General features: G+C 42.6%; 5 protein-coding genes across 11 annotated transcripts; 2 read left to right on the top strand and 3 right to left on the bottom strand.

The window, feature by feature from the left end:
- The first annotated feature begins 2,028 nt into the window (after positions 1-2,028).
- LOC115798469 (transcription factor MafF) lies at positions 2,029-7,611 on the top strand. Its single transcript, XM_075074451.1, is given in 4 exon segments — positions 2,029-2,201; positions 4,706-4,746; positions 4,749-4,798; positions 4,946-7,611. Coding segments are annotated over 4 exon segments (624 nt in total). The 5' UTR covers positions 2,029-2,112; the 3' UTR covers positions 5,390-7,611.
- A 5,724-nt stretch (positions 7,612-13,335) lies between these two features.
- Positions 13,336-23,031, bottom strand: tmem184ba (transmembrane protein 184ba). Of its 3 annotated transcripts, XM_030754860.1 has the most exons (10): positions 22,672-23,031; positions 22,533-22,588; positions 20,617-20,850; positions 19,015-19,180; positions 16,204-16,294; positions 15,364-15,531; positions 14,862-15,031; positions 14,579-14,773; positions 14,264-14,290; positions 13,336-13,621 (listed from the first exon to the last, which is right to left on the bottom strand). In XM_030754860.1, the coding sequence occupies exons 3-10, from the start codon at positions 20,848-20,850 to the stop codon at positions 13,392-13,394; spliced, it is 1,281 nt and encodes a 426-aa protein (XP_030610720.1). In that variant the 5' UTR covers positions 22,533-22,588; positions 22,672-23,031; the 3' UTR covers positions 13,336-13,391. The 3 variants fall into 3 exon arrangements, with proteins under 3 accessions (XP_030610720.1, XP_030610721.1, XP_030610719.1); XM_030754861.1 differs by lacking the exon at positions 14,264-14,290; XM_030754859.1 differs by lacking the exons at positions 22,533-22,588; positions 22,672-23,031 and having other exon boundaries at positions 20,617-20,880.
- A 4,616-nt stretch (positions 23,032-27,647) lies between these two features.
- On the bottom strand, positions 27,648-34,447 carry csnk1e (casein kinase 1, epsilon). Of its 3 annotated transcripts, none has more exons than XM_030755253.1 (10): positions 32,828-32,903; positions 32,603-32,713; positions 31,927-32,075; positions 30,659-30,887; positions 30,273-30,443; positions 30,010-30,158; positions 29,733-29,931; positions 29,496-29,641; positions 28,609-28,674; positions 27,648-28,083 (listed from the first exon to the last, which is right to left on the bottom strand). In XM_030755253.1, the coding sequence occupies exons 1-9, from the start codon at positions 32,901-32,903 to the stop codon at positions 28,642-28,644; spliced, it is 1,263 nt and encodes a 420-aa protein (XP_030611113.1). In that variant the 3' UTR covers positions 27,648-28,083; positions 28,609-28,641. The 3 variants fall into 3 exon arrangements, with proteins under 3 accessions (XP_030611113.1, XP_030611114.1, XP_030611112.1); XM_030755254.1 differs by having other exon boundaries at positions 27,648-28,080; XM_030755252.1 differs by lacking the exon at positions 27,648-28,083 and adding an exon at positions 34,192-34,447 and having other exon boundaries at positions 28,642-28,674; positions 32,828-32,925.
- Positions 34,448-36,330: 1,883 nt separating this feature from the next.
- On the bottom strand, positions 36,331-59,740 carry tnrc6ba (trinucleotide repeat containing adaptor 6Ba). 3 transcript variants are annotated; one of them, XM_030754523.1, is made up of 22 exons: positions 59,324-59,740; positions 57,572-57,661; positions 54,999-55,020; positions 54,183-54,620; positions 50,717-53,587; positions 48,207-48,371; positions 47,802-47,998; positions 47,332-47,406; positions 46,980-47,198; positions 46,661-46,780; positions 46,322-46,447; positions 44,433-44,603; positions 43,857-43,973; positions 43,561-43,759; positions 43,221-43,388; positions 42,941-43,087; positions 41,991-42,134; positions 41,332-41,424; positions 40,842-41,045; positions 40,518-40,585; positions 39,364-39,503; positions 36,331-38,802 (listed from the first exon to the last, which is right to left on the bottom strand). In XM_030754523.1, exons 2-22 carry the CDS (start codon positions 57,626-57,628, stop codon positions 38,229-38,231), a joined length of 6,315 nt encoding a protein of 2,104 aa, XP_030610383.1. In that variant the 5' UTR covers positions 57,629-57,661; positions 59,324-59,740; the 3' UTR covers positions 36,331-38,228. The 3 variants fall into 3 exon arrangements, with proteins under 3 accessions (XP_030610383.1, XP_030610384.1, XP_030610385.1); XM_030754524.1 differs by having other exon boundaries at positions 46,998-47,198; XM_030754525.1 differs by lacking the exon at positions 46,661-46,780 and having other exon boundaries at positions 46,998-47,198.
- Positions 59,178-63,382, top strand: LOC115797939 (probable endonuclease 4). Its single transcript, XM_030754526.1, has 8 exons — positions 59,178-59,455; positions 59,785-59,933; positions 60,013-60,222; positions 60,361-60,543; positions 62,222-62,353; positions 62,500-62,604; positions 62,689-62,818; positions 62,972-63,382. Exons 2-8 carry the CDS (start codon positions 59,786-59,788, stop codon positions 63,030-63,032), a joined length of 969 nt encoding a protein of 322 aa, XP_030610386.1. The 5' UTR covers positions 59,178-59,455; position 59,785; the 3' UTR covers positions 63,033-63,382.
- The last annotated feature ends 6,277 nt before the right edge of the window (positions 63,383-69,659 follow it).

Here is a 69,659-nt window from a genome sequence, read left to right as displayed (position 1 = left end):
AAAGAGGGCAATTTGCTGGAAAAAACTAAAGCAGACTGTTCCCTTAGGAATCTGCTATGATGTATTTATTATTTCTTTAAACTGACATCAGATGCATTTTGACATTATTTCATATTAGATATTAAAGTTAAATGTCACAGCTGGCTAAAATGGTGGAGGAGTGGGGGTTCATTGTATTTGTGTCTGAAGAGGAAAACAGGAGACTGGGAATATTTTGCATATTAATTTCATTAAGAAAAATGCATTACATTATTCTTGTAAATTCTGTGGTTGTATTTCAGGATAAAGTCTGTAAATGTTACAGTGACAGCGGTAATAAATACACTAACAGACCTGAATTAATTTAGTCACATGTTTTTAAAATAAAGTATTTTGTTATTTAATAATTAAATGTGCAATAAAATATATAGTACAATAATTTACATATGACTTTCAATTCCTTCTATTTATTGAAATAATAAAGTAATTAATTATTTAATGGACAATTAAAAGATGAATTATAAACACTTCTAACACATTAATAAATAAATGGAGAGGTGATTTACAGAAACAAAAATTAAACTCAATAAAAACCTCATTTTAAAAAATAGATTTCAGAGGTTTTTCAAAATATTTTTAAAAATTCAAAAGGAAGAAAAAGTAAAATAAAAGTAAATATTTCAAAAATCAAATTTGGAAGGATTTTTTTTTTTTTGACATTTAAAATGGGAATTCCATTCTTTTCAATTCCATTTCCTCTCTGCACTTCCCATGCCTGTTAGCTATATTTATAATTCCTCTTTTTGTATATAACATTATGACCACTGACTGGTGAAGTGGTGAACACTGATTGTCTCTTCATCATGGCACCTGTTATTGGGTGGTATATATTAGGGAGCAACTGAACATTTTTGTCCTGAAAGTTGATGTTAGAAGCAGGAAAAATGGGCAGTTGTGAGGATTTGAGCGAATTTGACAAGGATCAAATTGTGTTGGCCAGATGACTGGATAAAACTGCAGCTCTTATGAGGGGTTCCCAGCCTGCAGAAGTCAGAATCTATCAAAAGTAGTCCAAGGAAGGATCAGTGGTGAACCAGCGACAGGGTCATGGACACACGTGTTGTGGCCTATAAACTTGTGAAGTTTCTCTTGCTCTCTACCTGATAATTGAAGAGAAGGTTAAAAACTGCACAAGATTAAATTCAGATGCAAAAAGTAAGGCAAAGCAATGTCATGCAATTAGATGCAGTGTTATTTATGTTGAAAATTTACTTTTATTGATTAAGCAATATTACTAGATGTTTATATCTTTTATCGTGAATCAGTACATAATCTCTATAACCATGTGAGCAGTTATACATCTGATCTCAAATAGTGCTGCATCATCATACTACTGCACAGGCAAAGTCTTGTCCTGTGGGATTCGTGGTAAAAGAAATTAGGAAAACTGGTATGGACACTGATGCTTGATGCTTTTATTGTAATCTGTGAGACAAAAATTCACACACAGAAGGGCCATAAAATAGGAGCACACATTTTATCCTTTTCTCCTCTGACAGTTGCTCTGCTTATTGCTACAAGTAAAATACACAACAAAGCAATTTGAAACTACTTTTTATGTTCACGTTTTTACTGCTTTTATGCCTCTCCACTTGTTGTCCATTAGGTGGCGGTGATGTCCCTACAAACGGAGTCACCAGTAGTCTTTAAATTAGAACCAGAAGAAGACGTATCCGCTGTTTTTGTTATTTTTAAAGACGGCAAAGCGGGCGGAAATTAAGCGAAAGGATGCTCCTGGAAAATTATCCGAATCGAAAGTTATGTGCCGGGTGAGCACTCCAGGTTTTAGCTGAAGTAGTTTGCTTTTATTGTTTAATTCTACTCGATTTTTCAGCTTCAGCATCATCGGGCTGAACTACGACCCCCCTCCACTCCCACTCAAAAAAAAAAAAAAAAAAAAAAAAAAAAGTGTTTGTCTTTCCAGAGTGGCTTGAGGCGGGTGGGGGGGTCATGGAAAAGTTCTGGGATTCAGGGATTCCTTGTTTACATCCTCCCGGAGTACGTCTCGGGGGCGGGCCTGGCTCCGCCCTCATTCTTTAGGCCTGACGTCATTGTCGCTGGTGTTTTTTATGAATGAAAGAATCCAACCTCAGAGAGCGGCGGAGTAATTCCGGGAAAAGGCGGACTGACATTTTGTCGCTAGAGTCGCGTCGATCCATCAGGTAAACAATTATTTTTGACTAAAATATTAAACATTAAAGAGTGCGACCGGTATTCGGGGGTAACAGCTGCGCATTAGGGGAATGGTATCTGCCGGGGGCCGTGCCAACCAGAGCCCCGGAACGGTAACCAACCAAGGGCAAGTGAGCAGTCAGCAGTTGGCTCTAATCTCCTTTAGCCTGTCAGAAACCGTTGATGCTAGTTGCTAGCATGTTTAAGATGATACGAATAATTTGGCCCCGCGCTGCATATTTGTCTGTATAATTGGGTCGTCTGACACCCAGAAGGGGTTATCACTTCCTTATTTCACCAATGTGCTTAAATACAGCTTAAATGGGCTAAAGCTTCGATGTCTGGGGGGTGGGAGGCTTTAGTGGTAGCTGTTTACTATAGCGCATATTTGCCCTAAGGTGGCCAGCTCCGCACCTTAAGGGTAAACCCTATCTGTAGCTAGATAAAGAAACATGGTTTGTCTTAGCCAGTCGTTATTTAGTCGTTTTATATTAAATTCAGTGGACAGACAGAGCCGAATGTCTAAAAATCGTGCTGTAGCTTAGGTTTAGCAGCGTTGCGTTCACTTGTTGCTTTTTACTTAGCGTTACTTTAAAACTACTATGCCCCCCAACTGGGTATTTATAGTTTAGTACAAACGTGGATATCCTGTGTTGTTTGGACTGACGGAGAACGACGTGGTCAGCTAGCTTTCCTATATTTGTACAGACCGGCAGTCTTGGTGGAGCTGAGCAAGGGCTTTATTGCTGAATCACCCTGACTTTACGAAACGGCGGTCTCATCGGTTTACAGCCGGAGTCCGACGGCTGGTTGGACAACCACTGTTGCTGCAACCTCTACTTCCTACGCATTTCGGGAAATGCAGTTTATTCTCAGGCCTTACCAACCCCATTTATTTACCTTATGTAGTTTAACATCCGCCGTGGCTGAGTTGGAGGCCAGTGTAGCCTAAATTATTGTTTTTTGGTTTTTGTTGTTGTTGTTGTTTTTATTATGACGGCGCAGTTTTAGTAAATGGGATTCCCCTCCACAAAATGAAACGGATCAGACGTGACATGTTAACTCAGATGACCCCTTTTTGCTTATGGCTTTGCTTGTGGTTCACTTAAAAAAAAAATTTTTTTTTTTTTACAGCCACTGGTCAGTTGGGCATTAGGTCTTTATACCTTTCAGATTTCACAGAAAGAAAGATATTACACTGGAAAGTCACAATATAACTGGGGTTCTGTCCTGCTTTTGGTGTTAAAGGTGTTACAATTAAAAAAAAAGGGGGGGGGGGGGGGGTTAAAGCAGTTAGGGATCATAAACATATTCTGGAAACAAGTAAGGACAGTAATAAAGAGGCGGTGACACTCAGGAGCAGTGTGACTGCATCAGTCTGTGTCTGTGACTGCAGTTATGAGTTAGCTCTTTAGAGAAGCTGCCTAAAGGTCAACAACAACCTTAAAGTAACTGGAAGCTCTCTGTCATGACACACAGCTTTCTTTGTTTACTTTTTTCATGTTTTTGTCTACCCTTCTGGACTATAGACTGGCATAGTGAAAGATCATTCACCCTAAGGAGAAAATCCAGTGTTGCTGTAAATATGAAAGTTAACAGTGATTTTTTTTTTTTTTTTTTTTTTTTTTTTGTAAAAGTAAGATGGGAAAATCCCTGTGGTTTGCATGATGTCAGGGTAAAATTTGGTGGTCTTAATTAAACATTATTCTAAGAGGTTTCGGCTGTATCGCTGGCCCCGAGTACCTTCACATCAACAGGCCACGTGGCCATGTGTAGCTCTTCATTTCACATCAGGATGTAGGTGAAGGAAGTGCAACAACAAAAAGAAAAACCTCAAGCTGAAGTGAGTGATAAATTTTTCTTTTACAAGCAACCAAGATGTGACTAAGGTGGGGGGAAGAAGTTGAAGTTGGCCCACTTAGGTTAGACTTTAATCCCACACAGAGCCATTTGAGAGGGTGTAGGCAGTCGCGATAAGAGTCTGTGTGAACCCGGTGCTTTTCAGTTAATACATGCAGCCTGTTAAGTGTTAAAGTTTATTGTAATTTTCCAAGGATAACTGATTGAAAACTTTTCCTCAAAAACCGGTTACATTTTTTTTTTTTTCTTCTTTTCAAAACTGAAAGTCTTGAACCGTTGGTGTTGTGTTGACAAGAGGAAGTGCTTAGGGAATTGGTTAGGACACCTGCTTTGAGCAACCAAAGGGCAGCCACATGATAACTTCCTCCTGATAATTCCAGCTAACAGAGAAAGGCATGCTACTTTCAAAACCTCCCCTTTCTTTCACATGAAACCACAAATTTTAATGAGAGAGAGCGTGCTTTGGAGAAGCACAAAAGATCTGCAGGTTCTCCTTTTTCTTTAATAGTGCATGACTGCATGTCTTGTGAGCGGGTGGTAAATGTCAAGCAAAGTATGAACCAAAAATGCAGTGTCCCAAGTTTCTTTTTTTTGTTTAGTTTTTTAAAAATGTTTCGCGTCCGTGTTCTTTCAGATTGTGTATATCTGGTTTCACTGGTGCTTGTGGGGGGAAAAAACAGAAGACAACCGGATCATGACGACGGAAAGAAACAGCAAAGCTCTGAAGGTAAAACACAAAGCTGTGTTTATATCCCTTTTTTTAACAAGAGAGAAAAGCTGTAATTTTGAAGAAAGTTTCAGCATTCATCTCAGTTATTCTTCACAATATTTATCATTCTTCACGTTCTTCCTCTTTCCTCCTATTCTACTTCAGGTGAAGCAGGAATGTGGCGAGAACGTGCCCTTCCTGTCAGACAACGAGCTAATGTCCCTCTCTGTGCGGGAGCTGAATCTCCACCTGCGCGGACTCTCCCGCGAGGAGATCCAGAAGCTGAAGCAGCGGCGGCGCACCTTAAAGAACCGGGGATATGCCGCCAGCTGTCGGGTCAAACGGGTGTCTCAGCGAGAGGCCCTGGAGCAGCAGAAGATGGAGCTTCAAAGGGAGGTGGAGAGGCTCGGGGCTGAGAACGCCGGCATGAGGAAAGAGCTGGAGGGGCTCAGCGCACGCCTGGCTGCACTTCAGAGATTCGCCAGGGGTCTTGAAGCCGGAGGCGGCAGCCTGCTGGCTACGGCCCCTCGCCTCAACACCGCCTCGGTCATCACCATCGTGAAGAGTCCACAACAGTCTCAGCCACAGAGGGAACAGGACCCATCCTAGAAGGAGATGCTGGAACCAGACTGGGGTTTTGGGGGTGGGGAGGGTGGGGCAGCCTGCAATGCAAACACACGCACACATCTGCAGGCCTACATACTCATACACAGGCATGAGAACAGGATGACTTAAATTCATAGGAAAATACTAAGCGCCTTGTTCACATTAAAATTTGTAGAAGTGTAATGAACTTACAAGACAACAGCTATGATCAGCTTTCTAATAAAAGGAGCGAGAAACGGGTTAAATACCACGGTTTTAGTAGAGGTGTCCTCTGGTTAATCATGTTTCATGGAACAGCAGCCTGGTCATGTAAATTCAGTTTCATACGAACAAGGCGTCATCACACACATTTATGCACAAAACCCTCACAATCTTTCCCTTGATCTACACAGGGACTCCGACTGAAGCCTAACCAAGCCAAACAGGGTTACTGAACACCATTACTCCTCAGCAAACCCCGCAGTGAGGCTGGTGTAGCCTGAATATGCTACCTAAAGGCTGGGGCCTCTTTCTGCTTCCGTTTATGGCACCTGACCAACAGCAAAATGCCAGGGTGGAGCTTCCTTTGTCTCCGTAATGTCTGAATTTTTGCTGCAGTTCTAGTCTGAAATTACTGACTTGGGCACGTGTTTTGTTTTTTTTTTTCCCCTGTCAATGCAGTTTCTCGCCCTTGGTGTTACTTCATGTGCTGGTGGGATAATGGGGCCTTTGAAATGGATCATTTCCATCTGATCTGTTTTAGCCTCCTTCCTTTTGCTATACTTGGATACATGTGATGGCTCTCTAGCTGCTTTAGTCATGAGACTTTTTGGGAGCAGAAATGGTCAGAGAAAGGCTGGGAAAAGCTGCCTAAGTGCATTGTGAATTTCTGTAAGTTGCTGATTCACTAAAGTTTTCCAGTTTGGGGTCTCGCCAGTCCAACAAAAACAACTCTGTACTATGTGTACTCATTTTTCACATTAATGCAGTGCCTTCAGTGTTTGAAGGAGAAAACTTAAGCGTAAGGTGAACAACTGACTAGTCCTTCTGAGTGTCCGAAACGACACATTTCTTTTATTGTGGTTTCCATGGATGTCAATAGTTTCTTAGCTGTAAATCCAAATTTCTCATTTCATTAAACCTCCTGTGCAGTAATTTGGCTAAATCTACAGTGGCTTCCCTCCTCCTTTCATGTCCGGTAGGCTCCCGAAAACAGATGTTGGTCATTTTGCTAAAATAAATGTGTCAAGCTAGAGTCACATCTGGTAGGAATTATGCTCAAGTTGATGCAAAGTCCTCTGCAAACATTCCTGTTGTTGTGTTGTTTGTAATGTCTGAGAGACGCAAATGTTGAGTGACATTTATCAGAGATATATATTCTAAATTTTATTTGTATTTAAAAGTAGATATTATGAAAAGACAAGCTAACGAGTGCTGTGACGTTCTGTATGTTTTCAAAAGTACTTATGACGAGTCTGAGGATATTCTCACGTCTAATTATTGTGCTGCGTGGCGACGATGATTACTTTACGAAATGTTTAATTATTAGCTGTGTAGAAATATGCTCAAAGCCAATGGTCATATTGATGTATGATTTGTGTGTGTTTATGTATTTTTGCAATGTTTGTACTAGCTTGTCCTAGTGGATATCTTAGAGGGACATTATTTTTCTAAGATGATTTGTATGTTGTTTATGTGGTTAAAAAAAAAAATTACGGTCATTTCTGAATAGGTGGGGCAGGAAGATACACAGGAGGTTAAATAGAAAGAAAAGTGATCGAGATGAGGATGGGGGAAGAGGGCTGAGAAGTTGCCGGATGATGGAGAAAGCAAGTAGGCGAGGCAGATTGGAAAAGAAGGTGCTGCGATGTGGTGTTTGGTTCATTTGAAAGCCTCCATCAGATGTAGGCCTGTTTCACTTAACAGGCTTAAATTTCATGGAGTTTAGGCCACTGAATAGCGCTAGCAATATAATATATTTAGGCATTGTAACACATGAAACTGTGTTGACAGATAACTCCTAAAGATATGAGGCATATATTTAGCTATATATGAGTATTAGTGTGGCAAAACATTTATTCTCTAGAATTTATTGTCTCACATCTGTCAAACCCTGCTGGATGTTTTATAATACCTGCAAAACAGAAATGGTCTTTGTATTTATTACTTGTATTTTTTCTATTGTGAAAATTTAAGTACATTGTCTATTTTATATATTAATTATAATAAATGTTGTACATATTGTACATAAGATGGTGGTTTTGGCTGGTTTGGAACGTGTGGTCCAAGAAAGGAAGTGGATTTACAGGATGTGTTGCACAAGTTACTGGTCTGGATGCATAGATAAAGTCGAGCCAAATGTGTGAATGGTGAGAAGGACCATGGGAAAATGATGTAACGCTGCAGTTCTTTATAGCAGTTTACACTTGATTTGGTACACTACTAATTTGGAACCCCTTTTCCCTTCAAAACTGCTTTAATTCTTCATGGCGTACACTATATTGTCAAAAGTGTTTACTCACCCATCCAAATCATTGAATTCAGGTGTTCCCATCACTTCCACAGGTGTATAAACCCAGCACCTAGGCATGCAGACTGCTTCTACAAACATTAGTGAAAGAATGGGTTGCTCTCAGCTCAGTGAATTCCAGTGTGGTACTGTGATAGGATGCCACCTGTGCAACAAGTCCAGTTGTGAAATTTCCTCACTGCTAAATATTCCACAGTCAACTGTTAGTGGGATTATAAGAAAGTGGAAGTGATCGGGAATGACAGTAACTCAGCCATGAAGTGGTAGGCCATGTAACATCACAGAGCAGGGTCAGTGGATGCTGAGGGTCATAGTGCACAGAGGTCACCAACTTTCTGCAGTCAATCACTACAGACCTCCAAACTTCATGCGACCTCCAGATCAGCTCAAGAACAGTGTGTAGAGAGCTTCATGGAATGGTTTTCCATGGCCGAGCAGCTGCATCCAAGCCTTACATCACTAAGTGTAAAGCACGCTGCCACTGGACTGTAGAGCAGTAGAAACGTGTTCTCTGGAGTGACAAATCACGCTTCTCTGGGAATCTGATGGATGAGTCTGGGTTTGGTGGTTTCCACCAAACCCAGACTCATTGTGCCAAGACTGCATTGTGCCAAGTGATAGGTTTGGTGGACGGGGGATTATGGTGTGCGGGTGTTTTCAGAGGTTGGGCTCGGCCCCTTAGTTCCAGTGAAAGGAACTTTTTTTTTTTTTTTGTATTAAATGTATTTTTTTGGCCTTTCACAGCTTTATTTGATAGAGACAGTGGAGAGAGAGACAGGAAATTGGGAGGAGAGATACAGGGGGAGACATGCAGGAGATGGCAACAGGCTGGGATTCGAACCTGTGCCACCCACACTACCATGCAGTATATGTATATGGTCGCCTGCTTAACTTCTGAGCCACCCTGGCACCCCGAAAGGAACTCTTAATGCTTCAGCATACCAAGACATTTTGGACAATTTGCTCCCAACTTTGTGGGAAAAGTCTGGGGATGGCCCCTTCCTGTTCCAACATGACTGCACCCCAGTGCAAAAGGCAAGGACCATAAAGACAAGGATGAGCAAGTTTGGCGTGGAAGAACTTGACTGGCCTGCACAGAGTCCTGACATCAAGTTATAGCTATAACTTGATGCAAAGAGTGGGCTGGCATCATATTAAAACCTATGGATTAAGAATGGGATGTTGCTCAAGTTCATATGTGTGTTAAAGCCACGATCCATGATGTGAATCTTCTGTTCCACCACATCCCAAAGGTGTTCTGTTGGATTGAGATCTGGTGACTGTGGAGGCCTTTTGAGTACAATTAACTCACTGTCATGTGCAAGAAACCAGTTTGAGATGATTTGAGCTTTGTGACATGGTGAGTTATCCTGCTGGAAGCAGCCATGAGAAGGTGGGTACACTGTGGTCATAAAGGGATGGACATGGTCAGCAACAGTACTCAGGCTGTGGTGTCTGAGTGATGATCAGTTGTAATGAGTGGTTATTTGAGTTACTGTTGGCTTTCTAGCAGCTCAAATCAGTCTGGCCATTCTCCTCTGACCTCTGTCATCAACACGGCATTTTCCAGAGAACCGCAGCTCACTGGGTATTTTCTCTTTTTTTGGACCCTTCTCTGTAAACCCTAGAGATGGTTGTGTGGGAAAATCCCAGCAGATCAGCAGTTTCTGAAATACTCAGACCAGCCCATCTGGCACCAACAACCATGCCATGTTCAAAGTCATGCAAATCACCTTTCTTCCTCATTCAGTTTGAACTTCAGCAGGTCCTACTGATCACGTCTACATGCCTAAAAGCACTGAGTTGCTACCATATGACTGTCTCATTGGGTATTTGCTCTAATAGGCTGTTGGACAGGTGTACCTAATGAAGTGGCTGGTGAGTGTATATTCTGAGTCAGTGTTTTGATACACCTTTAATGTACAGTCTCTGGTGGGAAACAAAGTGCTCGTTACTTTAGCTCTTCTGCTGGTGGCAGGAGGCTGTTTTACAACATAAATCACATCTAGTACTCCATACTAGATCTTTGCTCTCAGACTGCAGGCTTACTTGTGGTTCCTAGAGTCTCTAAAAATAGAATGGGAGGCTGAGCCTCCAGGCTCCTCTCCATGTGGAAACATCAGTTTGGGTTAAGAATCATCTAACCGTCTCTACTTCTGAGATTAGGTTGAAAAGTTTTCTTTATGAAAATGCTGATAGGACTGGATCATGTGACTCAGTATCATTAGTTGCGCTGCTACAAGCACAGACGAAGCTTATCCTCTGCAATTATGTCACTCTCAATATGCTACTGCTACATAACATCAATTTTTGTATGCCACCTCCCTTTCCCCCTAGCCAGTCTCTTCCTTTTACAGGAGAGTTTTTCCTCCCTACTGTCACCAAGTGCTTGCTCACTGGAGACCATCAGATAGTTGAGGCGCTCTGTAACTGGAAGTATGTGTTTTGAGATGACTCCTACTGGAAGTGCAAAGCGAACTGAAGACGGAGGACTTGCATGTATAATGTATGTTTAGTGCCAAGCAACATTTACTTTGTCTCCTAGCTCATCTAGAGACAGTAATTTAATACCACTGGGCTAGTAGCCTACTTCTTGGCAGATGATGTTTCTCTGGTGCACACACTCCCAGCAAATAACTTTAGCTGTTTAGCATTACTCTGTTATCCCAGGAAACAAGAGGCCCTCATTCTCTAAATTTAGAACCATATAAGCACCTTTAAGAATTAATTTAATGTTGAAATACAAGCAGGAAAAGAGGTTCATTCTACATAATACTGAGTAGTGTATACATAAAAATAGACAACTTGGGATCATTTATTTTGTAATGTCAGTGGCTTTAAGGGATTAAAACTTTAAATTAGGATACTTTCCAAATGATGGGGGACTTGCACCATTAATAAAATAATGGTTTTAGAAGCTGCGGTATCTTAACTAGTAGTTTTTAGCTGTGAGTTAAGCTCAAAAAACACCATTTCCCAAAATGTAACTCATTACATTTTCATTATCCCTTCCTTGGCCACATATTTGAAACGCACACATTTCTTTAATTCACATTATACTAAACATGTATAGTTGTATTTTAAATTTATTCAGTTCTCTTAATGTGCTTGAATGTGAATTAGACATGAACAAAGTTGTTAACTGACATACAGACTAAATATCTTTAATTATTTCTTTATGATTTTTTCCATTTGTGACATAAAACAGAAACATTGTGAGCAGCTTTATAATATACAAAGAACTAGAAACCAAAAAAAAAAAAAAAAAAAAAAAAAAGCTACTGAAATAAAAAACAAAACTGAGCCTTTGTTTCTCCTCTGCTCAATCTTTACAGCATATTTCAACATACATTTCTCCTGTGGATAGCACTTAAAATCTTATGTACAACATTAGTCTACAACAAACACTTTTTCCACATAAAAACAACTCACACTCCAGCAAACAACATTGCTGTAGACAAAGATGAGGAGTACATGGGTGAATTATGGCATTGAAAGTGCAAACTGGCATACTGTCTGCTCTGCTTTTAAATTGTAAGTTAATTTAATGCCACGTAAGCAACCTGCCAGTAGGAGCTGCAGTGCAACCTCAGTTTCATCATCACTAAAAATAATCGTGTCTAAAAATAAGAGGCTGCTCCTGCACACACAAACGTGGCTTCTCTCCTATTTAAAACTAATATTGTGTTAAGCAGAAGCACACACACACACACACACAAAAAAAACATTGTCTGAAGCTGGGACATGCTTCTATTTTCCAGTGAAAATAGAAGATAGTGTTAAGACGACATAAAAAAGTGACAGTCTGAAAATAAGCATTTTCTTGGTGCATTAAAATATGCAACAAGCTCTCACTGAGTGTTTATAACCTAGAAATGTCTCCAAGTGCTCTTCCTGTGGCCCCCTAGTGTTGATATAGTGCTATAGCAAAGCAGTGAAAGTAGAAGCAAATGTGCTGGTAGGATCTCCTGTGACTCATTTAGATGACTCAAGAAATCCAGTTAGGAGTAAATGACTGGGGGGGGGGGGGGGGGGGGGGGGGAGTCAAAGAGCATCCAACTCAAAGAAACGCAGCAATGTCAGCAACGTTTATGCACCACATGTAGTCAAGCTGGAGACAGAAAAACTAATCACAATACTGAATTGTGAAGAGTTTAGTCATACGGTGGGTCTGTCAGGGAGGAAGCAAACAGCACACAACTGCAGGCATGATTTTCATTAAGGTTGTGACAGCACTCAAAGTGATGTACTGTCATTTAACTGGTCCAACATCCGTGTAGGCACACACTAAAATGTTTTATGAAATCCCTGCAATAGCAACACCCTCACGGGCAGTTAACCACACACTCCTTGCTTTTGCTGCCATACTCAAACAGGCCAAAATCTCTTATTTTGTCAAATTAAATATATGCTCTGAATGTGAACTACAGTACATCCAGCTTTGACGCAGCTCCATTACTGAGAAAAGGCATCTAAAGTTAGCTTTAACCTATATTCCTCTTCTGTTTTTCCCTCAATCCATTTAACCTACATTGTGGCCTGGAGAGGCCTACGCTCCAAGTGAAGCACAAGCTTTAATCCCGGCCATTCAAATAACGCCCCAATTACACCAGCGTAATCCCGACCAGCTCTGCCGCTGCTGCAGCCGCCCTTCACTCTTTTGCCTATTAGAGCTGATGCACTCTGTAATCTATAAGCTGCTCTGCCTCCCCCTCATCTGCACTGTCAAGATCAATAACAACACTGATCCACGTGTCGTCATTAACTCCTGTTTTTGACTCGGTTTCCCTTTAAATGCGTCACCACACTGCTGTACGGGGTCTCTCTCAAAATGCTATAATAAACCAGGGGAGGACCCCCCCCCCACACACACACACACACACTAGGACCTCCCACAACACTGAAAACAGCTTTAAAGCACTTTAATGTACCGACAGACCAACTCGTGAATTTGTTGACTAAATATTCTTTTTTTATAAAATTATGCCCAAACTTCACCCACCATGGCTGAAGAAACCTTGACAGACTCCAGCCAAAGACCATCTGAAAACAACCGTGCTTCAAAATATGAATCAAAACAAATAATAACACACCTATGAAGATTACACTTCCAGTGGTAAACACAAGGGATGGAACAAACAGGACTGTGCTAAAGTCAAATCAAATTAAGCTTTTTAATCCAAGCCTGAGTTCCAACATTACAAGTTTTTGTTCCAAAGGTATGAGTCATTATCTAAACATGTGACTCACAGATCAACTGTGTTCCTACTGAATACAACGCTTGGGAAATGTGGACGCACAACTTTTTTTTTTTTTTGCAGGCGGGCCTCTGCGTTCACGATCAGTCCCAAAACCAAGAAAAACAGACAAAGCAGCAATGATTCACAGATTGAGGAGGACCAGCTGCACAGAACAGAGCACCATCAGGCCTTAAAACATCCGTCTGATACGTTTCAACTGTTGTTGAAGTTTTGCCCGCTTTTGACTTTTCCTGCTCTAGAATTCATCATCTGAGCTGAGCAGGAGGGTTTTCTCTGTGTCACCGCGGGCGCTGACAGCACTGTGGGCACGGGAGACGGGCGGAGGCGCCCCCTGCTCCAGCGTGGACTGCTGAGTGTACTGTTGGTAGGCCGGGGAGAAGTTGTGGATGGCGTCCTGGACCATGTCGCCCGGGTTCATCGTCTCCTTCAGGCTGCTGGAGATGCTCTTCATGGGGGCACAGCGGCCTGCAGGAAAGGCAAAACAATGGAGAGTTAGAGGGCAAACGCTGAGGTGAAAAACAGAGAAAGTGAATGCAGGTGAAAAAAGAAAGGAAGGACGGTGTAAACAGAAAATTTAAGGGGGCAAACATTAAGAGAGGGTGGATTTATAATGTTTTAAGCACATACAGATGGAAGGGAAAGGATTGGAGATGAAAGTCAAAAGCAAGTGGAAGGAGGAGTGATTTAAGGTGAGGAGAAAAGGCTGGGAAGAGGAAAAATGTGTTTAAAAAAAAGGAAAAGGGCATCAGTGATTTAGAGGATGTAAATAGAATGAATGAGTGGGGGGGGGGGGGGGGGACCAATTGTACCCGAGCAGTGATGTGATTTAGAGAGGAGACGAGAAAAAGGGGTTCACAGTGATTTAAAGGGAAGTAAGACTGCAGAAAAGGAGAAAGTGAAGGTGGGGGAGGGGGAGGGGGAGGGCTGATTTAGGAAATGTCTGCAAAAGAACTAAAAACTGAATTGAAAGATGAAAAAAAAAAAAAAAAAAAAAAAAGAGTGAGAGAACAAAAACTACTGGCTTAATGCTTCTCATCAAAATCAAAATAGCAACAGTGTGAGAATGCACAAGGGGGGGGGGGGACTGAACATCAGTGTTCAACCTACCAAACTGTCCATATGTAGGAACAGGTCCTTTAGGGTGCAGCAGAGAAGAAAATATTTTTTTGTTTTTTTGTTTTTAAATCAAGAAACAGACAAGTAGAAAATGACACATGGGGAGCATCAAGAGGTGAAAAATAATGGAAAAGACAAAAAAAAAATAGATGAAGTAGCAAAAAAGATGAGAAATACAGGAGCAAATATGCACTGAAACAGAGGAAACCTGAGGTGACAGACCCTTTTAGAATTCTTTTGTAAGACCACAAATGTTGTGCGACACACGCAGTAAACCCGGGTATTTCCTTCTTCCTTCGTTCTCACCTCTTAAATCGAGACTTTTGTCCTTGTAGACTCTGTATGTGAAAGCGTGCCGCAGGGCCAGCGCGGCGAAAAACATCTCGATGCAGATGATGAAGTTCTGGTAACCGGCGGCGACCGTGCCCTCGCCGACGGACACTTCCTCCGAGTTAATCTGAGGGATGGCCCCGCACTTCTCCAGGATGGCCAGCAGCATGCCTGAACAGAAATAATTAGCACAGGATGCTTTCAGTGCACCTGTATTAATAACAAAAATATAATGTGTCTTGTGTAGTGGCCCGCCTACCCTGCCAGAAGGAGAGGAAGATGACTGACTTGACCATAAAAAACTTGAGCATAGGGCTGTAAGGGCTTAGCAGCTCCCTGGTGGCGAAGTAGAAGAGGAAGAGGGCGTACAGCGACAAGCTGACTGAGATGTTGTAGATGATGGTTATATACAGGTAACCGCTGGCAACACTGCAGAGTGGGAAATCAGAAAGAGCAGCATTAATGGTGCTGGTTTTTATTTGTAGGCCATTTTTTGTGGGGTGTGTCCTGATTATCATCTGTTGTTATTGGTGAAAGCTACAATTCCCATTAGAGATTAAAGTTTCAAACTGAACCGATTGAGGGAACAGGTAATGATCAGTCTGGAGCGTTCAATTAATCTAAAAATTAAAGATGTAATCCTCACGTTATGAAAGCTGTGAAACACCTGAAAACACCTACGTTCTCACAAAGAAAACATATAAATCCACCCAAGAGCTAATAGACTTTTAGCCGAACTCCCTCCCATCTGCAGCGCTTACTTAAAGTCTCCGTCCTTGTATTTGCCGTAGGCCTGCAGGATGACGGTGATGACAGCCATGAGCGGTTTGACCACACAGAATTGTAAAGTGGCCTGCTTGCAAAACCGCAGGAAGCCAATGGAGTAGGCCTTTCCTCTCAGACAGCAGGTACCGTACATACAGCTGGACCTGATGGAGCCAAACGCCAGAAATTAACCGCTGATGCAGCAAAAACACAGAGGATACATCAGGGGAAAGGAAAACAAGCAGAGGGATAGCTTAGATTAAAAAAAAAGGCCATGCCAAGTTGAAAACAAACATTGTCAAAAGTGGACCTATTATGGCAGCACCATGGGTGGCTCAGTGGTTAGCACTGTTGCCTCACAGGATGAAGGTCTTTCTGTGTGCAGTCTGCATGTTCAAGAGTTTCACTTCCTGGTTTAATTAAGGTTAATCCATTTGAGAACACAAAAAACAACAACTATTTTTCGACTACATAGTCTCATTCATGGACTTGACTAGAGCAGCTTTGCATCATTCACAGTTCAAAATAATGCATATTTATCTTATACCAGGCCTCGGTGCGGCCACTGTGACTGAAAGAAGCCGTTTCAGGACGACTTTCTTCTGACTGGTTGCTCCTCATAAACAGCAGGAAAAAAAAAAAAAACAAAACATCTGAAATAAAGTATTGACAGTCTGAAGCTTGAGCTTTTAGGGACTTACAGGGATTATCTGTACACACAGACCTGATCAGTTTAAGTTCCTACCACGATAACAGGATATAGAACAGAAAATAAGGAAATGATAATAGACACAGTTTAAAGGTCTTTTAGGAGTTGAACCTTAAGCTGAACTTACTCTATGGGTTTCCCTCTGATCTCGGCCATGATGGCGCTCTCTCCTCCCAAGTATTCATAACACAGACTCAGGAAGTTGTAAATAACAAATGCTGGAGAGACAGAGTGGAAAAAGAGAGTTGATTTGATTGCGACCTCTACATGTGTGATAATTTTTGGTTTGTTATTTCATTGTTACTTGTAGTTGTGTTTCTGGAAAAGCCCTTATCAGGCTTTGGATGGCCACTGCAGGAAACTGATGTTTAAAAAAAAAAACAAAAAAACAAATTCTGGCTTCACTGACACATTCAAGTCTCCACAGCACAAGCCATGATAGTGTGACAGTGAGCAAACACGCACAATACCAGGACACTGAAGGACAGCAGCTAGATGGAAATGAGCCATCATTCAATTGATTTTCTAATTGATTTTTCCTGCCATAACATGTCAAAATGTTGTCCTCTGCGAATAAAGCCTGTTCACTAAAACTGTTAATGTTTTTACGCATATTTGACAATAGATTTAGCTGCATTTGTTGTATATATATATATATATATATATATATATATATATATATATATATACTAACTCAACATTTCACGGCAGCGAGTTCAAACTGTGAGAAAATGGCCTATAATTTTGCAGCAGACTGAAAAAAAAATACAGCAGTAAATCACTCAGTTACTCAGAGACCTCCCAGCAGTCACACAACAACAAACATCACTTCTTGTCACATTTGTTTTAACATGTGAAAGGAAATATAACACACAATCACACTGCGGTCCACTTCAAAAACAACAGCTGACCACACTTGATGCAATCATATGAAGCTATTTTTTATACTTTCAGAGGGTCAATTAGGGATAATAACCCTTAAATAACCCTTAAACATAGCCTTTAGTTCCTTCTTTGGATATGTAATCTTTAATTTTTATTTCTTTCCCTAGCTAACTGAAGTTCACCAGCTGATTCTCTCTCTCCTCTGTGCTGCTTCAGTGAGGTGGTGTTCCATATCAGGAGGCTCATAAAAAAACACAACCGGGCTAATCCTGTTTACCCCCGAGGACCTTCCCGTCCTGTGTGCATACACACACTCTTGCAGGGCCGTGCTTGTGTGCATGCAAAGTAGAACCACTTTCAGATAACTTTTGTAAACTAAATACACAAGACGAAATGGAATTAAACTGAACCAAAACAAAGATGAGGGCAGAGACTGTGCCTGAGTTCACTGTGAAAGTATGAAAATGTGACGTATCCTGGGTGTGCATTGTGCATGTGCAATTGCTGTATCACAACACTGAGGTCTGTGCTGCTGACAGTGATTACAGTACCCCAACTCTCTGCAGTATTGCTGTTACTTCACATTTTCTCACTCTGTTCTGAACTCCACCCAAACTCTCCCACTGCTTTCTGTGCCTGACGTCAGATCAGGTAATAAGATGCCATACGTGCCAAGCACAAAAGCTAGTCCACGGCGCTGAGTGATGAGAACTGGCTGATCTGCTTCCAGCAGCTCTCCTTGTGTCTTCTGTTTACCATTATGTTCTTTCACTTCTCCCCCAAGGACTCCCGCCTGCAGCGCTAGTTGCCACGGTGATACAGTAGGCCTACATACAACGAAAATGGCAGCAGCAAGTTTGCAGCAAATTTGGTTGAGAGAAACTCATTATCTGATGCGGCCAATCTGCTTGATGAGGAAGATTTGTGAGTGAGGTTGCCACGCAACAAGTCGGTCATCCTCGCCGAGGAAAAGATCTGGGCGGGGCTCAGCGGCATTGTAGGAAGGCGAGGGCAGATGCGAAGAGGAGGAGAGATCGGAAAGGCAGTGAATAAGATTTGGACAAGCGTGCGGAGACGGAGGAGGTGAGCAATATGCATGACGACGCAATGTGACGACCATAATGCTTCCTGCCAAAAGCAGAGCCATACATAGAGTTTTCCTTCAGTTCACATTCAAAAGCATGTGACATCATCGGTTCGCCGACACAGGACGTGATGTGCGAGCGAAGTGTCGCAGTGAGCAGATCGTTTCCATCTTTACTGTGACACCTAAACCCAGAGACTGAGGAGGGGTGAACTTCCTTTCACCGTTTCTCACCAATTAATGGCTTTAATAGTCAGGGATCCAAGATGTCGAGCGGGATGCGTTTTGTTTGCGTCACCGTCGACAGAGAAGCCACCAACTCATCATCTTGAACCAAAAAGATTTGTTCCTAAGTCCATTTTTAGTGATCATTAAACTCATCCTGTCTCTACTGTGTTTGGAATCACGTTCCCTCTGGGAGCCAGCTGTCCAAATCCAACCAGGAAATTATGGCAAAAATCAAACAGCTGATATCCCTCTACATGACAATGTATAATTACAGAAAACAGCTGAAATAAACTTAAACAGTTTATTAAAGAAAATAAGTTACTGACAAGATAAGTGTTTATATAACTTATATAACAACTTATCTACCGTTCTTTTATTCAGTGTCTTAAGAAAAAGTTTCTTATCTGCTATTAAACTAAATATACTGCACAGAAAAGGCAGGAATCTAATAAGGGTGAGAGGGTACTTTGCAAAATAAACACTGACTTGTATTGGTGGATAATCTGTTGAGGATGGCAGGGCAGACTATTCATTTCCAGTCTAATCTGACCACAATGTGTTTCAACAACTCAACTGGAAAAGCTGCCTACAAAGATGTGAAAAGGATTTCAATCGGTATGTTCTATTAATGGGACACAAACGGCCCAGTGTGTCATGAGAGCTCAGAGTTTTAGCTTAGATGGATTCTAGGTGGGAATAAAGCTTCTGAGCATGGCACTGAAGTCAGAAACATGTCCTTACCTTCATAGCAGTCTCTGACTGTGTCAAAGTAGACGTAGTACTGGTCATTGGTGAAGAACAGAAGGCTGAGCCAGGAATCAAAGGCATAGATGGGAACGATGAAGAGGATTCGCACAATATGGCGCTGCTCCCTGGGTGAGCTGTAGAAACGCAGGTGCATGTAGATCTGGGGACAGACGGAAGAGACTTTTTAAATACTGACAGATTAAATATGAAAAAATTAGACTTCCTGAAGAAGATCATTCATAGATCACTTCTAGCCTGAAATGTAAGATTCAAAATCAGCATAATAGATTATGTTACATATTCTGTCATCCTCCTTTTTACTGCAATAACTCACAAGCCTTTTTTAATGGGCACAGATTCTTGAGTAGGAATATGAGTGAGCAGAGAGTCTTTACAAGTCAGGCTGGAACAGTTTTTATGAGCATCATAAGAAATAACTGCCGTTACGTGGATGTAGATTCTTCATTTATTGTGAGTCGTCTATCTCGTCTTGTCTGGCAACATCACTGACCTCACGATTAAACACTTCCCCCAAGTTCGACTCACAGGAACGTGTAAGAGAAAAAAAAAAAAACTTTTTTTCTGCCTGATTTTATTCAAGCATTTCATCCAGCACAAGGTTTCACCTTTGTGTATATCCGTGTGTGTCTGTGTGTATTCATGCTCTGTGTCACAAACACCTGCCGCGGGATGTTGCCCAGCAACCCCTGCCTGCCTTTCTCTGGGTCTGAGCATTATCGTGATCACACAACCTGTGCATTAAACAAACACACCTGTCTGTCTTCTTTATGAGCACATACATCAGAAAAGCCAGTCTGCTCCGTCAAACGTCAACACGTGGAATTTCAGCCAAGCAGAAACAATATTAAAAGCAGAACTGAAGACCTGAGGATTTATACTCCTCTCTCTCCTGATGCTAACGGGAAGCAACCAGCAGCCCCTGGGGGTAAGAATTAAGTCAATGTGCAAGTGCCAAAAACTGCAGCTCCCCTGATGCTGTAAAGTGGGACACCTGCTTACAAGCCTAGTATAAAAAATATTTTCTTCTCTATAGTAAATTACCCTTCTTATGAGAACCACTGAGGTGATTTTTTTTTTTTTTTAAACTCACCAATTTAAACTTTAACGAGGCTTCAATTGGTGTGGTCAGTTTGATTGACAGGTGGATGCTAATACAGGCAGCTGTGGTTAGAAACCGTCTTCTAGGTTTGCTAGCTCTCTGCAGCTTGAACCTCTTAATTGTTTTTGCGTAAATAATATACCTGATCCTACCAACATCCATCCAATAAGTCTTTATTCCTGTTTTAGTGAGTGAAATTTTAATATTATTAGTTTGTTACTTAGCGCTAATTAACAGGTAGGTGAGTCTGCACAAAGCCCGTTTACAGTGTCTGGGTGCAGCTTGCTAAACAAGCTTGCTAGCATAGCTGATAATTAAGCACTCCACCCGCTCAACAAAATATGGTCCCTTAAGGCTCCAAAAAAACAAACATGGCAGCAGCTAAAATGTTAAAAATGAGGCTTCACAAGGGAATGGGGAAGGCCACAGTAGCTACATCCATCTTTCACATACAGTCTATGATGGGAAGCAGTTACCTGGTGACAGGTGAGGATCAGCGCAGTCCAGACGAAGAAGCCGGACACAGCCTGCGCTGCTGGAGTCATCAGAAAGATAGGTGAGTCCGAGCTGAGTAGCGGCGCCTCAGGAAGCCATGAAATATTGGGGCCCACTGGGGCTGCTGTGGGTGGGGGGCCAGGTGCGGCAACGAGAGGAGAATCCTCCCCCAGCCTCTCTGAGAGCGGCACATCTCGCCTCCACAGTTTTAACATCTGGAAGTGACACGGATGCTGGTCAGACATTCACATTTCTACATCACACGCTGGACAGAACAAAAGGCATATCAGAGTCACCGAAACTGCACTGTGATGTAATCCATGAAGTATGAAGAGTCAGTTCCACCAGCAATCATCAACCTGGAATATAGATTTCACACTCTGCTATCACGTGTAATGTGTAATCTGTGATAAGAGGCCAATTCAGGATCAACGCAGACAAACTCTAGGTGAAAATGTGTCTTCACTTTGAGCAAAGAATGTGGACTGTTTGTTCACGTACATCCACATTCAACTCTATGGAAAGTAAAGTGAATACCATTTAACTACTGCCAGAAAACAAGCCCAAACATCAGCTATTTAACTCTCTTTTTTTTTTTAAGTTGATAGAAAGTAGCCTGTCAGCTATTATGCATCTGACCTTTTAGGGCTCACTGATCCCTCTTTATATGATAGCTAAATACTGGAGATAAATTCTGAAATGTGTAGGAAAATGCTATTTAAACAGAAAAATTAACAACAAAATGTGACATTCAAAGAGAAATGTTCTCAATTTCTACATTTCTCTGCAACTCAACCACATACTGAAAATAATCCTGATGATATGACTGTGATTTGATTATCCCTGGAGACAATAACAACACAGAACGCGCCTGAAATAGTTTGTTAGAGTATCAAATGCTGTGTGTTGGGGTGCATTTTCTCCATATCTGATCAGTGAGCCAAACAAGAACAGCTTTCAGCCTGAGGAAATACAGGTTGACACGAACAAAAGATTTGACGCAAGCTGCCTTATCGACAGCTCCCGATGATGGGGACAGCTGCTCACTGTCTCCAAGAGGTCACGGTCATGTTCTGGGGGTGTCTGTGCTCTCGCTCGCTGACAGACTGTTGTCGTGTCAGCTTGAGAAGGACAGAGACTGTTGACACAAACAGGGGCAATAAATAAAAACCGATTGTGAGCGAGAGACAGTGAAAGATGCTAACCTTGAGTCTAACTAATCATGCTGTCTGTCAGAGCAGCACAGCAGCCACACAGCACACACGCTGACATAATGACACCCACATACAACAACCCACCTGCCCACACACAGCCCTCCCATTTACTTTCTTAACACTAATTGCATTAAAGTCTAACGACTGAATTTAGTGGGTCGATAAAATGCATTAGGCTGCTTGCAGGTATTTATGTGTGAGACTGAGATGTGTTTGTGTGTGACAACAGGTCATTTGTATTGGTTTGCAGGGGATTAGCATATGTCAACAAGAAGAAGTGGAGACATCAGCAGCCACACAGAATACCAGTGACAGTGAAATGATGCTGTGCTGAAGCAAACGGGCATCTTTGTGTTTCATTTGAAAGGGAAAAAAAAAAAGGGCAGTCTGTGTAGTCTCTTTCACTCACTCACTCACACACACACACACACACACACAGGCATAATATGGAGAGGCAGGAGGTCAGGAAAAAGCAACAGATGGAAAGGGTAATGGGGGGGCAGACAGGGCGTGTTTATAAACAGTTACTTCAAAAAGTCACTGAAAAAATATGGGTGCTTTTGCCTTTCTATTACTCCAGTAATAATTTTTATTCTGCTGTGATTTATTCAATCTACTGTGGGTACAGCTGCTTGAATAATGACGATAAGATATAGAAAATAGTAAGATTTAAAAACGCTCACCTTTGCTAAACGTTAGCGACAACAATCCACAGCTGAATTTGCCTGAAACAGACAGACTGAAACAGACAGACACTTTTATCATTCAAGTAATTAAGTAACGGTACAAGTTCTTCTGGTTTGTTTTAGAGACTAGACTCACCCGGTGCTTTAATATCCTCCGTAGCTCCGTCACACAAACTCTTCGGCTAGAAATAGCCCAGAAACGGCCTTAATTCCTTCTCAAAGCCGCACCGTTGCTCCCCGGACATCCATGTTGAGTCGTAGGCGGACCGCCCCGTTAACACCTCGGCGTCTCACCCCAAAAACTCTCCTCTAAAGTTTCTCTGTCATGTTATGCGACTTCTACTCTATCTTTTTGTTGCTTCTGTCCATTTATAACACCTAATCCCAACTAGTTTTGTCGGTGTTTCAGGAGCTAAAGCGGTAAAGTCTGCTACTCTTCCCCGGGTCTCCCGTCTCCAGTTCGCCGCAGCTCCAGACCGACTCCTGTCGGATTAACTGCAGATCACACAGTCCCGCCTACTTGGCGAGGACGAGTTGGCTCGGCCAATCACGTACCGACTACCATTAACGACCCGGAGATGGGCGTGGTTTGTCTTCTCATCACTGAGTTTGCGCGGTTCTATTCTTGGTCCGGAGTGGGTGATGTACACACAAAGGTGTTCCCACACTCTCAGTGAATGATTCATTATTTGTTTACAGCTTCCTGTCCAAACTGTGTAGTCAGTGTGTGGGGAACGGATGCCGTATAACAACTTAATTTGACTCTTTTAGTGACTTTCAAGACTGCTCTGTAGATCTCTGTATACTTTTCATAACAGGAAAAACACAGGTCCAACTACATGAATGATGGCTAGGCGCCATTTAAATGCAAGACTCAGCATTGTTAGAAAACACCATTTATAATGCAAGTTTCTTTCATTTAGCAAGACAACAAATTTCATTGTATGTGTCACATGCTCTGGCATCCATGGTGTTGAGTCTGAAGTGAGGAGCAGTCAGAAGAGCAGCTGAAGCTGACTGGAGGGCACAGAGGAAGACGCGGGAGTGCCAAGTCACTGAGAGCTTTGAAAGTGAGGAGCAGGAATTTGATTTAAATATTTTGAGGAATGGGGAGCCAGTGAAGCTGGGTGAGAACAGATGTAATATGGTCAGTAGACTTGGTGTGGGTGATGACTCTTGCTGCAGAGTTCTGTACCAACTGGACCCGATTAAGGAGACCAGAGATAATTCCATTACAGTAAATGACAGGGGACCAGGGCATGAACCAGGACTTGTGTGCTGTGTTGAGAAAATAAAGGGCATAGTCTAGAAACGTTAGGCTGAATGTGAGACATTGTCCAAGATGACTCCAAGACTTTTCACACTGTGGGAAGTGTGGACCTGACAACCATCTACAGAGACAACAAAAAGGGTATATTTTGGAAAGTAAGTCCTTTGATCTAGTAAAGATAACTTCACTTTTATTGCCACTAAGTTTGAGTTGATTGACTGTCATCCAAGTGGTGATGACCTGTAGGTAGGAGGTGTGGATAGGAGGGGGAAGAGAGGTTCTGGGATTTGTAGGAAAATAGAGCTCTCTGTTGTTGGTGTAAAAATTAAGCTGTATACCAGAATGATGGAAGATATTTCTGAGATAAACACTGATCCACGAGGGACACCATGTGTGACTGAGGTTGATGGGGAGCGGACAGTCTTGCCTTGAACACACTGTTTCCTGTCAGGTAGGTTATAACTGCTGTGTCCTTAATTCCAATGTTAGCCAGTTGATCTAACAGAAGAAGATGGGAAATGGTGTCAAAAGCAGTACTAAAGTCAAGGAGGATGAGGGTGGTGAGAAGGCCAGCGAGGATGCGAGGAGGAGGTCGCTGGTGATTTTAACAAGAGCTGTTTGGGTACAGCACAGGATGTACCCTACCTCTCACACTGTGACAGCTAGGATAGCTGGAATGGATAAGTGCTTATGAAAATGGATGGGAAAAAGAATGATAGAAATTGATATTTCTGCTGCAAACTGACAGAGTTATCTTATTAAGAAAAAAAGAAAATATAAACAGTGTTACCCAAAAGTGTAAGACCATTGTGGGGAAGTGCTTCTAGTTTGAATTTCTGTTGAATTTAGCAAAAACAGGTGATAATATTAAAGTTAAATCTGTGAGAAAAGAACATTAACTTCAGTATATTTATTGTGTATTCCTTTTAATTGAATGATACATTTGTGTACAACCTGATAACATGTTATCCCAACATGGTCAAACAAAAAAATGAAATGCCCAGTGGCACTAAGGTCAGGTGGCTGTGGGGGAAAGTCCATGGCAGTCAGCACTCCCTGGTCTATTTTGGTCTTTTGCAAAGCTTTGAAGCGTGTTTGAACTCAAACGCTGAAACCAGAGAGTGGAACATATCTCTGAAGAACCGTGTGCTACCACTTCTTGGTCAGGGTGGAGTCTATTGGGTATGAGATGGAATATGTATAGAAAGAGCTCCCCACTGGGAAGAAGGCTGGAAGCCCAGCCAAGGAAGTCTGAGAGGATGTTAGTCAACTATCAGTGGTGCAGAAAAACATCATAAAGGACAAGGTTTGGATGGATAAGAAGTGCAAAATGTTCATAACTGAGGATTTAGAAATGGCTCGCAGCTCTGGTACTAGAAGAGATAAACCAGACAAGCAGAGCTTGTCTTGTTCTCCAAAGACACATCCAGGGTGTACTCCCAGCCGACAGGACAGAACCCCTAGAGCCGAGGCATTCGGGAGAAAGAGGCATCACATAACGTCAGCACCAAGTGGCTGTTGGGCCTAACAGCAACCAAGATCCAGTCAACGTCACAAAGGCAGACATCCAACAATGAGTATCAGGCATGAAGAGCTGGACAGCACCAGGACCTGACATGATCCACGCCTACTAGCTAACTAGATGCTGACTGCACTCCATGAGCACCTGACAGAGCAAATATGTGAGCCGCTAAAAACAGGTGCCCACCCAGACTGGCTTAACACAGGGCGGGACAATCCTGATTATGAAAGATCACCACAACCTTCAAACTACCGGCCGATTATCTGCCTCTCCAACAACATGTAAGTTCCTCTTAGGCATCATAGTATCCAAGCTGAGTAGGCACATGAGCAAAGCTCAGAAGAGCATTGAGAACAACACCAGATGGTTCATGTGCCTATCTTTGGTACTTAACATTATGAGGGATCAAAAATGCTGGAAAAAAAAAGATAATTACATTTTCACCCACCCTTAAGTACTTCAGTGGCTTGTAGCTTAGACAATTTTTTTGAACAGCATGAAGGTAAAATTTTGCATGACTTCATTAGATATGTTAACGTTACTGATTCTGAGGTGACCGAAAACAAAGAAAAGCTTAATATTTCCCCTTTAAGTGTGATTTTTGTCCAAAAAATAATGCAGTATCTAAAATATTTTGTCTTTATTTTACATGCCACAACTTTTAATTGTTTCCAAATGTTTGATTATTTCCAGGTTTACATGAAAGTATAACTGATTTTTGAGTTGGTCTTTTTTTCTGATGCCACTATATATTTTTCTAACTTGTCACAGGATTTTTGACTCAATATGGGAGGTTTCTTTTCATTTATTTTTAATGTTATTCAACAGATTTTCTTATTTATTTATTGTTATTTAACAGAGTTGGTAGTGTGCTTCCTGTTTTCCTTTGTTGGATCCTATTTTTTAAGGACATGACTTTCAGATACTGTTCGTCTGTAGATAGGTTTTTAGGCCTGCCACATTTTTCCTTCGATTTTTAAAGCCAAGCTGCACCCCATGCTGAGATAAGCCAAGTTTTCAGCTCTTTGGGAATCACCTTGCTGGAGCAAAAATACAGTTTTATGCCTGTCAAACTATGTTAGCTTTGGCACGTTTCAGAGATTCAAGTAAAATAAATGGAACAGATTTTGTTTTTGTGACAGGCTGTGAGTAACAAAGTGTCTAAAGATACGATTTAAAATGGGCTCTGCTATATAGACACAACACTGGTTCATCTCTTGAGTTAGAAATATATATTACAAATAAATAAAAATGTAGCCAGTGTCCAAAGAAAAACTTTGAAAGACCTTCAGAAAGATTAGCGAAGTACTGCTCAATGGCTCCTTGGAAGGAAAATATAAAGAAGCGAGGGGTGGTTCAAGAATTTTGCACAGCACTGTACACAAATGTATCTTGAAATAAATTCTGAATATGACTCAAGTAAAACATATCATTAGAAGTTTGTATAAGGTGTGTATATTTTTTATTGAATCAGAAAATATACACAAATATCGTGTTAATAAAGTCGAAGCATGGTAAAGAAATGTACAGGACGTCAGTCATCATCCCCTATTCAGAGACATTCATCCATCCATCCTGGCAGGCCTGGGCCAAAATACCGATCAGCACGTCTTCGGATATTATAAGAAGAACCTTTCTGTCATAGCCTGCCACAGTGGAAACCAAAACAGACACTTGTGGCAGACTCCAAAGGTTTTCGGTAAAGTTTCACTTTCTGTCCCAGGTGTGTCAGGAGGTAATCTATCCAGCTCCATCTTTAAACAATCTGTCACATTCTGGCAAAGGGTATGTACACATTTTACATGTCATATAAAATGGAACAAATGCAAAAGTAAATAAAAATACAAATGTAACACCAGACTTGCTCACCACCAAGATCTTATAACTTTCTCAAGTCTTTTCATACCTGGAGTTACAAGCTGGACTAAGGCTTTAACATATCATACAATCCTCATTATATCCTGTTCTCTGCTTGTGGCAGTCTTTTTTCACTTTTTACATTCAGTGAGCATGTTTTCAGCCTTACTTCAGTAAAACTAACAAATGCACTGAAAAATAGGAACTCTTAACAGGTTTTCCCTCTTCTATCATTTCTTTCCTCGGGGTCTCTAAAGCAAAGCTGAAGCCAAAACTAACAATTAGGACGACAACACGGACGGACACGTTTACTGACAAAGAGCAGCCTCACTCCCATCCATAAATTCACATTTATTCTCTTCTTCTGATCCTCTCCTGGGTCCACATTAAAGCATCCTCCTGACTCATCTCTTATAGGCCTGGATACACTTTTGTTTTGCACTTGTCTCCATGTTTTTTTTTCTTTTTTAGATATTTATTTATAATAAAGAATACCACAAGCAGCAGATGTAGCTCTCAAACATTAGCAGATTGATAGTTGTTTATGTGATCACAGGTGTAATCCACAAAATAATTGGCTTAGTCCATTTTGTGCACTTTGATGTTTTATTTTATGTGAGTTGAGCCTCTGAATTGACTGAGTCGTCCCCGTCCGGCTCCATTCTGAAAAGCAGTATCAAACAGTTCCAGCCTAGAGTTTTGTTTGTCTCACTGGTTTTCCAACATCTCAGCAAGCTTTAACACTGGGCATGCTCACACCGCATACTGACAGACACACGGACACCCTCGATCCCCCTTTAAGGGCTTGCAATGCCGCCTCCTCCTCTTCTCCTCCTGCACTCACTCATGTTTTCATTCATCCATTTGAAAAGTAAGGGGTATTTGATACCCTGCAGCTGCTGAACCGCAAGAGACAAAAAAGGAAAGAAAACAAGGCAGGGAAATGTTAGTCTTCTATTTCATTAAACAATCAAATTTTCAGCTTATTTACTCTGCGATGTTTAATGCATTCACATTTGTGTCACTAAAATTTTTTTCTTTTTCTGCAAACTTAGTTAAACTGTAGCCAACCATCTTTAGACTCCAACATGAACTGCCTGCTCAGTGTTGTTGTACTGCACTACTACCATCCATCCATCCACCCACTACTACTACTACTACTACCACTACTACTAAAATTCAGTTTAGAGTAAGTACATTAAATCTGCTTTGCAACATTTTAATTTGAAAAGAAATTTCATAAGAAATGTCTTATGTTAGCCTTTCCTGTATTTATAAAGCAAGTGGAAGTAAAAATGGGACAGCAGAGTGTACAACACCTTTAAATTAAAGCTGTTGCATAACAATTATAGCTCGAGAGCAAGGATTGTTTTTTCAACAAATGAAACATTGTCTGTGTGGGTATGTGTCAGACATGTCCTCACCTGTCACTGACCTGCAGGCCAAGGAGAAGATAATCACTTTGCCAGATGTTCAAATGGCACACTGACCTGAGTAAGGAAGCACAGTGAGAGGATTAAAACAAAGCAAAAGTAAAAAAATTAAGAAAAGACCCTTTCAGTGCCTAATCATGCGAGCCCTCTTCATGCTTGGTTTAAGCACACGGCCTTAGAAAAGGTTTGGATCATTTTATTCACTGCAGTAATCAAAGGACACTCACTGAACAGGACTGGAGTGTCCACTTATTACCTGTCAGGATCATAGGATAACCTGGATAATAAACACTGTTTGTGCTTAGTGGGGTTCTTCAGGAAGTCTGCTGTCACTACTACAGGATGCAGGCATGAACTCTCAATAAAAAAAATCAGTACTGAGGAGAGGCCTTGGAGGACTATTCTGCCTTTCGTATCATATCTGACTTTAACAAAAACTTTTCATATTCAAGTCTTGGGGGTAATTATAAGTAGATTAACGTGACTATTTTCCCAACTCTAGTATTTCAAATATAGTATGTTAGTTCAAAGTGGCAAGCATAATAGAAAATTCAGTAATCCAAGGTAGTACAAATCCTTCTTAGCCATTTTTCCACCAAAAAGAACAAATAAACAAAATTACTGCTACATAAGAGCAGAGAGTAACATCTGCTGCAGTTTATTTATGGTCGAGTTTCATAAAGTTCATATTAAGAGCCTTGCTGTGCATGGGTGCTAAACATGCTCACACAGATGATGTTGATATGATGATGCTAAACGTAACAAGTACTGTTCACCATCTTAGTTTAGCGTACTATCATGTGCACTGTAGTATGGGAAGACTGAATATTCATCACTCGTCCTGAGTGTGTAGACCAACATTGGGCCAACCTTCCTACCTGTGATGCAGTGATGCGTGATTGGTCGAGGCGTGCAGTGAGATCGGAGGAGGAGACGTTCGCCGGGGCCCCGCGATGAAGCCTCATGGCCACCTTCCTCTCTCGCTCGGCGCGCTCTGCTCTCCCAGCCTGAGGAGAGCGATTACCTGCGCGGACATGGAAAAACACACATACAGGAAGTGAAAAGCCTAACTCTCTTACTGGTGCACAACATCCAAAAGAAAGCAACGTCCTAACCTGACTGCTGGACCCCACGTGTCGCTGGGTTAGAAGGAGCCGCATCTGCCTCGTTCCTCACTCTGTTGGCTGCAGAAGGGTTTGGACCCGGCGGCAAAGCTCGACCTCCCGCTCCTCTTTGGCCTCCTCCTGCTCTTTCCTCTCCATCTTTTCCCTCCCTCCTCTCCCTCTCTCCATCTTCTGTTGTCCTGCTGGCCCCCTGAGATACAAAGGAAAAACACAATGTGAAAGTCTGCTAGAACGGGATAAACCCGCCACGTCCAAGCTTGACACGCACAAACTTTAGCATGTTCCAGTCAAAGACATAGTCGTAGGAGAAGCCTTGTCTGTGGAAAAGGTTCCTGAAGAGCTGCCTTAGATAAGAGTAGTCTGGCTTGTCATCGAACCGTAGGGAGCGACACAGGTTCAGGTAAGTAGAGAACTCAGCTGGGAAACACAGGAGACAGAAGAGAATTTAAACTACAGACAGATGACCAGAAACAGAAAAACTGCAAGTCCCCTCTTTACTGCAGTCAGAATACCCCTCTAATAATTACTCACATGGGTAACCTTTGCACAGCACCTCAATAGGGGTGGACATTTTCTTCTCACTGATGCGTTCATATTTCTGCCGCTTGGTGGCAGCCTTGAGTCCCTGCCATGGCAGAGAGCCCAGGTTGAAGTACATGAGAACGTAGCCCAGAGACTCCAGGTCATCACGTCTCGACTGCTCTGTGGAGAAAAACACAGAACAAGGGGAAAAAAGGGAGAAGAGAATGAAATAGCAGGAAATGTAAGGCAAAGAAAGAGAAAGCTACAGCTCAGAGAATCCTGTCGCGACCAATGAAAATTACGCTATTCTGTGAACAGAAAAATAACAATGGGGTTGGCAGAACACAGACAATTAGAGAGATATATGAGCCATCTCTGTTTGTGAGTTGCCTTACCAATGCCCAGATGAGTGTTGATGGAGGCGTAGCGGGCGGTGCCGGTTAGATTTTTATTCTCACGGTAAGGGATGTGCTGGTGTGTTCGGGCGTCACGGTACTTCTTGGCCAGGCCAAAGTCAATGATGTAGACCAGGTTGCCCTTCTTCCCGAGCCCCATGAGGAAGTTATCAGGCTTCACGTCTCTGTGGATGAAGTTCTTGGAGTGGATGTACTCAATCCTGCTGATCTGGAGCAGAGAGAAAGGGAAAGGGGGGCACTGGTGATCTTTGCATGTTGTAGCACAGTAACAGCAAAATGTCCTTTTATAAAAGTAAGCAGCAGGTTTTTCAGGTTTAGCCCAAAGACCATATGTAAAAGATGGACGCAGACACACTGATGAGAAATTGAAACAATGCAGATTATGTAAAAGCATTATCAATTTGGACATTTCTTGTCCAGTCATTTACAATATCTTAAATATAAGTGTCTTTGAATGCAACAAAAAGGAGATTTAAAAAAGGGTGTGCTGTATCTATACCGCATGGAAACATAAAACATCGAGCAGTTAATCCTTCTCACATAATTAGTTAGCTCTACTGGTCTTAACTGCTAGGGCCGCGACTCCATGAGCCACTTTATGTTCTCGGTGTTATAGAGGGTTTGATCTGGAACTGAAAGTCAGTTTTAAAGTCTCATTGGCTGGTGAAATAATAGTTGAGTCATCGGTACTGATCAATAACCCTGTCAGCGTTTCTGCAGATATATAGAGGTCATTTTATGTTACTGGGGCAGAGGAAGTTATTATTAGAGGAGAGGAGAGGAGAGGAGAGGAGAGGAGAGGAGAGGAGAGGAGAGGAGAGGCAAATAAAAGATCCTACGGGCCGACCTCTGAAACAAGGATTAGACTGCCCTATGTCCTAGATTCGAAATAAAGGGAGACACTTTGTCTCAAGTCAGAAAACAAGTTTCATCGGTTTAGATGGGAATTCTTCACAGATTTTAAATGATCCATTTAGTTCCGGCCTTAAAATAGCAACAACATTTTATTACATTTTCTGTAACTTCCTAAACTTTAGTGTATCATGTGCAAGCGAAGGTGAAATTTGTGACAGCTGTGGAGCTAAGTAAGCTAAAAGGTTTTGCATTTGTCAGCTTTTGGGTCTTGATTGTTTTATAAATACTTAATAAAATTCTGATGAAACACACAGGAGCTCTCTCATGAGCTCTTAAAGTGATTAGATGAGCTATTATGTTATAGAGGACTGCAGTCAGTGAGTCTGTCTCACCATCTGGTCTGCTAGCAGCAGGACTGTCTTCAGACTGAACTTGCGGGAGCAGAAGTTGAACAGGTCCTCCAGACTGGGACCCAGCAGCTCCATTACCATAACGTTGTAGTCGCCTTCCGCTCCACACCACTTGATGGATGGGATTCCCACTGTTGTGTGGAGAGGAACGGAAATGAGCCGATCAGGTAACAGAGCAGTTTACAATAACAAAAGATTCAGGTTTAAATTCAGCACTTAAATTCAACTCCCACCCATTTATCTCTATACATTTTAGACAGTAACTGTTGTCTGCACATCAATCAAGTCTCACATTATGTATCTTATGTCCATCATTCTGTTATCACCAACATTGTACAGCCTAGTCTCTGGAGCTTGCAAAAAGCTAATTGTACAGCCTAGTGCAGCAGAATGATCATTGCTCCCAATGACCCCAAAATGACTTAAATGCTCATTAATTCCAGTTAAAGATGCATTTCAGGGACCCTGAAAGGAGTTCAAATGCCTTTAGATGTAGTGAAATATCTTTCAAATGCCTTTTTAAACAGCTGCAATCAATGTTAACAGCCCTCTGTAGCCCTAAATACTCCTTAGTGAGCTTAAAACTATTCAGCACCTCTCAGCAAACCAATAGTAAAGCTACCAAAGAGACCCTGAAATATTTCTCAATAGGTCTCACCTCCACCCTGCATCATTTTGTAGAATTTGCTCTCGATGTGGAGCTGTGGATGTTTGGTCTTCACACATTCCAGCTTGATGGCTACTTCCTCTCCTGTAGCAATGTTTGAACCTGATGGAAGAAACAGATGATAGAAAGTCTGGTGAAAATCAGGAGATATTTAGTCTACAAAAAAAAAAAACCAAAAATGTGAGAGCAAGCGGTGCTATTTTCCTAGATACTCACCGAGATAAATATCTCCAAAGGATCCGCTCCCTATCTTCCTCCCAAGGCGGTACTTGTTCCCCACCCTCAACTCCATGGCTCCTGAGCTTTTCAACTCGCTGAAGGGTTCGACAAAAATACCGGTGATCAATAGAATGACAGGACGCTACGGTGAAAAGCTGCAAACTTTAAAGTGAAGGCCTTGGGCTGCTGTATCATGAAGGAAAATAGAACTGTAAGCTTGAGCACAGTGAAAATTAACTGAGCCAGTACAGTGACGTAGCGCAGCCTGAGTTGAGTCACTGGAACTGGAAGGGAAACTGTGGCTCACATGTGGCTAAACCGTCAAATGAAGGAAAACGCTTCTAAAAAGACATGACCTAATGAAACACTCCTGCTCCTGACATCAGTGGAGGATGTGATTATAAATTCCCCACAACAATGTAGGCCAATAAAGTATTTATAAACTGCATGGAGAAAAGGTGAAAGCAAAGAAGAACAGAGCATGTAGTTGTATAACATGATTTATTGGGGGGAGGGGGGGGGGGGGGGGGGATCAGCATCTCACACACTCTTCCCAAAGCACTTCAAAGGAGTCTGGTCCTGTGTACAACTGATTTGCATAAAGTTCCAATTTCTCACTGGAGTCCCCTGACAAAATTTGAATGAGTCATGTTTTTCTCATCCTGCTCCTATCTGTCTGCACAGCCATGAAATAAGGACTTCAAAGTACGAGATGATGGAGGGGTTTTTGACAAAGGTTATGCTTTTACAAGCCAGCTTGACATTGCATTAATCGCTGAGTAAGTCTGTTTTTCTTTCTTTTTTTTTTTTTTTTTGTTTTTTTCAGTCCTGGCTGCATTGGAGCCCTACATCCACATATGCTGTGCAGGGGGAGATAAAGCAGAGCAACCCACTGCTGCACACTGCCAAACCCTTTACACCAGGTTTCTCAAGCTCTTTTTCTCTCGCAGCCTCCAAACGCTGCTGCTGTACTGCCAGTGTTACAAAACTGGGACCCACTATTGCAGCAAAAGACTGCAAAACCAGGCGAGACGTGGTATTTTCACGGAGCATGCAGTTGCCCCAGATATCACAAGAGTGCAAATGAGGAAGGTGGTGCATGCAAAAACAAGCAAACAAAACAAAACAAAAAGAAAACACAGAAACATACGGTTCACCTATGGCTGGCCATCAGATGTGGTAATAATTCCCCATAACCGCACCCTCCATACAGGACCTCTGATCAAGCGCACCCCCCACCCCCCACGACTATTTGGACTCTGTTTGGCTAACCCAAACCACCCCCAGCCCCATCTCACACACACAGACACCCTAACTAGCCAACATACACTCCCCCCACCACCACCCCTACATTTCCTCACCGGCTTCGTGGTCGTCCGTCGTCTCACTCAGGACCCTGGACAGCGACGTACCGACGCGGCTTCGGACGGCTCATAACCTCGGAGATGCGTGACCCGAACCCCGGTCCCGAAAAAAAGAAATAACATAAAAAGGTAATCCGAAACGGCCCCGTGGGAGATGCGACTCTGGGAAGCTTCGTAGTGTCACGTTTATTTAATGGAAAAACCCTGAAACTAGACACTGAGGTCCTTCGCTCCCTCTCTCTCCTGGCTGCTCCTCTCTGTCTCCCCCTCACACCCAGCCCTCCCTCACTTTACACCATTGACAATATCAATGATGTCATGCACAGACTTGCAGATACCCGGATTGTCTTAAAGCAGAAGCGCTGCTAAGGGCCGCTGCTGCTGTTTGCAGGCATGAATGAAGCGCCCTGATGCCACCAGCAGCATTCCGACCCCTCACTCATGGCTGTCACTCACCAGACTCTAAAATAGAGTCTAATGTATTAGTAAAAGATAATTAGCGCCATACCTCTGCTGTAGTAAGCCACTGTATGTGTCTCTGGACGGAGGACCGAAGCTGCCAGAATAAAAAAAGCAAAAGGAAGGACCGGATTAAGTAAATAAACAAGCAACTATGACATTAAATGCACCAAAATATTAAAAGTAAACGTTTAAAAGGGACATTTCCGTTTTAATTAGCTTATATTATTAATTTTTCTATTAACTGCTCAATTTATTTATTTACTTTTTTAAAGTATCTATTTATTAAGTATCTAATCAACCAGTCACATTACAGCAACTTAATGCATTAGGCATGCAGATCTGGTCAAGATGGCCTGTTAGAGTTCAAATCGAGCCTCAAAATGTGGAAGAAAGGTGATTTAAGTGACTTTGGCGCCAGATGGGCTGGTCTGAGTGTTTCAGAAACTAATGATCTGCTGGGATTTCCCCGCACAACTATCTCTAGAGTTTACAGAAAATTGCTGAAAAAGAGGAAATATCCAATGAGCAGCAGTTTTCTGGGTGAAAAAATCTTGTTGATGTCAGAGGTGAATGGCCAGCCTGCACTGAGCTGATAGGATAGTTAAGAACAGGACACTGAGGCTATAATTCACACGAGCTAACCAAAATTGGACAAAAGAAGTCTGGAAAAACAGCTGGTCTGATGAGTCTAGATTTCTGCTTCAAAATTTACTCAGAATTTAGTGTAAACACAAAATATCAATCTATCCTGCCTTGTATCACGGTTCAGGCTGCTGGTGGTGGTGTAATGGTGTGAAGGATATTTTCTTGGCACACTTTGGGCACCTCAGAACCAACTGAGCATTGTTTAAACACTTGAACCTACCTGAGTATTGTTGCTGACCACATCCATCCCTTTATGACCAGTGTACCCATCTCAAATCAAGACAAACTTGTTTCTTGAACATGACAATGAGTTCACTGTACTCAGATGGCCTCCACAGTCACCAGATCTTAATCTAGTAGAGCACCTTTGGGATGTGGTTGGGAGATTTCCATCATAGATGTGCAGCTGGCAACGACTGTGAGATGCTGTCATGTCAATTTGGCCCAAAATCGCTGATATTTCTAGCAACTGGTTGAATCTGTGCCACAAAGAGTTAAGGCAGTTCTGAAGGCAAAAGTGACTCTGTACTAGTGATGTGTAACTAATAAAAGTGTCCACTGAGTGTATGTGACCATCTATAGGCCTTAAAAATACCATGCATGTTTTCATAGAATTTTGGATCATTTAGCATTCTCTATTAAAACAAAAATGACTATAAATAAAAATATATTTTAAAAAATAGTATAAAATAATCATGATCTAGCAGGTTGTTGAATAACAGCCCAGTGAAGCACTTTTACAGAAGTGTCGTGCCACCGTGAACATGACCTTTCACCCTTATATATAAAAACGTCAGCACTTTTATCCTATTAGACATTTGAATGACGTCTTACCATAATTAGCGTATTATGGCCAAAAATGTGTTTTGTGAGGTCACAGTGATCATGACCTTTATTTAAAATTACAATCCTGTCACAGAAAAGCATATATTTAAAAAACAGAAAAGGCAAATAATGTGCTATGTGAACCTCTACTTCGCGACAAATAAACTGAGAAGTACAGATAAAGCAAAAAAAAAAAGACAACACTTCAATTCAACCTTTATTATCTTGTTCTTTTCTGCTTTAAATTAATTTCCTCTCCTTTTATGTAACATCTGAAACAAAGGAAAACATCCTGAACAGGAGTGATAATAAAGACTGACTTAATTTAAACTGATACATAATAAAAAGAAACACAGTAAAACATAAAATGTCTTTAACGTGTCTGTAAAACACTGTTCCAGCTCAGCTTGGTAAGATGTGGCATCTTAAAAAATGCCTTCGGTTGGTTGCTTCGTCTTAAAAACAAAATATTCTCTTATTGCATTTAAAAGAAAAAGAAAAGAAAAAAAAAAACACAAACAGGAACAAAATGCTGCTAAAAACACAACTTAAGAGACATATGCAATAGTGCCAATGTTTTTGAACTTTGTAGCTATCACAACATCCAGACAGTCAAGCACACAAAAATGTGTATACATCCACACACTGTCTTTCTTTCAAATGCAAGCTGTCAGATTAACATCTATTCACTTCCCTGACTGGAGAAGATAAGTGTTCAAAAGCAAGCGCGCACACGCACGCACGCACAAGTACACACACACACACTTCTTATGAATCTCTCATGGACAAGGAAAAAACCAAAAAGAAAAAAAAAAAAAAAAAAAAACATTCAATGTTGCAGCAATAACACATACACTCCCGATATCATTGTCATCATAATCACATCCTTCTCCATTCAGTCGTAACTGTCAACACTCAGTTCATGCACACACAGGCAGGCAGGAGGGCACCTTGTACAGCGAGTAAATATGTGATCCTAGTCACCATTACATCATGACAATATATAATAACCAACTTGATTTCTTGAGTAAGAAAAAATACAATAGCGAGGTCAGTGTTTGAAGGGCAAATAAGAGGACATCTCTGGATTTCCACGTTTTTTTTTTTCTACACATTTCTCTTTTAAAACAGAAAACAAACTGATAAACAACCAACATACATCGTCAAGGAGATACAATTTTGCTTGTCAAATATAAGAGCAGTGTGTAACCGATGAGAAGGTGTGATGATGCTGTTGACATGGAGGGTGGGTGGCCGCTGGGTGTTAGCCAAGGCCACTGGTGTTATAACATTTAATCGTCCTGTAAGGTCTGTGTAGTTGTGTTGTAGCTCTGTTCCAAAAAATGGAGGGATTTGTGGAAGATGTGTCAACACCAAACCCAGAGGCATATAGTGCAAGTTTGGCTAATGTTGTTTTTTTTGTTTTGATTTTTTTTTTTCTTCACCCTGGGTCCCAAAGTGATGGCATATTTCCACCGAAGTAGACGTGTCGGTACCTACTAAAAAGACTCTCCTTTCGCGCATTTCAAATGTTGCTGATCGTCCATTTGACTCAGTAGTGTGGCGTTGTCCCATATTTTCTACAAAGTCCCAATCCTTTCCACTCTCAAGCTTCCAAAAATGGGAACTCAGAAGTACGCCGGCCAGGTCTAAGAGGGCTCAGTCTGCATGTCTGACTTTTGAGATTTGACCATTAAATAGCAATATAAAATTAAAAAAGTGGCACACTAAAAACAGCAATAGCTAAACTTGTTGACATGTAGGACTCTGGCTGAGCCTGTCTACAGTGCATGCCTGAGTGATTGGGTCTCTGAATGCAGGTGGTGTGGTCTGAAGTAAAAAGACAAAGAGCTATCCAGTTACGTCCTGTTTAATGGATTTCACCTTTTTTCCCTCGGTTCAAGTTTTACTGTTGTCTTCATTTAAAGTTAGGCGGTTTAATGTCTGTGTGAAAGTAATGTGTGCATGTAGCTTGTGTGTAATATGACTGTTGAGTGTCTATGTTGGATGACCAGTGTAGCTTTTTCTCTCACATCATCTCACAATGAATGCAGAGTATGACGTATTTCACCTTAGGGGTAAAATGTGTGTCAGTTGTCCCCTCAGATAGAGTCGGCCCCCCCGCCCAGCAGGTCCCCTGGAAGCAGCGAGGCGGGACTGCCCATCTGGTGACGATCCTCAAGTGCCGGAGAAGCCCAGAGGCTACTGCTGGGGTACCCTGCCCCCCCCATCCCCCCCATGCCACCCACACCCCCCCACAGACCCTGCCTTCCGGCCTCCACACCTCCGGCCCCACCTATCCCGGTGCCGTTAGTGCTCCATTGGGTGAAAATGCCCAGGCCGGGCCCCTGGGTGGCAGACTGGTCCGATGAGCTGCCTGTGCTTTCTAGACTTTGCCACCCTGAACTGGAAGACCCAGCTCCTCCATTTCCCACTCCTACTGTGGAGGCTCCTTCTACTCCTCCTACCCCACCGGTTCCTCCTGCTCCGCCTCTCTCGCAGCTCCCTCCGTTACTGTTAGCCCCAACTGTGGAGGTTGCTGTAGGCCCGGAGCCTGGGGAGCCGGCTGCGGTTCCTCCGCTTCCTGCTCCTCCTGCCTGGGAATGTGCAATGTAGCGAGCTACGTCCTCCTCACTCATAAACTCCGCTAAGATGGTGGTGTTACCCAGAACACACCTGGTGTAAACCAAAAGTCTGTTAATCACTTGTAACGATTTAAGGGATTCAAAAGTTTTTAAGGTTTTTTTAGCCTCAAAATGAACTTCAAAAGAAGTTAACTTTCAGTTTGTGATGGTTTATACAACTGTAAAAATTAAACCGTACCAGAATATGGTTAGCTAAGCATAAAGTTTTTAATCAAGTGAAAATAGTTAGGCTGGTTCTATCTACAAAATCCACATAACCTCCAAAGTTCAGTACCTTATTGTAAAAACAGTTTAGGTTTCTTTTCCAGGAACCAGTAACAAGGATTTTTGTTAGTCTTCAATGAAAAGAGTTACCATATTTTACCAGATAAAATGCTCAATTATCTAACAAACTAGGACAATACAATGCTGAACTTCAGATTTGCTTTTAGATTTAGGTTTTGTTGCCAGTAGATATAGGCAAGATAGCTATTTTGCACCACTTCCAGTTTATATACTAAGCTAAGCCAAGATGCTGCTTTTTTTTTTCAGATACATATTTTCCATACAGACAGAGTTACTTTAAAAAGATGTTGTCAAAACAATTCCTTACATGTGGAGTGCACTCTGGGCCTTGGCTGCCTCTTGTCTGGAGCCGTAGCGAATCAGAGCAGTGCCCTGGGTCAGGCCAAGGTGAAAGGTCAGCAAGGGCCCGTGCTGCATGCAGATGGTTCTCAGAGTGGATCCATCAATCTGTAGTAAAATACAAGATGAATGACAATGAACTTAAATGGTAGAGTAATAGGTTGGGATATGAGACAGATGCATGTTTCCACAGTGGTTGACTTTTTCCAAAAATATGACTTTTTCCACAAATGAAGTGAAATTAAACAAGCCAGCCTGGTATTATTCGAGAAGTTACAACTATACATACTTATCATACAACCACGTGTGAGTGAAACACACCACTGCGAGACAATCAGAGACAACCACAGTGTTCCCTTTCTAGCCACCACACCAGTAGACACTATAATGAGGACCTTGCATTTGGTGGGCCTGAATGTCCTCCCACTGGAGTTTCAGCCTGAGCCTGACTGGACTCTGTGGGCCTGGCCTGGATGTAGAGACAGGTCCTTGGTTCCCTGGTCCAGGTCAAGTATAGAGGATCATGTAAGTTTGTTTGCTCAGATGACTGTCAGGAGCGTTTAGCTCCAGCTAAGGTAGCTCTGGGGATCACAAGGCCTTCCAAACTCTGCTTCCACAACAGCACCAAACCAAGATTAAAGATTAACAAAGGCAACAAAGATTGTGATCATGAGGCCACATCTGTGCTTTGGTTTTTTTGCAATCATGGCTTTAGGTGATGATGATCAAAAAACCCACAATACTGCAAATACAAGGAGCTGACGTAGGTGTCCCACAGGGTGTTGGGCTTTATCTCCCAAGTTCAATAGAGAAGTTTAGAAAATCAGGAGGTCTGAGTAGACCTGCGGCTCCTCCATATTTAGAGCATTCAGTTCTAGTAGTTCAGGCACGTGATTAGGATGTCGCCTGGGCACATCCCTTTAGAGGTCTTTTGGCATCTCTGATATGGCCTGGGAGTGTCTAGGGATACCCCAAGAGGAGCTGAGGAAGCTGCTGTGGACAGTCCCAGTTCCCAGTGTTGCTAATGCAAATGTGAAATGGACTAAGCAGTTGGAAAAATGAATGAAAACAGCAGTTTGAGTAGTTGATTTAAAACAGTTTTGCCTGTGTGTGTGTGTTTACCTGTGGTGTGAGGTTGCTGAGCACCAACCAGCAGCTTTCCCGAGAGCTGCCGTCACTCCAGGTTGAGCCTGCACAGAGGAAGAAACCCAAAAAAGTAGCCTGGGTAAGAGACTTATACATTCCCAGTAAACACAGTCTCATTCTATTTTTCCCATCAGTTTCTCAAAATAAACAATGAATAATTTTCCCGGCTGCATAAACTTGCTTAGTCTTCAAATTAAATATAAACGCATTACTAAGCTCGAAATAAAAGTACTGGGTTGAAAGACAAAAAGGGGAAAACTTTGGAACTAAAACAACGTGAAAAATCTGTTACAGCATTACCAGTGCTGTTAGAGCCACTACTCCAGCTGCGGCCAGCCAATCGAGGGGCTCCTCCTGACCAAGGGGAAGGCGACGGCTGCTTTTGACCGGCTAGGCCTGGAGGTGGGCGGGATAATTGGGTCTGGCTGCTGCCACGGCTGGCTTTCCAAGACTTAGGTCCAATAGGCTCTGGGGGCCAGCTGGTCTTGTACTCTGTGTACTTTGCTGTAGGGAGACAAAAGGACACGGGAAAGAGGGAGATTTTGAAATATATGTAGAATGTTTATTAATATATGGCAGGAGCAACATATGTGTTACATGTTCTCTTGATTGACTTATTCTTTCACTGGTTCATACACCTTCCATTCAAATGCCATTTATTAATAACCCAATAACTTACTATTTACAAATCAAATTGAAAACACCAAAAGAGAAATTATAAGGGAAAAATGCAAACCAAGATAAAGTAACACAAAACTAAGAAGGAAGACAGTATATATTTATGGGTTACCTGAGTTGTGTGCGTTGCTGAGGGGACTGTCTGAGGCACTATAGGGCCAGGCACCAGGTGAAGGCAGCAAGGTGTTGAGGGGAGGGGTGGAATCTGCATACAAAGGCAGTGAGCAGCAAATAATGAATGACTATAAACCATCCTAACAGACACCCTCTATATGTTTACTGGATAAAATATCTAGAGCTGACGTTGCATCTTTCCAGTGTCAAAACTGCTTTTTGTATATGTAAAGTGAACACAAGCAAAATGTGGAAAACAAGATATGCAATCAGCCACAGTGGAGAGGGAAAAAAACCCAAACCAAAGCAAGCCAAACCCTTCCTTTTAAACCTCTAGGAAAACCATTAGCTTCACTTTTAACCACTTTGGTTAAAAAATGTTTCTAATTAGTCAGATTGGAGAAAACAAGAGTGAAAAAAACTGTGTCAGCAGACTGTGACCAAGTTTACTGTGAAAAGACTGATCTATGTGAAAAAAAAGGTCATATTATAAAATGAAAATGAACAATCTCATACCAGCTTAGTAATGCAGATGAGATGAAAAATATAAATGTGAGCTCGCCAGTATGCAAAAGCCATAACCACCGTTTATGTCTTTACTTTGTAGCAAAATATGGAGAGTAGTATCCATACAAGTGTCGACACACAAATGCTAACCAGTATTGTCTTGTAACAATTGGTGCTCTGTATCATTGAGACTGGGGGGCACTGCATTTCCCATCATGCTCCCTGGGGTCATGTAGGGGTCAGACTCAGGATCAACACGGTCAATTCCCTTCCATGGCACACCAGGCTGGAACTCTATAGAAAACAAAACAAACACACACACAGTCCATTAAAGTCTGTTCCTAGAGGTAATGCTGGAAGTTGAAAGAGGACATGAAACAGCACATTTTAGCAGGCTTTATACCAAATTAAAAGTACTGTAATTTACGTTGAGAAAAATTATGGATTAAATGTGACAACACGTTAAATCATCATCGATCTATAATTTTCTGGCTTGCACCATATTATATGTGTTTGAGATGCATGCACGTATGCTTGACCTATGAAAACAGGGAAAACAAGAGCACCGCCGAGCGGGTGCCAATGCTCAGCTGTTTTAGATTCGTAACTCCACACAGTCCTCATTTATATAGTGCTTTATAAACCCTGGAGGATTCTCCTATTTTTAGCGCAGCTAGCCAACAACCATCACTTGCTGCAAAGAGTTGCTGCAAAAACTCATCGTTGCAGCCAGAGGTGGTACAAAAGTGACTCCCCTAGACTGCTTTTTAGTTAAGTTTCCCATTGAGTTAATAGTTCTGTCACTCATTTGCTAACATAAACTAATGTAAGACTACCAGTGGCAACCAACTAATGCAGCGGCGTCATATTCTGTACTTAGACAAAATGGTGCCACACTTGCTCTAAAAACTGTAACTTAAAACATTTAATTTTTAAACCCAGTTTCATGGACTGTGTTAAATCGGTGACAGTTTTTTGGGAGCAGGTGTCCATGGTGTAAATTAGATTTAATGCATAGTGTTTCATGTGTTCTTTAAATATAGAGTATATTCTTAAAATGTTGGTGATGATCATCATCTTAATTAAAAATAGTCACTAACCAGGGGGCCAGCTTGGTGTGGTGGCAGGCTTGGTACACATCTTGTTGCCAGGGGTACGATGCCAATTGTCACTCAGCCCTTCTCCGACCATCATGTCATACTGAGAATACGGTGAGCCTCCTGGCATTTTTATGGGGGTGACAGGACCTGTGAGGTAAAACGAGAGCAATCACTTTCCCACCCAAACCCATTAACCCTTTCTGCCCCCAAAGGCTTCTGTTATGAATTAATTTGTATGAATTAAAATCAGAATCAAAATAAAATAAAATAAAAACCTCACCATTTTTGTGGAAAGCATTTTCAGGTGAGGAAGTGTCTGGAGAACAGTTTCCCTCCATCATCCACTTGAAACGGGACTGCTGACTCCCTAGGTCTTTCATGGCTCCAGGCCCCCCCACCACAGAGCCACCCAGGTCCAGACCTGTAAGGTTCATCCCAGAGCCAAACCCTGAAGAGAAATATTACGAGGGTTATTATGTTCTATCGCTCATGTAGTAAAGTAAATCCCCTGTTGCTATAAAAAAATGCTAACCTACACTATACTCAATTAATTTCAGGGATGACCTGATTGTGGCACCACAATGATGCTGTTTCGGGGGGGGGGGGGGGCAATTGCTTACCAGAGTATGGTCCGAGAGTTTTCTGGTGCAAGTCAGCCACAGATGCTGCCAGGCCAGGGTGGGGCAGGGGATCAGCCCCAGGCAGTTTGGGACCCCCTCCTCCACCTCCAACATGGTGGGAGGGGGAGAGTTTGGAGCTGACCCCTAAACCCTGCTGTTGTTGCCTCTGCTGCTGGAGCACCGCCATGATCTTGGCCAGCTGAGGTGATGTAACAAAAAAAACAAGAACAATCAGCAGAGAGGTGGAAGTAAAGAAAAAAAGAGAGAAGTCAGCATGTGTGAGTGTGTTTGTGTACCTGTTGAGGGTCAGCCTGCTGCCGTGTGTTCGGTGTGAACTTCCTCTGGTTTTGCAGCAGCTGCTGCTGCTGCTGCTGTTGTGGCTGCTGCTGCTGCTGGAGGAGGAGCTGACAAGCCTGAATGAACACAGAAAAAGATGCAAAGGAAGAATTATGCACATGGAAGCTTGCTGCACAAGCCTGTTTGTTTTATTATTGACATTTTAGATGACAATTTTTTCTGTATCCCTGACACAGCAATAATGTTTAAATAGATTTGACTGTATCAAGGTTACAACACTTTTATTTTCAAAAATCTATTTTCTTTTTTTTTTTTTGCTATTACTGGTGTTTCGTCTAATTTGGGGTGAACTGTCCAACATCTGACTGTGTCACATTACAGATGAAAATTAGTCAACACTTATGAGAATCAGAGGGAATGACATCTTTGCACTGGTGGTGTACAAAAAGTACAGATCAGATTCTCCAATGGCTAAGTACACCCTTGCATAGCCCTCATCCATTCATTTCCACACTCAGCAGATCTGTGCTGGAACCCTGCAGTAGCCTTCAGAGATGTATAATGCTGTTTCTCACCAGTTGAAACTGGATGTGAGGTGGGTAGATGCTGCTGAGCATTGCAATATGCTGGGGGGACAGCTGCGGAGGGAACACACCTCCCCCAACTCCTGCCACGCCTCCCACACCACCAACTCCCCCCATGTTCCCACTGGGAGGGGGCATCTGCTTCAGCACAGAGCCTGGCACCTAGAGACAAGACAACGGCAGACAGATACACCTGTTACCACAGAAACGTTTTCCTTTCCTGTAACCATAAGCAACTACATTAGCTTTAGCTTCGTCCTGATCAACATTCAGCTGGTAACAGAGATGCGCCGACTGCAAATTTTTCTGGCCATTTCTATATTGAATTTGTTTCAAGTCTGACATGCCAATTATTTTTTTTAAGAACTAAAATTGACTACACATATAACTTTTATATGTATATAAAATATTAACCATTTAATAACTTTTACAGTCTCTCTAAAAGTTCTCACTTAATTGTGAATGTTAGGGAAGAGTTACTCTGAAAATCCTTTAACGTAAAAAAAAGAGAGAGATGACCAAGTCTAGAGACAGACAGAGCTATGGATATGTGGAAGGATGTACGCTACATTAGCATATTACTTTTTACAACATTATAAGGAAGCCTGGTACAGTTATAACCAATATATATTACTGTTTTCTTACAGAGACAAATCAATATGTTCTAGTGATTTACGCATTTGCTCCCAAGTGGAGCAATCATCGTCGATGTGGTCTGCATCTCAGTGATACAGTCACAGGTTAATGTCAGGATGTCATCAGTCATGGTCAGCCCTCTAATGCTGAATCTAGAACCAATGAGTATACTGGCGGCAACTTGAGGGAATCCATCCATAAAGTCCCCCGTGTAAAAAAAACATGCAGTTTGACAGCATTAAAAAGTGTGTTTACAGCTAACTCTGGCCTCTATGCACGGTTTCTCCCTTTATAAGAACTGATTTTTTTTTTTTTTTTTACTCTGTAATTAGGTGTCCCAGCTTTGGTTGATGAATGTCCCAACACAGGGAGCTGCAGCTGATCTATGTCTACCGAGCCTCACCTCCGATAATTAAAGTCACTGAACTCTACCTTTCAACTGTGTTTGTGATGTTGGTGCCTTCTGGGGCACTTTTAAATGAATTATCTGACTAATGCTGTATGGTGCAGACTGTCCAAGAAGCTGACACATTAATTTTAACGCTCATATTTAAATTAGTCTGTTAAGGAGCAGTAATTAGTAGGTATGCTCAAGTGTGTGTTTCACACATACAGCTCATGAATGCTGCTTGCTAATTAAGCCTACTAGCAATTAGCTGATAACTCAGCACTTCCTCCTCTTATATAAATATGATCACTTCTGATTTAAAAAAAACAACATGGACAGGCGTCAACACTGAGGCTTCAATATGCAAAGTCAACAGGCAAAACAACAGAACTGGGATTTAAAACATGTAAATTTATATTGATTAAACATTTGGCAATAGTTGTTAAGCAGGCAATGATACACCCTTCATTGCTGATGCCTGTGAGCTAGTCATAACAGCTGGCTTTATGTTCAGCCATGGCTGCGTGTCTTGTAATGTGCCTAACCAACACTGAAACCATCTGAAAATGTATGCCAATGGGCATGGATTAGAAAACGTAGGGTCCTAGAATAAGAGCACTTTGCTTCTCTGCACAGTGGTGGTGGTGGTGGTGGGGGTCCTCAACTTAATACAGCTATGTAAAGTCACGTAAAAGTAAAGCTAAAGATAATAATCGTTCTGTATTTGTATTGGCTACAGCAGATATAAACAATAACACTGACTTGACACAAGCATGGTTGAGCATGGTTTAACATGATGGTCAGTCTCTGGAGTGTCAGCAAAAACTATCAGCAAAGTAGAAAAAATTTTTAGTACCTGAGGTGACAGGAACTGATGAGGCACTTGCGCTCGTATCCCTGGTGACTGGTTTATCTGTGGGATACTTGGCTGATGTCTTGACTGGGCCATCCCTCCGCTACTGCCAAAGATATTGTGACCAGCCTGCGATCAAAGATAGAAAATGATACGTTAGACGAGCTGTAACGGAGGGCACAGTATGTGAAAAACTTAAACAATTAAGAAGAATGTGAAAGACTGGATGAAAAACTATTCTGTGCATATTTATGAACATCTAATGAAAACAGAAGACTACAAGAACTTATACAAGATCTATAAAAGACATTAGGGCAGAAATAAAAGGAGTGATTATCTTACTTGTCTAAAGGGGATAGAGTGGTTGAAGAGGGAATGGGGCTTGTAGACAGAGGGTGGTGAGTACAGAGAGCAAGGACCCTCCTCCCCAAGGCACCCATCCTGATTGATCAAAGGCAATGTCTGTCACAGTGACAGCCAGTGGAAGATCAGTTTTGGTGGTATGTTACGGTGTAATGGGAACATTGAGAGCAGGCGAAATGGAGCAGATGGAACAAACGGGAAGAAAAGGTAGAATCACAAGAGGAAAAAATTATGATAAAAGACAACATGTTATCTAGACATGACAAAGACACAAGAGACAAAAAAAAAAACTACTAACATGGGAGTGAGGCATCACCTTGTCATAGTAAGATCCAGCATCCCCAGGTGCTGCCTCTTTGGAACCAGGAGGACGATAAGACATCCCTCCTCCTCTTCCTCCCTTCCTCATGTCTCCATTGTAATCAGTCATTCCCATGCTTCTTTTCTCTAACTCTAGTTTCTTCTCCTGGATAGCACCGGAAGTTGGGTCCATGCTTGGGCCACTGGGATCATCATTCTGTCCAACAGAGAAGGCCAATATCATCGTCACGAGCACTGCCTTTAACATCATTATACAGATGTATGTTTATTTTTTAGTACGAGTTCCTCCCACAGTAAGCAGTAAAATGTCAAGAATATTTCCTCCTTACCAGCAACCCCATGTTAGAGAACTGTCTGTTGATGGGACCCATCCATGGTTCTCCTCCACCAGGTTTCAGTGGACCCTAATTGACAAATACAAGGAGAACAAAAATAATGATTTCAAAGATTTTCAGGTAAGAGTATTCGCAATAAAGCATTCCCCATTGTGGGACAACTTCACAGCATCATCTGCAAACTTTAACTCTGTTTACCTTAGCGCTTTTAAGAGATGCTGATAAGACTAAACGATAGCTAATTAGCAACATAAAAAATAAATAAATTATAAAAAAAAAATCATGAAATTACTTAAAATAATTGTGTTTCTTAAATAACAGAAAAACCTGTTAAAGACATCTCTCCTCCCACTTAGGTTGTAGAACTCAGATATTACATCTTTGTTTCTGAATAATTAAATTTTTTTGGGGGGGGGGGGGGGGGGGGGGGGTTTCCTTTTTAATTTTCACCACCAGTAACCGACCTTGCTGCTGGGCTTCTTCCCAGTGTGGCTCTGAGCCCAGCCACCATTGCTTCCCTGTCCCCAAGATGACCCGCTTCCCTGGGAGCCAGTACTGTTCCACATGCCGCCACCTTCCTCTTCATCCTCCCAGCTTGGGTTACGTGAGGCTGCCACAGGGCTCTCTTTGTTCCCCCAGCCATCTTGCATAGACTTTGAACCTGCAGCGTAAAAGAGTTACAAGCCATTAGCACATTATGATTAAAGCCATTAGAAAATTACATTTGTATTAACACTTCTTTCTTTAGTTGTTTAACTACTGCAACGTGGATCATAACAAAACCTGGCACAACTAATGCAAACCTCAAAATCAGACACTTGTGATTCATTTCCAACACACATGGCTTTGTTTAACACAAATTTTCTAACCAGATTTGATGGTGTTTGAAGGAGGGTTTCCCCAGCATGTGGTCTTCCCTCCAGCATCATCAGGGTCTCCCCAACCAGTAGGAGCATCACTAGGCTTCCCCCAAGCTGCTGTGCCATTGTCTACTGTAGGACTACTTGGAGAAGTGCTCCCCCAGCCTGATGGACCTGCAGACACATGGGCATGGTTACCAGACACCAGACAGTCTTCTTTTAAGAGATGAAGCCTTCAACAACTATGGTCTAAATTATTCATGTGTTTGCAGGGGAAGTAAAAAAGAAACCTTCACAAAGGGCACTTCTCTGCAAAGTTTACGGCTTCGTGTGGTCCAAAAATCAAAGTGTCTTGTCTGAAACCATATTGTTTTCCGCTATCAGTCAGCACTGACGCTGTACTGCTACTGTGGTTCTTGAGTTGCGACTGCAAAATGACAAATTGGTGACTGGCTGACTATTTTCCCATAACAGAGTTGCTGTTTTGTATAACTAAACGTCAGTGCTGACCTATATAACAGTTACTCTAGTTGTCCCATTACAACTACAGTTTCAACAGTGGATTTCTGATTTCTTCATTTTGTGCGACTTTCCAATTAGTGATATTTGTTGGCACAACTCAACTTCTTCAAACTGCTGTTTCAAAAAAATGAACAACTATCAATTCACACAAAGCAATTAAATAGAACTGCCATTTTGATTTCAGTCTTAATAAAGGAAATCCAGGTAGTATGAGTGTTTAATAAAATTTCCTTGTGTATTACCACAAGAAAATCTCACTAACCAATGGGAACATTTTATTTCAAAAAACATAATAATTGTACAAATCAAGGCTTTTTCATTTACACAAAAATTTGAAAATCAAGGTGCGAACAAGTTCAGTGACTCTGACCATAAAACTGCAAAAGCGGCACCTGATCTAGCTTGTCCAGATGCAACTTTTTCAGTGGAAGAAATGCTTCATCAGTCACCCAACACGAGAACGTTTCTGGGGTCTAAATTTGTCTGATCTCCACTTCAAGACAGACTTCTTGTGCGGCAATTCAACACTTCCAACACAGAAGTCCTCTCCTCCAGTGAGCATTAAATCTCATTTAAATTTGGGGAAGAAGACAAAGTCAAAGGGAGCCAAATCTGCTGAGTCAAATAAGTCAAAGATGTGTCAAAGATGATGTCTGGTGTGGCCAATGATGCCAACATTTTCAATATGCTGTGTGCAAGCACAAAAAGGAACAGACTACAGTTAAAGTGGTTTGTGACAAATGTACCGTATTTTTCGGGCTATAAGGCGCACTTAAAATCCTTAAATTTACTCAAAAATCAGCAGTGCGCCTTATAATCCGGTGCACCTTATGTGTGAGTTCTTGTGCTTACTGACCTTGAACCAATTTTATGTGGTACACTGCGCTCAAAAATATGTCGAAATGTTTTAGTGCGACTTTGGTAAGGGTTTAATAAATATCGAAATATTCCAGAGGGTAGAAAGCGTACAACAGGGGGGAGGGGGGGTACGCTTTTCAAATAGTTGAGCGCTGCCGTTTGACCGCCGATGGCCGAGGCATCCACACCACCGCACCATTCCATGGTCTGCAGCGATATTTCCTCCGGTCTGGCAGATCAGCTCAAAGGCCTCATTGAATTCTCTAAAATAGTCCATCATCGATTCACAAAATGACTCTACTGACGATATTAGACAGGAACAAGCTGTGAGTGCAGCACAGCAGGTGTGGAAAGCAGCCGAAGCTGCTGGAGATAAATTCAAAAAGAAGTGGAAACATTGTTCCAAAAATAGAAACCGTACGCAGTAAACCGAAGAAAACGATGATAGACTTTATTCTACATGTTCCTGGCCTATTTTCATCTATGCTGCCCCGGATATTTGTGCGTAATCTAGCGATCAGCGGCCGGCGCTGTTGCCAACTTTTGTGCAACAAAACTCGCTGTTGGCCGTCTCAAAAGTTGCCCTTTTATTAACAATTAAATGGTTGCTGTGTGCCGCAACCAAAACAAAACAGTAACAACAACGAGACTGACTCGGATAATGACGAGAGGGAACCCGGCATGCTTGATGCCGAAATCGCCCAACTGTTCAACTCAGACACTGAAGATGAGGAATTTAAAATGTGAGGGTATATTTATATATTTGTTACAACTGAACAATATTCTGAGTTATTGTGAATGAGTTGAATAAAGTTCGACTTACCTGACGCTTTTGCTTCGCTCTACATGTTTTTATCATGCGCCTTATAATGCGGTGCGCCTTATGGTCCGAAAAATACGGTAGTTCCTCAGATTACCTCAAGACAATTGAACACAAAGTTGAGTCTGACCCCAGGGAGACAAATTCAAGCCATAAACGTTGACAGACATGATAAGCATGCTCCCGGTTGCATTCATGATCTGAAGCATCGCCTTCAGGCTTGGAAACTCTTTAAATGAGAAACTGGATTTGTACGGGTGGAGTCGTTGAACTTAGTGATCACACCTTGGTTAGTCAAATTCAGTTCCTAATAACTTACCCATAGCTGAAGATTTCACAGGTCCAGTGTTGAAGTCTCGGTTACCTCCAAGTCCTGCAGTCTGCCTGCTAGGTTGCTGCTGTACTGGAGGTCCCTGCTGTTGCTGCTGCTGGGCCTGACCCTGACCAGCATGACCACTGTTCTTATCCCACAGGTTGACTGGTTTGTAATGGGTTGGGTCTCCCCATGCTGATGTTCCATCATCTATTTCATTCTTCCGGCTTATGGATTGCGGCGAGGGTTCTTCCCAGCCGCTTGGTTCAGATCCACTTCCTTCTCCTCCAGAGACACCAGGGATGGGCCCTGAAGTCCAGCCTGAGCTTTGGTTCTGATTATGGGCTTGAGAAATGAGTTTCCTTCCCCCACCCCCTTGCATAGCCCCTTGGTCCAACGCTTGCTGCAGCTGTGGATGCTGATTGCGGGGCTGTGATTGTTGCTGTTGCAGTTGTGCCTGTGGGCCTGTGATGGAGCCCGACTGGCTGTTTGGCATCTGGTGCATTTTGTTTCCTCCACTCCAGCTTTGATGGGGTTTAGATCCCATGCCTCCAACACCACTAACACCCCCTCCTCCACTTCCTCCTGTACCCCCTGCACCCCAGGTTCTCCGGGGAGCACTGTCATCCCAGCCCCCCCAACTGCTCACACCTAAATCCCCACCTGAGTTGCCTCCTCCATTCTTCCTCTCATCTCCCCAACCTCCTCCGCCACTGTTTAATTTGGAGTCTTGCTCTCCCCAATCCTTACCTACCCCAATCTTCTGTTCTGATCCCCACCCACTTCCTCCATTCCCACCCACTTCTTTTCGTCCTCCTGTCCCTTTTTCATCCTGACTTCCTCCCCAGCCTCCAGTCATGGTGTCACCTTGTTGCCCAACATCACCCCATCCTCCTTTTTCTCCTCTACTACTGCCTCTCCATTCATTATTCCCCCAACCTGTGGCTTCCTGGCCATCCCCAGCCCCCATCCCTGCTCCACCCCAGCCTGTAGCCTTCCCCTGTTGGCTAGGTCCTGGCACTACCCCTGACCCTACACCAGGTCCAGTTGTAGTCACTGGCCCAGATTGTGAGATTCCAAGATTTCTCATGTTGGGGCCTGTAGGTGGTGGGGCTCTCCCAGACAAAGAAGCCCCACTACTGCTACTGTTGCTACTGCTCTCCCAACCCTCTCCAGAGGACCCAGTGGATGGAACCAGGGAAGGACTGACCCCTGGAGCCACAGAATCAGTGCTTAGGGTCCTAGGTCCACTAGAATACTGAGGAGGACCACTGAGAGAAGGTGGATGTTTTGACGTAGTTGATAAGGATCCACCTTTACTCTGTCCTGCTAATTCCTCAATGTTCCATTCTGTGTTTTGGCGGATCTGTGTTTGGCCCCAGCCTGTATTAGACAGGACCCGAGGATCCAGATCAGAGCGGCTCAGCAGGCTCTGTAAGGCAGCTTCTGCATTAACTGCCTGCCGACGAGGACGACTGCTGTTAAGCACGCCTCCACTTCTTGAATTTCCACCACTGGACGAAGATCCTCCCTGTGCTCCCTGTCCTCCTACTCCCTCACCCCATTCTCCCGTTTCACCCTCTCCTTTCTGATTGTCCCAGGCTCTAGTTGTAGTGGTGGCTGTTGAGGAAGAGGACGAAGCAGTAGGCAGGTTCCCCGCTGTGCTACCTCCACTACTGCTGCTGTTACTGCTGCAGGCTCCACTCGTTCCCTCACCTCCTGGATTCGGTCCACCAACACCAGTAGAGTTTCCACCCCACTCACTACCAGAAATCCCTCTTTCCCCACTCCCGCTATCTCCTGATAACCCCCACCCTCCCTGAGATACCCCAGAGGTTTGACTCATGTTCCCCCCATTTCCAGGACTACCCCAAACATTAACCCCACTTGTTGAACCTGGATACCCCCAACCCGAAGTCCCATTATCTCCTTCTGCAGCTCCAAATACCCCCGTGCAACTTCCTCCACTCTCCCAACCATCAGTCCTTGAGGCACCCGTTTTGGAGTTAGCTGCAGGGTAAGAAGGCTGGCCTCTCCATGAAGAGCCAAGGCTGTGCTCTTCACTCATCCCACCTCCTCCCACACCATGGTCCATTCCTCCCCCTCCCCCTTCTCCCCCCACAATTTTTGGTCCCGCTGATTTACTGTCCCAATTCCCTCCACCCATCTCTTTGTCTCTAGATTGCATTTGGTGAAGTTGGTGCTGATGGGTGCTTGATTGATTCACAGATAAAGATGGGTGACCCCCCAGCACACCAGCTGCTCCCAGGGAAGCAGAGTTGTTGGCAGACCCGCCAGGGCCCTGATGGTGGAAGGAAGACAGACCTCCTTCACCTACAGCAGCGGGGCCATCCTGCTGCACTAGGGCAGGCCAGGCTGAAGGGTTGGCATTTGGATTGAAGTTGGCACCTGGAATCCCACTGCTGCCATCAACGGAGCCACTGGCATTATGGCTCCCTGGCACAGTGGGGGCTTTGGAAAGTGAGGAGGGCTGTTGTAGCAGAGGCCCAGCTGCAGTTACTGCAATACCTCCTCCAAGATGACCCTGGGAGGCAGCCGTCACCCACGCTGAACTGCTGGACGACTGCATACATTCATTGGGCAAAGAGAACGAGGAAGTGGGTGAGGATTGGTTGCCAGAGGCACTAATGCTATTCACAGGCATTCCGTTGTTGCCGCTGCTCCCTCCATCACTGCCAGCAATACTAGGCCACTCCTCTAGGTCATTGCCATCAACAATCACCTTCTCCCTGCCCTGAGAGGAGGCCTGGCTGCCAGAGCTCGCCCCCCACATGGAATTTGCATAATTAGAAGTAGTAGTAGAAGCAGCAACTGATGATGAGGTGAGAGCCAATGAGGAGGCAGCTGTGCCAGTATCTGCAAACGCAAATTCCACAAGAGAGGAAATTTAGAAACTTCATGAGTCAAAAGAACGTAATGTCAAAGGAAATCAAACAATGTGAACGAGTTAAATAACCTGCGCTTTAATAGAGCTTTTTTATGTTTGCAAATTATGTAGTACTATGTAGCACTGCAAATGTTTGATTCAATCACATCAGACAAGGAACTGTCCTAAAAATTCAGTGAGAGAGTGGACATCTTCTCTGCTTTGTGCACACTCTACCAAGGTACCAGCCTTGACTAAAACAAGCTGAATACTTTCATGGTTCACTTTGGCTTAGTTGACCATCTCCTGTGGTGTGCTACATGTGAGAAAATCAACTGTGGACAATGCATTAACTTGATTCTCCTGACATTTTCTAGCATTACTGTGTAAAAATTGCTATTATTTTACAAATACACCAGTGGTGGCAGAGCTTCCTTGCTTGCCTGCCATCATGAGCAACTTCAGTGTCTTGCGGAAGGACTTTTCAGCATATGGACAGGAGAATCCGGATAACCAATCCCCACCCTGCAATTAGGCAACAACCCTGCCTTAACACCTATGACCCACAGCATTGCTAGCACTTACCTGAGACAGCAGCCATGTTTGCATTGGGGCCATCCCCTCCCACCCCCCCTCCCAGCAGCATGGAGGACAGTGGCGGCTGACCCCTCTTCAGTAGCACTTTATGGTCCTGCTGGCAGCGGAATCGTGGCGGCACTTCTCTCGGCATGTAGCGCGGTGGCTGCTGAGGCGCCTGAGTTCCGCCTCCGCTACTTGCACTGCTGTTTCCAGCAACACCGGAGCCGCCAACGGTGGAGGAAGAACAGGTGGTGGAGGTGGGCTGTCCGTTGGCCACTGCCAGGCGCTTGGCATTGTTGCCGCCCTGTGACGGGGTGGCAGCACTGCCAGGGCCTGAGGTGGCTGGGGATGGGGATGCAGAGGGGGTGGGTCCAGGGCTGGGGGAGGCAGAGCTGCTCTGAGTAGCAGAAGACGGGGCAGAAGCTGGCTTGGTCAAGTCTGGCACTGCAAGAAGGGCAAGGCGGTGGGAGGAAGCATTATTTAAGCAAGTGCATTTTAAGAATGCACAATTTATTTACTTCAGTTGTAACCTGTAATCAAATATTTGGCAGAAATAGATAACAGATTGGACTATACTTCAAAGAATTCACTGAAGCAGATTGATGGTGCTCTTGTTTTTAGAACTAAGAAAACACATCAAGCATTGTCCAACATATTACTGAGCCAGAGAAATAATAAAGCTACTGTGACTGTGATGCCATCACAATCCTTTAAGACAAGAAAATGTTAACACTGAAGTATCAAAAGATTAGCTCTGGAAAAAGGAGCAAACAGCTAATATCTATATCAAATCCCATACAAATACATCACTGTGCTGCTTACCTTTGTTTTTTTGCTCTGTAACCTAAAATGAAGAGAAGCAGAAAGTCATGTTAAATTAGCCAGGCAAAGAAAGAAAAGTATTTCATCTCTTCATCACAGAATCTTTCTACATTTAGTCCACACAAAATTAATGTAACATATAAGCATTATCCATTGATATCTAAAAATCTCTCTTTGACAATAGGTCTAATAGCAGTTAATAGGCTGGTATATTGATACATGCCTAATTTTAATATGCACTCTTACTGTCTTAAATCAATATCTGATAGGACACCGAGTATGTGAACAAAACTGGTTCAAGACACAAGGACCTTGTCAGATGCCTGAACTACGTCAGCTGGCCCCTTTTGATACAGAGGAGCAGCAGCTCTACTCGAAGACCCTCGAAATTGGCTGGACTCCTCACCCTATCTCTAAGGGAGAGGCCAGCCACCCTTCAGGGAAAGCTAATTTCTGCTACTTGTATCAACAATCTTGTTCTTTTGGTCACTACCCAAAGCTCACGACGGTAGGTGAGGGCAGCGACGCAGACTGACCAGTAAATTTAGAGCTTTGCTTTCACGCTTTCTCTTCACCACGACAGACCTTTGCAGCATCTCCATCACTGCAGACACAGCCACAATCCTTCTGTCAATCTCCCACTCCCTTCTCCCATCAATTGTTATCAAGACCCCGAGATACTTTAACTCCTCCACCTCAAGCAGCAACTCATCCCTGAGCTGGAGTGGGCACTCCACCCTTTTCCAGCTGAGGACCATGGCCTCAGACTTAGAGGTGCTAATTCTCATGCCAGCTGCTTCACACTCAGCTGTGAACCATTCCACTGCGAGCTGGAGACCACCACCCGATGAAGCCAACAGGACTGCATCATCCACAAAGAGCAGAGATGAGATTCTGAGGGCAACAAGGAGAAAGCTTTCCACAACTTGGCTATGCCAAGACATTCTGTCCATAAAAATTATGAGCAGACTTTGTGACAAAGGGCAGCCTTGGTGAAGTCCAACATCCACAGGAAACGAGTCCGACTTATGGCCGGCAGTCAAATGCTTTCTCTAAGTCCGCAAAACACATGTATGCTGGATGGTTAAACTCCCACTCACACTCGAGCATCCTTGATAAAGAGCTGATCCAGCGTTCTGTGTTTCATCTGTGAAGATGAAAACTGCATTGTTCCTCTTGAATCTGAGGCTCGACTAATGGAGGGACCCTCCTTTCCAGCACCCTTGCATAGACCTTACTGGTGAGGCTGAGGAGTGTGATCCCCAATAATTGGAACACACCCTCCAGTTCCCCCAACAAAGTCTACCAATTCAATGGCACCGCCCCAGATCTCCATGCAACGTTGCAGAGGCATGTTAACCAAGACAGCCCTACAACATTCAGAGATTAAGAATCACTTCGAGGCCATTCAAAAGTATTTTTCCATGGCTTCACTGAACTCATCCCACACTCACGTTTTTGCTTTGGCCACTGCTTGAGCCACGTTCCACTTGGCCTGCCAGTACCTGTCAGCTGCCTCGAGAGTCCCACAGGCCAACCAAGCCGATAGGAGAAAGCTTGATGGCTCCCTTCACCTCCGGTGACCACCATCTGGTTCAGGGATTACCAGCATGACAGACACCAACCACCTTGCAGCCGTAGCTCACAGCCTCAACAATGGAAGTGCAGAACATGGTCGATTTGGGCTCAATGTCCTCAGCCTCCCTTGGAGTGCTGTTAAAGTTCTGCCGGACATGACAGCTTAAGATCTTGCGGACTAAGGCCTCCGCCAGGCATTCCGAGCGCACCCTCACTATAGGACTGGGTGATATATCGAGTTTTTAAGAAATATCGATATATTTTCATACGCAATATAAGATGAGACAATATTATTTATATCAATATAGTCTATGTAACGTTACAATCATACTTATCAATCATCAATCCTCATCAATCCACCAGTTCACCTTTCCCTTCTCCCAGTTTGTCTCTGCACAACTTCACACTGCCCCGCCTCTCCCTCGCCGCTTCACCCGTAAATCAAGCAGGAAGTGACATCATGGCAGTGTTGCCAACATAGTGACTTTGTCGCTAGATTTAGTGGTTTTTCAGACCCCGCTGGCGACTTTTTTTTCCTCCAAAAAGTGACTAGTGACAAATTTAGCAAGTTTTTCCGGTGACGTTGGCCACTTTTGGAATTTTGGAAACCTGAAATCCTTCGCTGTTGCTGTTTTCTGTAGCCTTTGTACTACGCTTTGGCATCGCCAAGAGTACCTGCCTGCAGGCAAGAGGGCCTGTGATGCAGCCGGTGGATACGGGTGGGCCCGTTGCTGTGATACGTCTATGGATTTACTGAGATGGCTAGAATCCTGCTGACTGAAGGATGGAATTTTGTTCATTCAGTCTGTTTACTTGTTTGTACATTCACCAGCCAAGTTAAACAATCTGCTAAACTTGGCTGGTGAATGTACAAACATTTTACTAATCATTTAAGCCTGCATACTGGGTCAGGACAGAAAAAATCCATTTGCATTTGAGTATATATATATATATATATATATATATATATGAGATGGTAAGATGAACATACTGACCTTCTGAGAGGCTTCCCTTTTCCTTTTTTCGTCTTTTTTCCTTTTCTTGTCTTCCATGAACTACTGCTCCTGTCCTGATGCTCCTCTCGTCTGTTAAAAAAAGGGGGATATTCAAAAATGTAATTACACATTACCTATTTTAGAACAAGTGAGGGCGTGTTTATATATTTTTTGCTTTTTACTGTAAAACAAATGCATTCCTCTGGAAAACAAATAAACAAACAAAAAAAATAATTATGACTGAAGATCAGGCAAACACTCTCCATCACTACACTTTCATTTGACAATTGGCTAAATAGATCTTTAGGGACAAAGCGCTAAGAAGACTGCAGAACATGTCGGTACCAAATGCAGTGTGTGTCCGTATCATAAGCATAAGTAATATAGTAATATAACCTGCCCACACTTGTAGGTTCAATCTGTTTTGCATGATTGATTGGACCCACATATCCAGAAAACCATACCAGATAGATAAATTCTGACACTTTGTTTCTCAGACAATGTGTTAGCAATCATAATGCCAGGATCAAGCCTTACAATGGCTTTAAGTCAAAAAATATTTCAAGTTCAACAACAGCAAAGAATGCATAGTCATTAGGATTCCCCATAGCTCCTCTATGATCGCTGGAGCAGGATGACGGGGACAAACTGCACATTTTATTATTAGAGTCTGCAGTTAGAAGGTGATGAAGCTGCTATGTAAAACTAAATTAAAAGATTTTCACTGTTTACCTAATGGACTAATAGGAATGTCACTCAGTCAGAGTGGAACCAGGAAAACGCCCGCAAATGCGCAAAATGTAAATCATCTGTGTATCATAGTATGGCAATAACCGCAATGTTAGCATGTCTGAGTCCATGTTAGTACGTTAAAAGACAAATCGTCAGTTTTCTCACTTAAAAAGTGTCGTTTAATGCACAACCTAAGCAATCTGGTAGGCTCCGGCTGTCTCGGTCTTGTGTTGGTTTCGTTTTTGCTTCGTGTCGTTACACTTCCATGAAGCAGGATTCTTGCATTTGGGAAACAACGAACCTGACATCGTTCCCGAAGCATTTGTGATCTCAGGCCTGAAGTATCAGAAAGCCAGACCTCATCACCATGTTATTTCGATCTGTCAAATCTGCACCAAGCCCTGTCCAGCAGCTCCACCAGCTTATGCTGACATATCTGTCAGCGTTATTACAAGCTCACCAGCAGATAGGTAGCTAGCGCCGCAGCACAAACAGGTCCGAGTTGTGGGCTTAAATGGAAAACCGTGTTCAAAAACTGAACACACGGGTGATAAAATCCGCCGGCCACATTCATCTTCGCATCTACAGGTTTATACAAGTGGCAAGTTCAACAGCAGCTGCTAATAATTTTTTTGCCGATGCTAACATTAAGGAGGGGTTCAGACTAAAATACGTAGACTGGACACAGGCATTACCGAGTTCACACCTAATAACAGTTCAGTGACTGCTCTATTATGTGTACACAACGGTCCTGAACAGCAAACACACATAAGAGGGTCAAATACCCAGCTCAGCTCAGCTAACGCACTGCCAAAAATACTGCTAAAACGGCGCTAATGCTACCGAACATTAGCTACATCAGCTAAAATAGCATTACCCAGTGACAGCAGCAGCTATAAGTAGCCAGGTTAATGGCGCTAGTACAGCGGATTGGCATTTCAGTAAGATGCAGCCCGCTCGTATGCATTCAAATAATGACACAGTGCAACGCTTAGAAATATAAAAATTTCACCCACTTACCTCGGTAATCACATATGAAGATACGCTAGCGTGCTAGCTAGCTTAGCTAAAGTGCTTCAGTGCGATTTTTTTCTAGCTTTTTGAGGCATTCGTCGAGGCTACAAGAACAGCGACGCCTGAGCGGAGAATCAAGTAAAGTGGCAGAAAATGAAAATTACACGCGTAATAACGTACTGGTTTTGTGAGCACTACCGTTATAATAGTGTAAACCCTAATGTGCAGAAGAATTTAAATTCAAAGCGCTGTGGAGTCAGTCGGGTGACGGGCGGCCATTTTGCTGCTCAGCATGAAGCGTCTCCAATGGCCAGCCCGCAGCAGCTGCGTGGAAGCCCTCTGAGTGGTTGGATTTTGCCTGGAGGGATGCATAAAGCACGCTGTTTGACCTTCATAAACTTCTGACAGTCAAACTTAACATTCGCGTTATTGTTTCATAACCGCTGCTTTCAACTTTCTCTTGATAGCATGAGTCAGAGGAAAAGGGGAACCAGGAAAAGGAAAAACGAGGATGCCTCCGGAGGAGAAAAAGAGAGCGAGGACACTGAGAAGAGAGGAGACAGGAAGAAGAGCCACGCAAATAAGAAATACATTGGAGCTCATGTTGGTATTCAAGGTAGGGTCTACTGTCGTCTTATTAGACGCCCATTAAGATTAACGCTCTTACTCACAGTTGCGTGACGTCATGTCCACAGGTGGGATATGGAAAGCTGTGGAGGCCTGTACAGAGATGGGTGGCAGCAGCTTTGCCTTGTTTCTGGGCTCCCAGCGATCGTGGAAGAGACCAGCATTGGACCATGCAGCTGCAGCAAAGTTTCAGGAGCTATGCTCCCAACTGGGGTTTGACTCAGCTCATATCTTGCCACATGGGTCCTACCTGATGAACTGTGGATCTCCTAAAGAAGGTCTGTCAGGCACAATGGATGGCCATTCCTTTCATGCCCATTTATTTCTTGCATTAGATGAATTTTTTTTTTTCAGAATCATTCTCTCTTTTGGTCTAACTGTTAGCTCTCTGGTTTGTGCACCATGTTTACAACTAGATGTGTTTGAAAAGAGCCAGGCCCTGCTGGTGGATGAGCTCAGCCGCTGCACCCTCCTGGGTCTCAGTCTCTATAACTTCCACCCCGGCTCCTCCCTGGGCACCATCACCACTGAGCAGTGTGTGGACAAGATTGCAAGTGCCATTAACCATGCTCACCAGCAAACGCCATCAGTCGTTACAGGTACGGAGGGCTGACAGAAAACACTGAAACAGCCGGTACTATGTAGCTACCATGTGGTCTTTTTTTAAGTGGAGATTGCTGACATTGTCAGAGATATTAATAAAACTCATAGACTGTATATAAAAGATGGACATGGCTTCCCAGTCTGAAAAGTGAAGCCAATGCAAAGTACCTAAAACCTGCACTCTTTCAAATAACCAACAGGGGGAAACTCCTCCGGTTGGTTATTTGGTTTAAAATCAGCAAGACTGGAATAGAAATATCCAGCCTGAGACTTCATAACCAGATTTGACTAATTACTGACCCAGAGGTACTGTTTGTGGCAGAGCTTCTGAAAAAGAGTCAGGTCTGAATTTTTCTAACACAAGAATCCCTACATGAAATAGAACTTGATGTTAATATTTCTATTAATGGGCTAAATCATACACTCAGTGGAAACTTTATTAGGTACACCTTCTACTATGGGAATGGACCCCCCTTTTGACTTCAGAACTGCCTTAATTCTTTGCAGCACACATTTAACAAGATGCTGGAATCCGTCCTCAGATTTTGGTCCGTATTGACATGATGGCGTCACACAGTTGCTGCAGATTTGTCAGCTGCACATGATGTGAATCTCCTATTCCACCACATCCAAAAGGTGCTCTGTTGAGAACTGTTGACTATGGAGGCCATTTGAGTACGGTGAACTCATGGTCCTGTTCAAGAAAGCAGTTTGAGGTGATCTGAGCTTTGTGATATGGTGAGTTATCCTGCTGGAAGCAGCCATCAGGCTTTTACTTGTTGCTGGACATGGTCAGCAACAATACTCGGGTATGTGTGACATTTAAACAATGCTTGGGTTGGTACTAAGGAGCCCAAAGTGCGCCAAGAAAAAATCCCCTGCACCATTACATCACCAGCAACCTGAACCATTGATCTTCTGCAGCTCATCTGCTTCAAGGTTTGATGGGTTGTGTGTTTAGAGATGTTCTTCTGCATATTTGTTGTAATCAGCTCAACACCATTCTCCTCAGTCCTCTGGCATCAACAAGGTATTATCACCCAGAAAACAGACGCTCACTGGATATTTTCTCCTTTTCAGACCATTCTCAGATCCTAGAGATGGTTGTGTAGATCAGCAGTTTCTGAAATACTCAGACCAGTCTGTCTGGCTTCCACGTTCCAAGTTACTTAAATCACCTTTCTTCCCCATTCAGATGCTTGAACTTGAACAGGTTGTCTTGACCATGTCTGCATGCCTAAATGCACTGACTTGCTGCCATGTAATTAGCTGATTAGATAGGTTAACAATCAGTCGAAGACGTGCCTAATAAAGTGACCAGCGATTGTTTTTTTTTATATTTATCAGGAGGAATAATCTTTGCAATAGCACATGTTGATTAAAAGGTTTTATTGTTAATACAAATGTCAGTATAACTTTCAGTGGTTAGCACTGTCACCTCAAATCAACAAAGTTCCCAGTCGGGGGGCTCAAGCCTCCTGACTGACTGAGCTTCTCACTCTCCAGCTTGTGACTTGTTAACTTGTGATTCTAAATTGAGTAGATTTAGATGTGAGTGCAGCTATCACGTTGTATCCTGTGTTTGGCAACCAGGAGTGTAGGTCACCTCTCACCTGATGTCACCCAATGACAGCTGGGTAGCCATGGGTTTTTTTCTGTCTTCTGTGTGGTCAGTGTTGGAGAACATGAGTGGCCAAGGCAGTACGGTGGGTGGCAAGTTTTGTGAGCTGAAGAGCATCATAGACAGAGTGAGAGACCAGACCAGAGTGGGCATATGTCTGGATACCTGTCATGCATTTGCAGCAGGTGAGTGAAACCTGATAGTAGCCCATGGTGTTAACCTTAAATTTGCTTTCTATCCAAAAGGGCTGTGATGCCTTAAAATATTCATCCTGGCATGTTGCAGGCAATTTCTTTGTGTGCTAAATTGCTTTTATGTCTTGTCTTTGGAGGATATGACCTTGCTGCAGAGGGAGGGGTGAAGGCCATGCTGGATGAGTTTGACCGAGACGTGGGGCTCCCGTACCTCAAGGCCATCCATCTCAATGACTCCAAAGGTACAGAAAAATCACACAAGACTCCTCCCCACATTGTACTTAAAGTCTTGCTGTATTTGCTGATTCTTTCCGTGTAATTTGAAGGTAAACTTGGCTGTAATCTGGATCGGCATGAAGATATTGGTAAAGGCTACATTGGAATCTCTGCATTTCGAGACATTGTCAATGAGCCCAGACTGGATAATATCCCCCTTATCCTGGAGACACCCGGACGGTGAGATGGTTGTAGAAACAGTGGGTTTGTCTTTTGATGAAATGTATATGGTAATATATTCTGTAATTTGCATAGTAGTATATAATTCTGAGCCCCTAGCTCATTCTGTTTTCAGATTCAGCTTTAACACTGCTGCTATGTTCTTGCTCACAGGCCTGGATTTGAATACGCTGAGCAGATTGAACTCCTTTATTCCCTGTGTGAGAAAAAGTGAGAAAAGCACTACTGAAGAATCGGCGTTGATAAACTGAACTCTGCACAAGCACAGTTAGCTGTCAAGAGAAGTTGATTTGTTTCTTGTACCAAAGTGGATGGGTGAGGTATTCTGTTATCCCTAAACAAAGTCATATTGTTGGTTGTTCACCATATGAAGGGTTTCTCCAAAATATAGGCTTTGTCTTTGAATACGAGTTAAATAAAGGTGTTGGAAGTTTTTATATGATGTGGGGAGTTGCCTTGTTCACAGTGAGCCATTAGGGGGCAGCAGAAACACACAAATGTAACACAAACCTAATGTGCTTTTGGTTTCAAAGGCTGCAGGTAGAATAAAAAAAAATGTCCAAATTGTTGTGTATTATTATTATTATTATTATTATTATTATTATTATTATTATTATGACCAAGTGCTGAGAATTGAATTAAATAGAGAAAAAACAAATTATTGACCAAAAAAGGTTTGGCCTTTTGAATTACATTGTGAATTATATATGGCAATATTTTTTTTTTTTTTTTTTTTTTTTTTTTTTTATGTAGCTAAATTTGACCAAAATGATGATCATACCTCAGTGGTTTTTCAATTTACAGATATGCATCATTATTTGTCCTCATCAGCTTTTTTTCCTCCTAGTTTATACTGTAGATCTCAAATTCCCAACAACCCCTGAATAGATTTTGAGGTTTTTACGTTATCAGTGCAGAGTTCACGTGAACTAAATTATAACTGCTTTAAATGTCTTTGTTTTTATGTTATTTATTTACTGTAAAATTTCCAACATAGTTTGTGGTCAGTTATCACACCCAAAAGTGTTTCCATGCAGTGTTTCCAAATTTACAAATTATTGATCATAATTTTGATTTTATATGGTAATGTTTTCTTATTCACTTGAACATTTTAATTGCAGAGCATAGCTGAATCCCCCCTTGGAAGCATGTGCACATCTATGTTAAACGCTTGTAAAATCGTACTGCTATGTAGTAGCAGTAACAAAATGTGTTATGCTTTTTATCTGTAAGAAATAAGATGGGAATAATTATTTTATAACACCCTTTTCTGGAATGCCCCCTTTCAAAATGCAAAAACAGTTCACCTCCCAAAATTTCTAATACATTATTTTACTCTTACATAGAAATTCTGTATGCAGCCCATACAGATACTGACAAATGAGAATAGACCATTTCTGAGATGGGGTCAATGGGCCAAATATCCAGTAAGATTGCCATTAAAAAAAAAAAAAATCACATCTTTGAGAAATGCATCCTGTATCACAAGAACTATTACTTTCTATTGCCCTTTACAAAGAAGGGATAGATAAATACATCTACTTGACTATCACACACACACACACACACACACACACACACACACCACTGTCATCCTCAGAGAACCCTCATGTTCCTCCTCTGAACGCCTCCAGCTGTCAAATACCAACACTTTATAGCAGCTGTTGAGCCATAGGAGGCCTTTAGTTAATTTTTCACACCTACTCTATTTAACACCCTGTGGTGCATGCACACACACACACACAGAGCTTTCTATCTATGAATACAGCTAAGGGAGAAAAAGACATGAGCGAGCAAACAGATTGGGGGATATGATCTAATGATATCTGTTGGCTCCACGGCTGTGCTGTGACTCATTACACTTAAAATAGAGCAAACAACACCAGATGCAAGTTTGATCACGGTCCATGAGGTTGAGTGCCTTATTGTGTGTCTTAAACTTTTCCCACAGCTGAAATTTGAATTTCAGATAAAAGATATGATATGGCAGTTTGCCCACTGGTGGTAAAGTGGAGTGGGAGACTCTAGTAATGAGACAGAAGGGGAATGCGATGCCTGAGTTTAAACCTTGTGAATTAAATCATAAAAAAGCATCTGTTCTAAAATTTACTTCACTGTAAATTCAGATTCTTCATTTAGCTTTCATGTTCAAGCGCTGCACCTTTATATTTTCCTTTGCAGCTTTCCGTCTCACATCATTTAATGGGATTCACAGCACCTCCACTATCCAGGCACTAAGACCCTGACCTTGCAAGTCTTACTCTTATTTACATTCAACATCAGTGATATTGCAATTTTAACCTAATCTGCTTTTGTGCTCTGTTTAACAGCCTCAAATAAAGTGTAAAATAAGCACAGGTCCAGACAGTTTGTCTTTCAGTGCAGCGTTAACAGAGACAGGAAGTGGAGGTGCCTGGCTCAAGAATGTCTCTGCTCTCAGGTCCCACCCAGAGGAAATGCCTGTCCAGCCTGTTAGAGTCTGCACGGATGAAAAAGAAGTCTCCTGTTTGTGGAGTTCTGTTTTAGGGATGGAAGGAGTTTGAATGATGAGGAGGGCGTCCCTCAGTGAGGGACAGTTTAGATAAGCAGATGGTTGATGGTTTTTCAGAGGTGTTCTAGTGATCTGGTTGGGTCAGAGGTTACAACCCGGGGAAGTCGAAGACTAAACAGTGAAAACACATTCCTAAATTCTAATTTAATCATTTTATGGAGGTTTGTGAAGGAAAACACTGATGGGACTATTAAATGCCTTTCCATTATCTAATTATCTTAAGATGTGTGGATGCATTCAGTTCTGGCTTACTGTGAGCCTGTGTTTTATGAGCACTCCTCCAGCCGTTCCTTCTCCTCTTTGTCTGTCATTACACTGTGCTGCAAATATTTTCCACTGCAGCCTAAAGCCACTGATCTAATTATACAACTTTTTAAAGACTACCAGATATTTTGGTGTCTCTCAGTATCTTTCCTAATCCATATGTAAGTGCTTCTGAATAGCCAATTGAAGAGCTCTCCCTGGACTAAGTTTCTATCAGCTTGCCAAAGTGAAGCTGGAAAGTAGTGTCAAACAGTTACAATGAAGACATTGTTTTTGTGCGAGACGTCGGTGACTCAGATGGGGGAAAATCAGTTAAGCAGCAGCATGTATGCAGAAGTCTTTGCATCAATTTTCTATGATATATGCTGTGGTGGATAAAATCACCTCTGCAAGATCACATGTCTGCAGATAATCTGTGTAAAGTTTGCTTTCTTTGATCGTTCCGCATTCGCTGAACATTTTAATGTGCGCTCGCAAAGTAAAAAAACTTATTTTTTTTGTATTTGTTCAGTTATTTTATCCACCACCCTCCCTCAGTTAATAGCTCCACTGGTCCAGCTGCACAGTGGAGCAACTTCCAAGTCATAAACCCACCCCAGTGAATTTTATGCTACTGATTAAAAAATGCTGTTTTTTTTGTTCGTTTGTTTTAAGATTATGACAAATGCCATAACCATGATTATATATTCCAGCAGAGGACTTACTTTTTATTTTTTTTTCACTTCTAATACAGTTATGTTAAAATTAAAGTACACTCTTTTTCAGTTCTAAGGTTTTAGGTAGAAATAAAACTGCAGAAGCAGCGTGCAAAAAACCAAGTACACCCCATGATTTCATAGCTTGTAGAACCACCTTTAGCAGCAATAACGTGAAACTTGAAGCTTCAAATTGTTTTCAGTATGACTTTATCAGTCTCTCACATTGTTGTGGAGGAATTTTGGCCCACTTTTCTTTACAGCATTGCTTCAGTTCATTGAGGTTTGTGGGCATTTGTTTATACACAACTCTGTTAAGGTCTTGCCACAACATTTCATTTGAAATGGATGGATCCTGTTGCATGACCCAGTTTGGGCAATGCTTTACCTGTGGGACAGATAGCCTCAGTATACAGATGAGTTCATGGTCAGCTCAGTGACTGCAAGGTGCCCAGGTCATATGACTGCAAAACAAGCCCAAATCATCACCTGTCCATCACTGTGCTTGACAGTTGGCATGAGGTGTTTGTGCTGATACGCTGTGTTTGGTTTTCTCCAAACGTGGTGCTGTGCATTACAGCCAAACATCTGCACTTTCCCATCTGTCCAAAGGACATTGTTCCAGAAGTCTTGTAGTTTGTTCAGATACAACTTTGCAAACCTAAGCTGTGCTGCTTTCAGCTGCCAACCTTTTCAAACAAGCCAGACTTGTTTAGTCTTTTTCTAATTCATGTCATGAGCTTTAACTTTTAACATGCTAACTGAGGCCTGTAGAGTCTAAGATGTAGCTCTTGCATTTTTTTTTTTGTTTGCACATTCTTTGAGCATTGCATGATTTGGCCTTTGGGATGAATTTGCAGGGATGTTCACTCCTGGGAAGATTGGGAACTCTCTTGAATGTTTTCCACTTGTGAATAATCTTTCTCATCATAGAATGATGAACTTCAGATTGTTTGAAAATGGCCTTATAACCCTTCACAGATGGATGGGGAGCAGTAATTGCTTCTCTAAGATCACTGCTGATGTCTTTCCTCTTTAGCATTGTGTTAACACACACCTGAGTACTCCACACATTGTAATACTGAACCTGACTCTGTTTAAAGGTAAAAACAAACATAATTCAGCAAACATGGCTCATGAAAGGAAAATGGATGTAGACTTTAAGTAAAAAGAGGTCTTCCCCAGACTTTCCACCTACACCACTCCTAGCCATCGTGTGGTGGTCCAAACTGTTAAGCTGGCTGTACACTAATAAATCAAGCACTGATTACCTAGTAAACATGCAACCTTGGGGCCCGTGTGGGGGTTCAATGGGCAGCGCCGGTGTGAAATGTAGGGCACAGCTGGATCTTGAACTGTGGGCTCCACATGGGCTAGCCTACATTGGCACCACATGGGTTTTTTTGTGGGCAAGCACACTGTTGGGTGCCCACAGAATTCCTTCTTCAGGGCCCAAAAAGGGCAAAACTGTGGTGGGTTCTGTGTGGGCACACCCACTTGGGGCCCACACAGCCCCACAGTTACCCACTTTGGGCCCACACAGGCATGTTTTCTGGGTGTAGGGTGGAAGTGTTGCTTGCTCTAACAAGCAGTTATTGTCAAATACAAAAAAAAAAAAGTTGTGTCTGCATTTAAAATGAATAAGAAGACAGAAGGAACTGATAGGAGGTCTAAAATCCATCACCACAGGACTGTCTAGAGAGGTCAAGGATTTATCAACAAAATGTTAAATGAGGGTGCCCACCTGATGATCCTGACATTTTACTATTTTATTCTCACTGTCCACATAAAGAGTGCTGACTTACAAGGACTGAGACAGTAACTCCTGTTAGAGTCTTTTGAGTATTGCAGTCACAATATCTTATTTCTTACACTGCAGCTGCCAGGGCTTGGACTGTTTTTTCTTTTTTGTTTTTTTTTGTTTGTTTTTGCAGTATGTTCAATTTTATTACTTTGTACTTTTTTTTTTTTAAAGAATTTTAAACGAGGGGTTTCAGAAGGATCACAAGAAGGAATGCACTGACTTCTGTGTGCCAAGACAGAAGGCAATCCACACTGAGTTATACTAGTACAGAGAAATGAGAAATAGAGCGAGAGACACTAGAAGAAGACAGAGGAAAGAGAGCACTGTATGCGTGGCTCTCCTGTTGCAGTGTGGCTTGGGTTGCAGGCTGAGCCAAGCTCTCAATCCATCTCTCTATGCCCACAGTCTGACTCCATCTGCCAGTAGTTCCCAAGGAACACGCCACACACACACACACAAAATTCTCTGTATTTTCTGTACACACACATGCTCCTACAAGTCTTAAAACTCACACAAACACACACACAGAAGAAATAAGAGCTGAAGGGCAGGGTGGAGTCCAGTCTGCTTTCTCAGCAAATCCTTTATTTTTGCACCTCAGCAGCAGTGCAGGCACCATAAGTTACCTTCAAGATATGGCATTTCATTCCCCACTGTGAAAGAAAAAAAATAAAAAGCAATGCTATGGGTATTTGTATGCTATGTGTATTTTAGTGGATCTCTGCATGGTCAAACTGTGTGGGTTTCTTGTGGTATGAGTGAGCGGTTGTCTAAGACTGAGTGAATGTGACTATAAACAGAAGAGCCGAAAAGGAAAGTTTATGAGCAGTGGGCGCTGTGAAAACTCTGGAAAGAGGAGAAGAAATTGCTCCTCGCCCCTCTTCAGCAAGGTCACATATCTATAACGTAGTAGAAGACCAACTGTGGTTCTTCCTCTCATTCCTTGGATTTGTCCTTCTCCTCTCCCCCCTTCGACCCCTTTCTTCCCATTGGCTCAGGGTGAGGAATGCTACCCAGTGGTGGCTGGGCATCAGGCCATGAGGAGACAGGCAATCACTGAAGCAGAACACGAGAAAGATGTGAAAAAGGCCCCAAACCAGAGAGGCTGAGCAGGGAAAAAAATGAAAGTCACTAACAGTTGAATCTCTTCTTATCCACTGTTGTTTCTGCAAGTTGTTGGGAGAAATGTAGGCTGCACTCTCAGCAGCAAGCCCAAACTAAAACATCAGCTGCAACTGTCTACCATTCTGCACGGAGTCATCCCACAACCGCACTTTGCACCATCTTTAATACAGTAAATCGGTGGTGCAGAGCAGCTCTTTGACCTCTTTTTAATTTGCTTAGCACAGCAGTACAACACTGGTCAACTTTCTCTGTTGTGAAAATCAGCCATACAACTTGTTTTGGCTCTCTGGCCCACAATTGACTTTTTAAATTCTCCACACTTGCAACTAGTAGCTTGACCTTTTAAGGAAATATCTTGCTCTTGTGCTACATGTGATAGCTTCTTGCACTATCCCTAGTGGC

Source organism: Archocentrus centrarchus, chromosome 19 (assembly GCF_007364275.1).
Source record: "Archocentrus centrarchus isolate MPI-CPG fArcCen1 chromosome 19, fArcCen1, whole genome shotgun sequence".
Classification (NCBI taxonomy): Eukaryota; Metazoa; Chordata; class Actinopteri; order Cichliformes; family Cichlidae; genus Archocentrus; species Archocentrus centrarchus.
The sequence above is the reverse complement of the archived record's forward strand: the minus strand, read 5'-3'. Positions and strand labels throughout refer to the sequence as shown.

Coding starts and splice junctions, on each gene's coding strand:
- LOC115797939 (XM_030754526.1), top strand. CDS start 59,786: ATGAGTCAGAGGAAAAGGGGAACCAGGAAAAGGAAAAACGAGGATGCC. Junction 60,223..60,360: donor CTGTGGATCTCCTAAAGAAG/GTCTGTCAGGCA, acceptor GTTTACAACTAG/ATGTGTTTGAAAAGAGCCAG. Junction 62,605..62,688: donor CCATCTCAATGACTCCAAAG/GTACAGAAAAAT, acceptor TGTAATTTGAAG/GTAAACTTGGCTGTAATCTG.
- tnrc6ba (XM_030754523.1), bottom strand. CDS start 57,628: ATGGAAGACAAGAAAAGGAAAAAAGACGAAAAAAGGAAAAGGGAAGCC. Junction 47,999..48,206: donor TTCAAACACCATCAAATCTG/GTTAGAAAATTT, acceptor TTTACGCTGCAG/GTTCAAAGTCTATGCAAGAT. Junction 47,199..47,331: donor TCTCTAACATGGGGTTGCTG/GTAAGGAGGAAA, acceptor TCTGTTGGACAG/AATGATGATCCCAGTGGCCC.
- csnk1e (XM_030755252.1), bottom strand. CDS start 32,903: ATGGAGTTGAGGGTGGGGAACAAGTACCGCCTTGGGAGGAAGATAGGG. Junction 30,159..30,272: donor GCTGTGCAAAGGTTACCCAT/GTGAGTAATTAT, acceptor TGTGTTTCCCAG/CTGAGTTCTCTACTTACCTG. Junction 29,642..29,732: donor ACGTGGGGTCCAGCAGTCAG/GTTAGGACGTTG, acceptor ATGTCCGCGCAG/GTAATCGCTCTCCTCAGGCT.
- tmem184ba (XM_030754859.1), bottom strand. CDS start 20,880: ATGTCTGACCAGCATCCGTGTCACTTCCAGATGTTAAAACTGTGGAGG. Junction 15,532..16,203: donor ATCAGAGGGAAACCCATAGA/GTAAGTTCAGCT, acceptor TGGCTCCATCAG/GTCCAGCTGTATGTACGGTA. Junction 13,622..14,263: donor TCCTACATATGGACAGTTTG/GTAGGTTGAACA, acceptor CCTTTCCTGCAG/GCCGCTGTGCCCCCATGAAG.